At 32.0% G+C, this 60,948-nt stretch overlaps 5 protein-coding genes and 1 pseudogene across 7 annotated transcripts; 5 read left to right on the forward strand and 1 right to left on the reverse strand.

Moving 5' to 3' along the window:
• LOC126672937 (probable RNA-dependent RNA polymerase 1) overlaps positions 1-1,122 on the forward strand; it is a 4,194-nt pseudogene extending 3,072 nt beyond the window's left edge.
• Positions 1,123-8,272: 7,150 nt separating this feature from the next.
• On the forward strand, positions 8,273-12,462 carry LOC126672938 (probable RNA-dependent RNA polymerase 1). The gene is made up of 4 exons (XM_050366885.1): positions 8,273-8,776; positions 9,050-10,857; positions 11,017-11,167; positions 11,686-12,462. The coding sequence occupies exons 1-4, from the start codon at positions 8,273-8,275 to the stop codon at positions 12,460-12,462; spliced, it is 3,240 nt and encodes a 1,079-aa protein (XP_050222842.1).
• A 14,942-nt stretch (positions 12,463-27,404) lies between these two features.
• Positions 27,405-37,896, forward strand: LOC126673846 (protein MICRORCHIDIA 7-like). Its single transcript, XM_050368150.2, has 20 exons — positions 27,405-28,071; positions 29,399-29,473; positions 29,597-29,631; positions 29,717-29,795; positions 29,946-30,038; positions 30,125-30,209; positions 31,206-31,281; positions 32,417-32,545; positions 33,926-34,024; positions 34,129-34,230; positions 34,559-34,717; positions 34,960-35,058; positions 35,739-35,790; positions 35,881-35,992; positions 36,093-36,166; positions 36,286-36,665; positions 36,863-36,930; positions 37,001-37,082; positions 37,246-37,368; positions 37,449-37,896. Exons 1-20 carry the CDS (start codon positions 27,636-27,638, stop codon positions 37,527-37,529), a joined length of 2,439 nt encoding a protein of 812 aa, XP_050224107.1. The 5' UTR covers positions 27,405-27,635; the 3' UTR covers positions 37,530-37,896.
• Positions 37,897-39,862: 1,966 nt separating this feature from the next.
• LOC126674252 (TPD1 protein homolog 1-like) lies at positions 39,863-42,987 on the forward strand. Of its 2 annotated transcripts, XM_050368670.2 has the most exons (4): positions 39,863-40,186; positions 41,062-41,180; positions 41,415-41,516; positions 42,433-42,987. In XM_050368670.2, exons 2-4 carry the CDS (start codon positions 41,081-41,083, stop codon positions 42,771-42,773), a joined length of 543 nt encoding a protein of 180 aa, XP_050224627.1. In that variant the 5' UTR covers positions 39,863-40,186; positions 41,062-41,080; the 3' UTR covers positions 42,774-42,987. The 2 variants fall into 2 exon arrangements, with proteins under 2 accessions (XP_050224627.1, XP_050224626.1); XM_050368669.2 differs by lacking the exon at positions 39,863-40,186 and having other exon boundaries at positions 40,334-41,180.
• A 10,396-nt stretch (positions 42,988-53,383) lies between these two features.
• Positions 53,384-55,781, reverse strand: LOC126675385 (membrane-anchored ubiquitin-fold protein 3). The gene is made up of 4 exons (XM_050370020.2): positions 55,656-55,781; positions 55,288-55,530; positions 54,632-54,802; positions 53,384-53,713 (listed from the first exon to the last, which is right to left on the reverse strand). Exons 2-4 carry the CDS (start codon positions 55,415-55,417, stop codon positions 53,658-53,660), a joined length of 357 nt encoding a protein of 118 aa, XP_050225977.1. The 5' UTR covers positions 55,418-55,530; positions 55,656-55,781; the 3' UTR covers positions 53,384-53,657.
• A 176-nt stretch (positions 55,782-55,957) lies between these two features.
• LOC126674800 (RNA pseudouridine synthase 7) lies at positions 55,958-60,706 on the forward strand. 2 transcript variants are annotated; one of them, XM_050369316.2, is made up of 12 exons: positions 55,960-56,132; positions 56,226-56,269; positions 56,353-56,430; positions 56,513-56,613; positions 56,703-56,790; positions 57,033-57,111; positions 57,294-57,376; positions 57,781-57,846; positions 58,271-58,327; positions 59,178-59,303; positions 59,742-59,971; positions 60,409-60,706. In XM_050369316.2, exons 1-12 carry the CDS (start codon positions 56,024-56,026, stop codon positions 60,509-60,511), a joined length of 1,164 nt encoding a protein of 387 aa, XP_050225273.1. In that variant the 5' UTR covers positions 55,960-56,023; the 3' UTR covers positions 60,512-60,706. The 2 variants fall into 2 exon arrangements, with proteins under 2 accessions (XP_055961187.1, XP_050225273.1); XM_056105212.1 differs by lacking the exon at positions 58,271-58,327 and having other exon boundaries at positions 55,958-56,132.
• The last annotated feature ends 242 nt before the right edge of the window (positions 60,707-60,948 follow it).

Genomic DNA, 60,948 nt, shown 5'->3' on the forward strand with positions numbered 1-60,948 from the left:
AATTTCCCGTTTATTTTTTGACAAAGTTGTAACTGAGAATCATTTGTAGTGGAGGATGACTATTGATCAATCTGCCCCCTCTTTTTTGGGGATTGAGGCTTTGTTGAATAGAGGATACTCTTAGTTTCTAGATGTTCCCCTTGAATTATATATCTATATTTAAAAAGTTTTTTGTTTCATGTTCCTGCTCAATAAATATTTAAGTGAATGAGTTATTTGTATACATTTAATAGCCACCTTAGAACTGGTGCTTATCTTGCATTCGAGTGGTGGAAAAATTATACATGAGATCTTCTTGGCCATTATATTTTCTCTTTTTTGAGAGATTTCATTTTCTTTATGCAGGAGGTTGAGGAGTATTTTGCCAACTACATTATAAATGACAACTTGGGAATCATTGCTAATGCTCACGCTGTAATTGCTGATAGGGAGCCTGGGAAAGCAATGAGTAAGCCGTGTCTAGAACTCGCTAAAAATTTCTCCATTGCAGTGGATTACGCAAAAACTGGAAAAGCAGCTGAAATACCTTCTAATATACGTGTTAAGGAATATCCCGACTTCATGGAAAAGTCCGATAAACCTACCTATGAGTCTAAGAGTGTGATTGGGAAGTTATTCCGCGGAGTGAGAGACGTTGCTCCTCATACGAACCATATCAAGACATTTACCTGGGAAATGGCGAATCAGTGTTATGATTCCGAGATGGAAGTTGATGGCTTTAATGAGTACATAGATGATGCCTTCTGTTACAAAAAGAGTTATGATTACAAGCTCGGAAATCTTATGGACTGTTACGGCATCAAAACCGAAGCAGAAATTATCAGTGGAAACATAATGAAAATGTCGAAAGCTTTCAACAAGAGAAGGGACCCTGATGCTATTGGAATGGCAATTAAATCCTTGCGAAAAGAGGCTAGGTCTCTGTTTAATGAAAAGGGAAGCTTAATTGAGACTGAAGCTTCTGATGTATATGCCAAAGCCTCAGCTTGGTATTATGTTACATATCATCCTAATTACTGGAATCGCTGCAATGAGGGGATGAACCGCGATCATTTTCTTAGTTTTCCGTGGTGTGTTTCTGACAAGCTGGTGCAAATTAAAAGGAACAAAGCAAATAGTTGAAAACGATAGGCTTAGACTATTGTAGTTATTAGTATCTACTCCAATACATGTATAAAAAAACCTTTACTTGCTGTTCTTATTATCAGCATGTGCAGTTTCTGCTGATGAAGGTACAGTACACTAGCCTAACCATTCTGCTTGTTTTTTGGTCTTTGATATATTGTGTGAAACTTGGTTATTAACTTGGAATGAGGAGCACATTGAATGTCATTATTAGTTGATTAGAATACTAATTTGAAGTTTAACTAAATAAAAGTAACGATCTTGTTCTACTTTTATTGCATTATTCAGTAGAGAAGTACTAGAATGAGCATGTGTTGGAGATTCTTGATTTCTTTTTGTTAATTTACTTTGTTGCCCACTTAAGTAGAAGTTTTTACTTAAAAGTCTTTTCTTTTTGGTGAAAATTTCTGATCTTTACTCTGCCCACTTTTAATATGAAGCTATGTAATGCTTCCCAGCTCATGTGACAGTCTTTTTTTTATCAGTTTCTGCTGCATTTCCATTATGGAAATATGCTTAGGTAATGTCCCTGGCCTGAGGATGTAAAAACATATTTTAGTTGCCTGAATTGGAATCCTAGAAATCTGCTTTGAAGGGTATAAATTGCATTTGGCTGCTCAACCTACTAGCATTGTTTCATGTTTTATTCCATTATATTACATCATCTTGTTAAGCTTATTAAGCTGTTTGGATGTTGAGATAGTGTCTTCACAGCTCCCTCTGGTGTTAAGCTGGTGCATCCTCGTACATGGAGCTGAATCAATTCAAAGGGGAAAAATTAAGAATCTTTAACACTTAAGAGATAATAACTTCTAACCATACAAATATTTACATCACACAGCCCCTTCATAAATCCTGATGATAGATCTGACTCTCAATGTGCCTTTTGAAAGAAAAAAACACTGTCAGTGGAGTTACTTTATCTCTTTCTGATTAGATATCTCTATAATCATAATGAAATATATTATGCGAAAAAGCCCAGCATTTAACTTTAAATATGTTTCTACTTATCATGGGAATTGAAAGTCATTTGTTGATTTAGCCTCGTAATTAAGCTTGCAATGCTGCTAAAGGCAGAGTCACATCTTCAGCATTGATATTTATGAACCTCTCTACTGGCCATCAAACATCCATTATTGTAATGCTTTTCCTTAATGGTCTTGAATTGATTGAATCTTTGTTGGTCATTGGGGTCTACCCGACTTGTACTTACGGCTTTCCGATTAATGTTTGAACATAAATTTTTAGTATTAACATTTTTTCGGTATCTCGGGAAATTTCGAATCCTTTTTCAATATATTTCTAAATTTTTTTGTTAATTCGGGTAGTTTCATAATTTTTTATATCTAATTATTTTAATTATTTAATATAAAAATTAAAATAAAATAAAATTTATGAAAAATGAATAAACAGAGCAAATAAAGTTAAAGATTGTTTCTAAAGTAAGATTATCCAATTAATTAACCGGAATATTTTTAAAATATACTTACTATAATTATGGACCAAGAAAAACCCTTAGCCTGACCATTGAATGTTGCTGTAGCTGTAGTGCATCACCACCTCAGGAATCACACAATTTTTATACATTTGTATCTGTGTGAATCAGCAAACTGGTCCATATAATAAAAGGGAGAGTTGGTATTAATTTTGACATGATTTTAATGGGGCAAAAAGTTTTGTATTTTATTGATTTCATTTAATAGTTTTTTTTACTGTGTATTGTTATATTATATAGTCGTTGTTGGAGACAACACAAAATTAAATGATGTGTTTCGTCATCATTTATAATAAAATTCTGCCACCAAGGCTATGATACTTGGAATTTACTCCTGAAATAAAAAATTGATACTTCTTCTATGTTATCAAGGAATTGATGCTCATCTAAGATTTCATGCCCCCATGAACCAATATCACTTTCAGAACCCATCAACCGGTACTTTAAGCTCTCCTAAAATTTGGCTCAGATTAAACTGGTTAATAACCTACCAAAAAATTTAACCAATAAATCTTGTAAGTGCTAGATAAAGAGAATAACAATAGAATGAGAAAAAAAATGACGAAATAGAAGAAGAGAGGCTATAAGAGTACAAACATAAACTTAAAATCATAAACAAACAACCATACCTGTTCTCCCTCAGCTGACATGGTCCATGCCAAAATACTCAATATGTCAGCCAGCAATTTATGCAATCAAAGAAATTCAATTGAATCCGCCATATATTCACAAATGCCTTGGAAGATGGTCGAAGAAATATCAATGGCTTTGGAACTGAAGTCATTGAGCTGGTTGATGTCGTGTTTATGAAGTTGAAGGAGCAGAGCTTTAATTCAGTGGCGGTGACTATACAATTTGTTTCGTAGTTTTTGGCGGTGATCAAAAGAAGGTGATGATGAAGTTGGTTTGGGATAGATAGAAGCTGGGTTAAATAGTTTAAACATGTAACTGTTCTAAGTTTTTAAAGTTGGAAGTTGAAACTCCTCGACATGAAATACTATTTTGACACCCTCATATTTGATATAATTCACACGTTAATTCCTCTTATCTGAAAATAAAATTATATGGCCCCTCAATTTTATTTATGTCAACGATTTAGTCCTTCCATTCATTTTTAGTGTTAGTCAACGAAACTATACGGTCTTCCATTTTTATTTTTCTCAACGATTTAACCCCTCACTTTTATTTTTGTCAAAAATTCCGTCCCTTATATTTAAAAATTAAAATATCCCTAAATCTTTTGCTTCGTTGACTAGCGCCAAAAATGGACGGAGGGACTAAACTGTTGACAGAACCAAAAGTGAGGAGTCTTATCGTTTAACTTTCAAACAAGAGGGGCTAAATTATGAATTATGTCAAACATGAGGGGCCTTAAAATAATTTACTCCTATTTAATTTACAATTGTTTTAGTTTACTTTTTTAAAAAAATTTGCCGGAACCGTTAACTGAACTTTTCAGTTTAAAGTGACTTAGACCGCTAAGATGCAGTTTAGAGCTGGTTCACATTATTCTTAAATCAAACCAGTGGTTATTGAACCGTGGCTGGATCTAATCATGCCTTCCAATTCATGCTATACTAGCATATCAACCACGCGATGCAGCGGAAAATTTTAATATCTATTGTTATTATAATTTAATAATGTTTTTATTGCTAAAATAATTTTTTTTTTTTGTAATTTAGGTTTATTGTTTTAATGGAAATAAACTAATAGACTTTTCAAATTTATTAAGAATGTAATTATTGAAAAAAAAACAAATAACATTTTATAAAATATAATTATATTATTCACCATAATTAATTGTTTTTTTAGAAGATTTTATAGACGCAAAAAACAAAACAAAATATATAATTTAATTATTCAAACAAAAAATTTGGATATTAAAATTGTAATAGATCTCATGGTGCTTAGATAGTAGTAGAATTAAATTCCACTAAAATTTAAAAGTAACTGTAGAAAATAAGAAAATTAGAAAAAAATTCATTCTAAATTTTTATTTTATTTATTATAAAAAGCTATATTTATTAGGATTAGATAAAAAAAAGTAATAGTTAGCCTCAGCAGGATAAAAAAGATAGAAAAGTAAAAGGGATTAAAGGTTTAACTATTACTTTTCCATCTTTTTTGATCATATTAGGCTAAAGATAAGTACAACTAAAATTTTTGCTGTTTTTATTTGCTGGCTTGATGTCGTTCTGTCAATTTATACATTCAATCATGCATTTTGGTCTATCATTTGTGTCGTTTTATCTCTATATCGTTTGACTCTTAGAATTCATGTATAGTATAATTGGCATATTTAATTAATGTTTCAAATAATATATAACATTTACTATAAATAATAACCAATTTAAGAATATTGATATCTATTTAATTTTATAATATTTTAGTTATAGAAATTGAATATAATTTGTAGCTATTTCAATTTTTTTTTTTAAAAAAATTAAACATTAAAAACTGTGATGTTAATACTATATTTTTATTTATTTTTATACTTTTATCTTTAAATAATTTTAAAATATAATCTACAAATTAATTAAATTATATACATGACAATTTGAACTTTATGAATTTTAATAAATGAAATAATATATATCATTAAAACGAATATATAAACTCATTTTTTTATAAAGAGTCAAAAAATAGCTTTTAAGAGAAACAAAAACATTTGTAGGTACTGGAGAAATAAAAAAAAGAACTATTGGAAATAAAAAAAAAATTGTTGAAAATAGAAATAATAGTGTTTTATAAATTTATAAAGCACTGAGAAGTGAAATTCAAACTTTTAAAATTGGTGAGTGGCGAAAATATACAACAATTTTTCTTTACCTCTAATAAAACAGGTGATGTCACCCAAGCTAATAACAGGTGATGTCACCCAAGCTAATAACAGGTGATGTCACTTGCCTTGAGGAATGCAATATTATTGTCTTACTCAAAGATATGATGTCCCAAACAAGAGCTCACACGTTTGCTATAACTTTGATTTGAGCCATAGAAGTCGTGTTGGGCTCAATTTATTGTAAGGTTTTTGCGCTTATCTTTACTTAGGTTACTGTACTCTTTTCTTTTTTTTGATGAATAGGTTACTGTACTTTCAAAACTACTTGTTTATTTAGAACTTGTACTTTTGAAAACAGTTTTATTTAAACTCTGAAAATGCACCATAATTTTTCATTTTTGTTCTTCAAAAAACTGTATTTTAAATTATGAAAACCAAGTAAAGGAAAACAAAAGTCTTAGAAATGAAATAAAAATAATGTAAAGTGCAGGGACCTTAAGGTAAGTTTTGCTTCAACTATCTTTGAGCTTTCTAATATCAAAGCAAAACATAATCCTGTCCATCGTTATCTATTAAAGAGATTAATCGCAAAGTTAAAGGAATTTCCACATGATTGAGATGAAGGATAAATTTGATAATAGATTTTGAAAGATTTTGCAACTCTGCTTTCAAGGAATAGCAACAAAAGATCATTTCAACTCGGTAGCTTAGGCACATAATTTATCACCCGCAATTTATCAATTAAACACCTTCAGTTATCAAATTGCAAGTGTTTGTGTAAAAACTTTCACGATTAACATTTTTAATATTTTGTGCCAAATTTGAAGGGTGAAAGGAATATTTATTTTGCAATATTAATGAGCCACTTTCTAAGCTGACACAAATGTATGCTTTAAGGCTTAAGCCACATTCTATTTTTTCAAAAGTTTCAGGCGTGATTATAATTGAAGAAATTTCTAAAAATAAAAAGAATTTATTTTTCAACTTTTTTTATTAGTAATATTATGAAATTAATATTTTTGGGAGATTAAATGGAAAAAAAATGTCAATACTACAATTTTGTAGCTATAGCTATTGCTCAATTTAATTAAAAAGATAATTATAAGGGAATGGTCTAATATTTTGACAATTCGCTCACATAGTTTAGGAAACGGTCATTTTTAGTTGCGGAATACAACTTTTGATATTCAACAACAATTTATATTGTCCTTTAAAACTGGGAGCAAAAGTGAAATAAGACTGAATTTGTGACTTAGATTAGGCGTTTTGGATAAAAATACTTTCAAAAATAATGTTTTGACAAGTTTTAACCATTCGCCTCTAAATTGTCAATTAATTTTTAATCATCTTAGTATTATTTATATATCCATATGTTTCTGTTTAAAATGAGCCAAACTAACAAATATTTGTCATTTTAATATGAAATTATAAACTTATCTTTAATTGATATTTTATGCCAACTTTACTTAAAATTAAAAAAAAACAAGTAAAACTCATACAAAGGTCTTGTGCTATATTATTTTTGTTGAGTAGGTGTTTCTATTATCTTTTTATTTTTTCAGTCTCTCTATTTATTTAATTTTGAATTTTCAAGTTCTTTTGTGTGATTGAAGGATAAAAAAGTTATAAGTAGAAAGACTGGAACTGGAAAAACAAAAATAAAATATAATATAATATAGGGGCTTGTAGATAGATTTAGCCAAAAAAACAATAACTAATTCAAACATAATGAAGATCCCTCCACCTGAAAAAATAATCTAAAAAGAAATAGAAAAGAATGAAAGAAAGAAAGAAAAGCGTATACTACAATTTTGAACCTTCAAGTAAAAAAAACAACATGCACCAAGCCTGGCATTTCTTCAACTTCTTACTTCATAGACGCTAGAACTCCGAGTGACCTAGTTTTCTTTATTTTCTTCCGTTTCCATCAGTAGAACAGCTGATATTCACTTTTACTGGTACGAATTATCTTTCATGCGATGTTCTTTTTGAATAATCTTTGATTACGGTGGTATCATTTGTACATTGTGTTCAATAATGCTTGATTGTGGTACGAATAATAACGTGCATGCTTGATTACTTATTAGAGTGGTATTATTAATTTGTATAATGTGTTTTTTATTGACTTGATTTGTAAAGTATGTTCTGTTTGGATAAAGTTTCATGTATGATTTGTAAAATGAATGATGTTGGATTAGAGTGCATGATTTATAAAATGTGTGTTTCTTTCCTGTGGTTTGATTTGTAAAGTATGTTCTGTTTGGATGATGCTTATTCCTGTGGTTTGATTTGTAAAGTATGTTCTGTTTATATAATTGTAAAACGAATGATGTTGGATTAGAGTGCATGATTTATAAAATGTGTGTTTCTTGAATAATGCTTGATTCCCGTGCTTTGATTTGTAAAGTAGGTTCTGTTTGGATAATGCTTCATGTATGATTTGTAAAAGGAATGATATTGGATTAGAGTGCATGATTTAAAAAATGTGTGTTTCTTGATTCCCATGCTTTGATTTGTAAAGTAGGTACTGTTTGGATAATGCTTCATGTATGATTTGTAAAAGGAATGATGTTGGATTAGAGTGCATGACTTATAAATTGTGTGTTTCTTGAATAATGCTTGATTCCCATGCTTTAATTTGTAAAGTAGGTTCTGTTTGGATAATGCTTCATGTATGATTTGTAAAAGGAATGATGTTGGATTAGAGTGCATGATTTATAAAATGTGTGTTTCTTGAATAATGCTTGATTACAGTGTGTTCTTATTAAATAATGCTTGAGTATAGTGGTTTGATTAGTAAAATGTGTTATTTTTGAATAAAGCTAACATGTCTAAATGTTTTAACCTCTGTTTCATTTAGGAAGATTAAAATGGACAGGACAGTTCATATGATTGGATTTCCTTCCAATACCACTGCAAAGAATCTGAAGGAATTTCTTGAAAATAAAGTGGGTAAAGACAATGTTTACGCAATCAGGATTAGGGATACGAGAGCTGCGAGTACAACAAAACAGGCTTTTGTTATGTTCTCAAATGCCAAAATTGCTGAACAAACTATTAACATGTCCCGGTTTGGCCTTCGGTATGGCGACTCAAATATGCGTGTTCAACCCGCAAAAAGAGACTTTGTACCAAACTCCACAGCACTGCTTTGTCGCATGGACAATGTAACCCTGCACTTTGGCTGTCAACTTTCAAAAGAAAGGTTCTGTGTTTTGTGGAAGAAAGCAGATGTTGTAATGAAATTTTCATTTGGATTCGGAAAAATGCTTTTTTTTCTGTCTCATGATGAAAGGGATTATAAGCTAGATCTTCCATTTGACAACATTAAGCAGATATATCAGTTTCAATCTGAAAAAGTTCTTCTAATTCAGGTAGCTTTACTCAAAAGTTATTCCTTACGTAAATTCTTTTCTCACCTTTCCTTCTCATTTTCCGGTTATCTTTTGCTGAAATGCAGCTAAACGTTGCTTTAAATGTAGAAAGAAAATGTACATAGCCGGAAAATTAGTCTGGGATTAAGGTAGAGTTTTGGGTTGAATTGATGCGTTTAACAATTTTTTTTTCGTAGTTTTGTCTTTTGCTGCTTGACTAATACACGGTTTTTTTATTCATGTGCATATTGCTAATGTGGTTTCTTTTCACAGTTATATGGAGCACCCAGGATATATGAGAAGGTTGTACAAACAGCCTCTAATGTTTTTGAGAGCCCTTTTTTCAACTATATCATGGATGACTATGATGATCAATGGGTACGAACAACTGATTTTACTCCATTATGCCTTATTGGGCACTCTACAGCATTGTATTTGGAGTTTCCTGCAAGTCTACAACTTCCGAAATTTGAGGAGAACTCGGTTTTGAGTAAAGAAGTTGAAGAAAAGATTGAGTTGGAACATGGTGAAGCTTTTTCCGACAATGAAGATTTGGTTCCTATTGTAACTCCTCCCTCCGGTGAATGTATACCATTTCAGATAGTGTATCAGGTTAATTCGTTAATGCACAATGGGTGCCTGGTAAGAGTAGATGCGAACTTTTTCAAGCATATTAATTCATTTGAACTTAGCTTTGAATTTTTACAGCAGACCTTTGAGAAACTGTTTTACAAGAAAGAGTGTTGCTATAATCCTCTTAGCTGGATTAGTGAGCAGCATTCAAAGTATCAACCTAATAAGGACGCTCAAATGTCACTTCATCTATCTCCAGATACCGGTTTCGTATATGTGCGGAGGATTTATATCAGTCCCTGTAAGGTGTATTTTTGCGGTCCGGAGCTAAATGTGTCAAATCGTGTGCTACGGCATTTTTCAGCAAAAGCTGACCATTTTGTACGCGTATCTTTTGTTGACGAGGAGCTAGATAGGTTGTATTCAACTGTTTTAGCTTCTCGTATTTCGTCTGAGAGAACTGCCATCTACAATAGAATTCTTTCCGTCCTTCGAAACGGAATAAGTATCGGCACTAGCAGATTTGAGTTCCTCGCGTTCTCTTCCAGTCAATTGCGTGAAAGCTCCTGTTGGATGTTTGATTCAAAATATGATGTTAAAGCTGCAGATGTCAGAAAATGGATTGGCAATTTCCAAGGAATACGGAATGTGGCTAAGTATGCCGCGAGATTGGGTCAATCGTTTGGCTCGTCTACTAAAACCCTAAATGTCAGTAGGGCTGAATTGGAAATTATAGCTGATATTGAAGTCGAAACGAGAGGAACCAAATATTTGTTCTCCGACGGAATCGGGAAGATATCAGAATCATTTGCTAAGAGAGTAGCTTTAAAATGTAGCTGCCATGGCACTCCTTCTGCTTTCCAAATTCGTTATGCCGGATACAAGGGCGTAGTGGCACTTGATCCCAAGTCGACAAAAAAATTATCTTTACGGAAGAGTATGTATAAATACGAGTGTGACAATACGGGCTTGGATGTACTTGCATATAGCAAGTATCAGCCTTGCTTTCTCAATCGGCAGTTAATTATACTTTTGTCATGTCTTGGTGTTCCAGATTGTTGTTTTGAGAAAAAGCAAAACCAAGCTATTGAGATGTTAACTGATCCGTTAAGGGTTGAGGAAGCACTGGATATGTTTTCAGGAGACACTGATGTTTTAAAGGATATACTCTCTTGCTACAAGCCTGATGCTGAGCCGTTCCTATGTATGATGCTTCAAGCTTTAGGCGCATCAAAATTGGTCGAATTGCGTACAAAAACTAGAATCTTTCTTCCAATGGGAAGATTGATGATGGGCTGCTTGGATGAGACCAGAACATCGGACTACGGACAAGTATTCGTGCAATACTCCGGTATTAAATCGAATCAGCAACATGTCTGGGTGGGAAAAGTGGTAATTGCTAAAAGTCCATGTTTGCATCCGGGGGATGTTCGCGTTCTAATGGCTGTGAATGTACCGGCTTTGTCACACATGATAGATTGTGTAGTTTTCCCACAGAAGGGAGCCAGGTAAGACTTGCTATTTAACCTCTTTTCATAAGTCGCTTTTGTATAGCTGTTAGGGCTCTTTCCAATTCTATTAATATAAAACTAGTTGATAGTTCTGGCAAAGTATAAATTTGCAAACATGTACTACTACTAACTTCAGTATCTGAACTGCAATCTTAGACCTCATCCCAACGAATGTTCGGGGAGTGATTTGGACGGTGATGTCTATTTTGTCTGCTGGGACCCAGACTTAATTCCATGTATCCAAATTCCACCTATGGACTACACGTCGGAGGCAAGTGTGCAGCTGGAGCACGATGTTACAATTGAGGTATTACATATCTATATTTAATACACTTTAGAAATTCTATATCGTCAACTAAGGTTGCTTGTTAGATTATCTGACACTTCATTCTGTGATCAAATGCATCCTTTCTTCGCAACACTTAAGTAGTAATAAACATAGACTATCGAACTATAGAACTCCCATGTTCCTGCTCTAGAAATTTCCCGTTTATTTTTTGACAAAGTTGTAACTGAGAATCATTTGTAGTGGAGGATGACTATTGATCAATCTGCCCCCTCTTTTTTGGGGATTGAGGCTTTGTTGAATAGAGGATACTCTTAGTTTCTAGATGTTCCCCTTGAATTATATATCTATATTTAAAAAGTTTTTTGTTTCATGTTCCTGCTCAATAAATATTTAAGTGAATGAGTTATTTGTATACATTTAATAGCCACCTTAGAACTGGTGCTTATCTTGCATTCGAGTGGTGGAAAAATTATACATGAGATCTTCTTGGCCATTATATTTTCTCTTTTTTGAGAGATTTCATTTTCTTTATGCAGGAGGTTGAGGAGTATTTTGCCAACTACATTATAAATGACAACTTGGGAATCATTGCTAATGCTCACGCTGTAATTGCTGATAGGGAGCCTGGGAAAGCAATGAGTAAGCCGTGTCTAGAACTCGCTAAAAATTTCTCCATTGCAGTGGATTACGCAAAAACTGGAAAAGCAGCTGAAATACCTTCTAATATACGTGTTAAGGAATATCCCGACTTCATGGAAAAGTCCGATAAACCTACCTATGAGTCTAAGAGTGTGATTGGGAAGTTATTCCGCGGAGTGAGAGACGTTGCTCCTCATACGAACCATATCAAGACATTTACCTGGGAAATGGCGAATCAGTGTTATGATTCTGAGATGGAAGTTGATGGCTTTAATGAGTACATAGATGATGCCTTCTGTTACAAAAAGAGTTATGATTACAAGCTCGGAAATCTTATGGACTGTTACGGCATCAAAACCGAAGCAGAAATTATCAGTGGAAACATAATGAAAATGTCGAAAGCTTTCAACAAGAGAAGGGACCCTGATGCTATTGGAATGGCAATTAAATCCTTGCGAAAAGAGGCTAGGTCTCTGTTTAATGAAAAGGGAAGCTTAATTGAGACTGAAGCTTCTGATGTATATGCCAAAGCCTCAGCTTGGTATTATGTTACATATCATCCTAGTTACTGGAATCGCTGCAATGAGGGGATGAACCGCGATCATTTTCTTAGTTTTCCGTGGTGTGTTTCTGACAAGCTGGTGCAAATTAAAAGGAACAAAGCAAATAGTTGAAAACGATAGGCTTAGACTATTGTAGTTATTAGTATCTACTCCAATACATGTATAAAAAAACCTTTACTTGCTGTTCTTATTATCAGCATGTGCAGTTTCTGCTGATGAAGGTACAGTACACTAGCCTAACCATTCTGCTTGTTTTTTGGTCTTTGATATATTGTGTGAAACTTGGTTATTAACTTGGAATGAGGAGCACATTGAATGTCATTATTAGTTGATTAGAATACTAATTTGAAGTTTAACTAAATAAAAGTAACGATCTTGTTCTACTTTTATTGCATTATTCAGTAGAGAAGTACTAGAATGAGCATGTGTTGGAGATTCTTGATTTCTTTTTGTTAATTTACTTTGTTGCCCACTTAAGTAGAAGTTTTTACTTAAAAGTCTTTTCTTTTTGGTGAAAATTTCTGATCTTTACTCTGCCCACTTTTAATATGAAGCTATGTAATGCTTCCCAGCTCATGTGACAGTCTTTTTTTTATCAGTTTCTGCTGCATTTCCATTATGGAAATATGCTTAGGTAATGTCCCTGGCCTGAGGATGTAAAAACATATTTTAGTTGCCTGAATTGGAATCCTAGAAATCTGCTTTGAAGGGTATAAATTGCATTTGGCTGCTCAACCTACTAGCATTGTTTCATGTTTTATTCCATTATATTACATCATCTTGTTAAGCTTATTAAGCTGTTTGGATGTTGAGATAGTGTCTTCACAGCTCCCTCTGGTGTTAAGCTGGTGTATCCTCGTACATGGAGCTGAATCAATTCAAAGGGGAAAAATTAAGAATCTTTAACACTTAAGAGATAATAACTTCTAACCATACAAATATTTACATCACACAGCCCCTTCATAAATCCTGATGATAGATCTGACTCTCAATGTGCCTTTTGAAAGAAAAAAACACTGTCAGTGGAGTTACTTTATCTCTTTCTGATTAGATATCTCTATAATCATAATGAAATATATTATGCGAAAAAGCCCAACATTTAACTTTAAATATGTTTCTACTTATCATGGGAATTGAAAGTCATTTGTTGATTCACTACTAGAAAACAGCGTTTTAGCGACGGATTTTAGTGACGGATCTAAAATTCGTCGCTATTTCGGTGATTAGCGACGGATTTTGCGACGGATCTAAAATCCGTCGCTAAACACCCAATTAAATTGGCGGGATTGATCCCGCCAACATTAGCGACGGATTTTCCGTCGCTAAAGTTGGCGGGAGTCGTCCCGCCAATTGTTTTGATAAACTTTAGCGACGGATTTTAAAATCCGTCGCTAATTATTGGCGGGAATGCTCCCGCCTTTTATTTTCCACAATTAGCGACAGATTTTAAAATCCGTCGCTAAATTTTATCATTTGGCGACGGAATTTAGTGACGGATGTCAAATCCGTCGCTAATTTGCACTGTCAAAAAAAATTAAAAGGTATTAAATATTATTTAAGGTAGTATTTAATTAAAAATAATTTTAAAATTTTTGAATTAAATTTATATTATTTCAATATAACGTTTTTATTTATAAAATAATAATTAAACCTTATTTATGAAATAATAATTACAGATTATTTATTTATTTAAAGTATTGAAATATTTTAAAAAATTATTAATTATAAAAAAAATTATCTTAGAATGCGGGATTAAATTATGGAAACAAATAATTGTTGTTTTTAGTTACATTTAAGTATAATATACATAAATATATAACATGAATATGAGTTGGTTAAGGTGGAGTTTCGCGCGGGAGAACTACAAGGTTAAAGAGTCTTGAGAGGGAGCAATGGAAGGATGGGTGACCTACTGGGAAGTTAGCGAAAATTGACAGGTGGATGCGGGTGGGTGATTTAACTCGGGTGGGTGAGTGACGGAGGCCGCGGATGAGTGATTAATTAAATAAAAACTTTATTTTACGATTTAATTTTATATTTTTTAAATTTTTTTTAAAATTAGTGACGGATTAAAATCCGTCGCTAAATCCGTCGCTAATTAGTGACGGATTTAAAATTCCGTCGTTAAAACCGAGACCAAAATTCGTCGCAAAATTTTTTTTCCGTCGTTGTCAAACGTTGCGACCAAAAATGTAGCGACGGACTGTTTCCGTCGCAAATCCGTCGCTAAATGTGTTTAGCGACGGATTTTGGTCATTTAGCGACGGAAAAATCCGTCGCTAAATGACTGTTTTCTAGTAGTGATTTAGCCTCGTAATTAAGCTTGCAATGCTGCTAAAGGCAGAGTCACATCTTCAGCATTGATATTTATGAACCTCTCTACTGGCCATCAAACATCAATTATTGTAATGCTTTTCCTTAATGGTCTTGAATTGATTGAATCTTTGTTGGTCATTGGGGTCTACCCGACTTGTACTTACGGCTTTCCGATTAATGTTTGAACATAAATTTTTAGTATTAACATTTTTTCGGTATCTCGGGAAATTTCGAATCCTTTTTCAATATATTTCTAAATTTTTTTGTTAATTCGGGTAGTTTCATAATTTTTTATATCTAATTATTTTAATTATTTAATATAAAAATTAAAATAAAATAAAATTTATGAAAAATGAATAAACAGAGCAAATAAAGTTAAAGATTGTTTCTAAAGTAAGATTATCCAATTAATTAACCGGAATATTTTTAAAATATACTTACTATAATTATGGACCAAGAAAAACCCTTAGCCTGACCATTGAATGTTGCTGTAGCTGTAGTGCATCACCACCTCAGGAATCACACAATTTTTATACATCTGTATCTGTGTGAATCAGCAAACTGCTCCATATAATAAAAGGGAGAGTTGGTATTAATTTTGACATGATTTTAATGGGGCAAAAAGTTTTGTATTTTATTGATTTCATTTAATAGTTTTTTTTACTGTGTACTGTTATATTATATAGTCGTTGTTGGAGACAACACAAAATTAAATGATGTGTTTCGTCATCATTTATAATAAAATTCTGCCACCAAGGCTATGATACTTCGAATTTACTCCTAAAATAAAAAAATTGATACTTCGAGCAATTAGATGTTGCAATTCCTATCGATTTTTAATATTTTATTTCTATGACTAAGTAAATTTTCTTGTAAAAATGTTATTATTACTTTGAAAAACTTTATTGTGTACTAAAAATATTTATCAATCTTATTAATTTATAAATATTCCACATATATATGATTATAATCTGAAGAATTGGGAGTTATTAATATAAATTTTTTTTGATGAATAGTTATAAATATAATTTTAAATCAAATAAATAAATAAAATTAAGTCAAAATAAAGAATTAATATAAATTAAATTAAATTTATGCAAGATGAAATCTAACCTTAATTATATAATATTTCTCATAGCGTTTTTTTTTATGAATTTTTCTCCTAGTGTTTGATAGAAAAGTTTCTATGTATAATCTTTGTTTTATTTAATGCAATTTTACATGTAATTTGAGTTTAATAATCCAATTGAAATCTTTATTCAACTTAAGTTGGATTTTCACTAGTAGCTAGGCTTTTGATTCATCATTTGACAATCTCTTTTGTTTTCAGTTTTCCAAGAGCCAAAACCAAATCCGAAACTGCATGCAATTTGTAGAAAAATATATTATGACTATAATTTTTTTGGTTAATAATCACCCGCAATATTTCATAATTTTTAAACCTTCTATCATCAGACCCTTGAATTAATTTTGGTCCATAATTTTTTTTTATTTTTGATTTCAAATCAACAAACTTCCTTTTGTCCGTTTTTCTCTGACACATTAGAATAAAATGAAATAACATTTAAAAAATACACATTCAACATTATTTGACACATCATCAAAAAATCCAATAAAAAAACTCATAAATACTCAAAATATCCTAAAATCTTAATAACCCTAATAATCCTAAATGTAAATACCCTAAAAATCATATCCTCCACCAACTGCCGCTATCTGGCGTTACCTCCCTTCGCCTGCAGCTGCATCACTCGGCCGATGCATCATCATCTTGTCTTTCCTTTTTCCAACTGGTGTTGATTTAACAACTCCAGCCGCCACTCAGTCGAAGGACGCACGGCGCAACAAGTGAAGGATGGACAATAGGAGATGAAGGATGGAATTCATAATACATTTGTAATCAATTGGTATAAGAATAAGACTTCATGTAACTTATACATCATTCTTGTTTATTTTTTAGATTGGTATGAGATACTAATAACAGAGATAATGTGTCTTATGTCACTTGATAAAAGATATTACATGATTAACAAAATTATGAACTCCCTACAACATGAATTTAATATCATATTAATTTATTTATTCCACATGTTTCATAAGTGGTGGAGTCTATCTTTTGAACGAGGTTGATCTGCAAAACAACATGTTAGAACATTGATCAGACAACCAATTGTCTGATAAGCACTTTGATGCTTGAGTCAGTATTTGCTTTTAAAGTGATTTAAAAAAATCGTAATAATGTTTGTGATACTAGGCACATATTTCATGTTTCTTTTATAGTAGCAGTGGAATACCTAGTATAGTCAGAATAGGGTTAGGATTCCTACATCGTAGTACATTCTTACCTAATTGAATTAGGATTTTCCGGTAGGTCTTCTAGAAGACCTAAATCTTTTAGGTGTTCTAGATCCTTCTAAATTGACATAGAGTTGTGTTTTGATAAGGAGTTCACGTTTGGATAAGATAGATTTTTACCCAACTTATGCTGATTTATCAGAATTAAAGACGTTTTTTTAAGCCCTATGGGATTCGGTCATGGTTGGCTTAGGGGATTCGCTTTGGTAGGCGGAACCCTATCGATTTGGCCATCTGATTCTTTAGTTGATTTCATTCTCCTTGTATGGTTCAGGTATATGGATCTGGTATCGATCCGATATAGGACCGCCGAGTCTGGTTTCCATCAATAAGTGATTGATTTCATCTGAAATGTTAAAAAATCAAAATTCTCGGAATCTGTTTGCTCGCTTAATTGAATACATCTCTTAGTTGTTTATGTAATGACATATTTTTTTATAGATATATAAAATCAAATCTTTGCTTTTTTTCAGTTTTTAATTCAGTTTTTGTTTCAATTCCTTTCTTAACATTTAAGTTCAATTAATTAAAATTGATATTAAAATAAAAATCAGGAAAAAATCAATTAAAAGTCGATCTAGTATAAAAACAAAAAGTTGAGAGATTAAATTAACAAAACACACATAATAAATGGACAATAAATAAAATAATAATTGTTTTAAATTTATAATCGCGAATTAACAACATTTGAAGTCGCGCGTGTCCTATGTTCCGTCTATTTGGAGTCCTTTTAAAGGGATTTTTGGTTGTAGATGACAATAAAATAATAAAAATTAGGTGTTAGGAAAAATAATACTACGTAAATATAAATAAAATAATTTTAATTACATAAAACAGTAAATGAGAATGAATTTGAATTGTAAAATAAACTCGACAGATTTGCCCTTATTGGTTTGTCAATTGCAATTGGTTTCAGGATACATCAAGCTACAACAACACCGTAGTATTATTCGCAATGAACTGTAATTTATGTCATAACTCTATCAAGAAAGAAACTGAATTTTGGAGGAGGAATAACTTAAATTTCTCTCATAGCTTTTTTTTTCATCTCTTGTAGCTTAAAGCATTAGAAACCAAAGATAAATATAATCAAATAAAACAGTGACCCTCTAATTAATTAGAAGACAAAACCGTTACGATTTATTCAACCGTGCCTCTCTAATTAATTAGTAGAAAAAATTATTACATATTAATTAACCGTAACTCCCTCCTTAATTAGGAGACAAACGTTACAAAATTAATTAAACCGTTACGATTTATTCAACCGTACCTCTCTAATTAATTAGTAGAAAAAATTATTACATATTAATTAACCGTAACTCCCTCCTTAATTAGGAGACAAACGTTACAAAATTAATTAATCGTGATTCCTCCTTTATTAGGAGACAAAACCGTTATAAAATTAGTTCAAATTGTTCAAAATTTATTGAACGTTACAAAAATTACATTAATTTTCATTCACTCTTCAAATAATTTTCTAACATTAGGTATGAATAAAATAAATAAAAACTGTAAAATACAAAGAGTTTGGAGATGAGTTTTTGAAAACAAAAATTTAAAATTTGGAGGACAAAGAAGTCTTCTATTACACCTATCTTTGAAATCAAATTGGCTTTTATTAAACCCAAACGTGCAGCATTAGACCATCTCTAAGGGGAGTCATCAAAATGAGAATTGATGACTCCCCATCTCCAAGGGAGTCATCAAAATGCATTTTGGTGACTCCCTCACACTCTGTTTCATAAAAAATGGTGAAGGAATTTTTCTTTCACAATTTCACTTTTTGAATATAATAATGTGGTTAATTTACATTTTGGTACATATGATTTGTTTGTAGTTGTATTTAATTAATTACTTACTTTTTAAATAATTTAACGAGAGAATGATATAAAAATATTACATGAATAATTTTATAAAACAATATCATAAAAATCTTACATGAATAATTTTATGAGACAATTAAAAAAATATTACATAATTAATTTTACGAGACAATAATATAAAAACATTACATATATAATTTTACGATATAATAACCTAAAAACGAAACATACTACGACATTAACGTAATGTTTATTTTAGTTTTTTTATTGTGTTAATTTAAATAAATTAATGTAATGTTCATAATTAAAAAAATTAATAGCAATTTATTTTTTTAAATATAAATAATACTATAATTCAGATGAATATGAACATAAATAAGTTTGTGGGTGTAATTGGTAAAAAGTGTATAAAATGTTAAGAATTAAAAATGATTATTTTATTAAAAAGTAAAAAAGTATGTTTTTTGGTGAAGAATTTGGTGATGACCATTAGAGTAAATTTGGTGAAAATTCACCAAATTGAAAATTGGTGAGGGAAAAATGGTGACTCCCCTTGGAGATGCCCTTATAACATCATAATAAATTATAATTAAGAGAAATTTTTAGGTATACTCAATTAGGGGTGAGCATGGTTCGGTTTAGTTCGGTTTGGTTTAGTAAATTCCAAAACCAAACCATATTTTAAGGGAAAATATAAAAACCAAACCACGCCAAATACTTATATAAAATTTCGGTTCGGTTAACCAAACTTTAACATCGGTTTTGGTTTGGTTTGGTTAATAAAAATTTAGATAAAAATTATATATAATTATACGTAATATTTAAAATTATACGTAATAATTTTTACTTATATGTGTGTATTAGTTTATATGTTTTATTTTCATACATGTATCTATACACACATATTATATTTATATATAAATATTTCAATAAATAAATTTTATATTTATTTGTACATATATAAATATTAATAAAAATAATATTATTATAAACTTCGGTTTTTCGGTCGGTTCGGTTAACCACTAGTTGAAACCAAACCAAAATCAAAAATCATACTTTTTTATAATTTGAAACCAAACCAATCCATTTTAACCGTTTTAACCAAACCAAAATTAATTTCGGGTTGGTTTGGATCGGATTAATGGATTGGTTCGGTTTTTGCTCACCCCTATACTCAATGCACAATGTCATCTATAGACTAAATCTATCACATTACGACATATCATCGAGATAATGGTACTATCGTAATATTATTATTTAAAAGTGTAAAAAAGTGATAACAAAAATTACGATAGTGCCTGATACAGGTCGAGTCACAGAGATCGCCTGTTTGCTCTTCCTGCACAAGTAACAAATATAAGCTCAAAGGACCTCAGGCTTGCTCAGCCTGAAAGCCACTCCGATGCTTAAGTCAGAGAAGGTTTTTTGGTAAGTAAATGAGTGTAAAAGTATTTAAGTCTGATTTGTGCTTACCCTTCTCAGCATTCGGTGGCTTCCTTTTATAATGAGTTTAAGGCGGTTGTTATCTGGTAAATCGTGGGTTTGTCCCACGATTATTGATAATGGTGAAGGCACGTTCCCGATTATCCCGGGTAGTGGGTGTCAGGGAACGGAGTGGATGAGGTCGTCTAGATGGCAGACCTGGATGAGTCCGCCCGAGACAGACATGGGCGATACTCGTACTGTCGCTGGGCGATGGGAGGTTTGGAGACCCGTTGGGCGAGCATAGCATTTGTTAGGCGATGCTTGGAGTTCTGATATTATTAGGGCGGTATCAGTGCCATTATTTTAATGACGTGTTATATTATGATAAGTTAGTTTACGGATGACATCGTTGATAGTTTTTTCGTTTAAAAAAATATATATTTACAGTTTACATCAACAATGCTTAAAATAAATGTCAATATTTTGCCAAATATATATGTGTATTTTTAGACTTCCCATTAACCTTCGAGAAAATTACAGAAATATTACTTATACAGGACTTCTTTACTCAAATAGCCATTCTCGGTTTTTATTACATTTTGTAACCATTTTAATTTTACTCTTTATGACTCACTATTTCAAATTATTACTTTTTCTAGCCAATGTTGTTTAGGTGGACACGTGTTAGGTTAAAAGGATGATTGATTAAATAGGTGTTAATGACATGTTTCTTAAACAGTCAACCTTCTCTTCTTCCCCAACATTAATGGCTTCTTCTCTCAGTTAATTTAAAATTTCTTTTTCGTCCTTTCAATCAAATAGCACAACTCGTTAACTGCTTCTATTTTCTTTGAAAATCTAGTCATAATCTCACTATGTTAACTGTTCTCTCAACCTTTAATTTTTTCTATAAATCACTTCCAATGTATCACTCGTCGTTCCAGTCCTATTGTTAAGAATCAAGCCAACAATATAAAATCAGGATGTGTTTATGTTTTACAAGATGAAGATCAAGAGGATGGGTTTCTTGAAAATGATGATGTCAACAGTTCTCAAACTCGTGATTAATGCGGATTGAATAATTTTATGTATTTATTTGATTTAATTTTTTTTATATAAATTTTGATTTATTATTGATTTGGAAGATAAATTTCATTCTTTCAATTTATTATTTTATTATTTCATTATTTATTTTTTTTCATGTTGAATTGAATAATAATTGATTCACAGTTGATCATTAGTGGGTTTGCTTGGAATTTGTTTCTTATGAGTGAGGTTGAAGATGTATATTCTAAATGTAGAGTAATTGATGATGCATATAAGTTGTGTGATAAAATGCTTAAGAGAGATTTGATTTGTTAGAATACTACTATCTCTAAGTATGCACAAAATGGGTTAACTCAAGTGGCGTTAGAATTTGTTCCTAGAATGTTTGCGGAAGGACCTGTTTAAGTTCAACTGATGATAAATTTAATAAAGGCATTATATAGTTATTTTTCCAGTTTATTATGTATATACATATTGGATATGTCAATGATACATCGTATATACACCACTGATACATTGTAGATAAATTACTGATACATCATATTTTAATTATTTTAACGAAATAAATTTTATAGATACACCATCGATTATAATTTTTGCAATCATATGCTCTTAGTAACAACATATTGTTTGATTTGTCTCTAACTAAAACTTAAGTTGTTTCAGTTTTTATGTACATGTTATTATGTATACATATTAGATACAGAAACGATACACTATACATACAATATTGGTACATCGTTGATACATCATAAATACATCATTTATTATATCTTCTAGAATCAGTCTCGAATTCATAATAATTATCGCCGATGCATTATTTTCTATAAACAAAAGTAATTCAAATATCTCTATTTAAAGAACCCATTACGACGAAACCACATCCTTAACTAATTCAAGTTTCTGGGTTTTTAGAGACCTGAAACAAATTCATCCAATAATAAAAAATTTAGTACAATTGCTTAATTAGTGAAATTGGTTGATTAATGAACCAAATAAAACTATAAGAACTGACTTGAGTTACATTGATACATTAAGGATACATAAAAGATACATAAATGATACATTATAGATAAATTGCTGATACATTATAGATACACAACTGATACATCTTAGATCCATATTTTTATTTTTTGGATTATTTTAACGAAATAAATTTTATAGATACACCATAGATTATAAAATTTAAAATTATATGCTCTTATTAACAACATATTACTTGATCTGCCATAAACTTTTAGCTATCTCTAACAAAAATTTAAGTAGGTTCAGTTTTTAAGTATATGTTATTATGTATATATATTAGATACATCAACGATATATTATATATACAACATTGATACGTCGCTAATACATTATAGATATATCATTTATCATAACTTCTAGACAGTCTACAACTCATTATAATTATTTTCAACGAATAAATTTTGGAGAGACTGATACATTGTAGATACATCGTCGATACATTATTTTTAATGAATAAAAGTAATTCGAATATCCCTATTTAAAGAACTCATTATGACAAAATTACATCCTTAACTAATCCAAGTTTCTGGGTTCTTAAAGACTTGAAACAGATCCATCCAATAATAAAAATTTAGTACAATTGCCTAATTAGTAAAATTGGTTGATTAATTAACCAAATAAAATCATAAAAACTAAAATTGAGTTGCAAATATGTTTTGATACATTAATTATACATAAAGGATACATAAATGATACTTGTTTAAATAATTCTGACACGCTGACACGCGTTGATGCGTGGCTGGCACGCTTTTCTGACACGCGTGTCAGACGCGTTACTGTCACATTGTCACGCGTTTTTACAGCTGTTAACACGTTTTTTTTGACTTTTTTTTCCACTTTAAGTATGACATGTGTCTATTATTTAGTGGTTGGCTAGTAAATGTAAACTTTTAGCTGATTTGGTTATGAATGTAAAGATTTTAGGTTTGGGCTATTTGAGTAATATTTGATCTATTTTGGAATATTTTTGTTTTTTTCTCTTAACCTTCGGCATTCAATAGTGGAATTTAAAAAAAAAATAGATTACTTATATAGAAATATGCTTAGTCCAGCTGTGAAAAAGAAATCATGATTGAATGATAAATTATTTCGGTTAGAAAAATGATAAACATGGTTAATCACTTAACTAGTTAGTTTCTTAAAAATTATTAAAACTATAAAAAATCAAATATTTCGTTTGAATGGATAAGCAGATATCTTTTGAACAGTTCTTGGTCATAATCAAGACCATTAATGTCATGTGAATGATCATTTTATAGTTTAATGTCATCTGAATGATCATTTTATAGTTTAATGAAAGGTTATAAAATGATGAAAGTAATATAACAAAGGTTAATTATATGATCCTTCAAAACATTTAACCTCCTTCTCTCATATTTCTCTCTCTAAGGCCCCCTTTTAAATAATTTCAATTGTGAATTATAATTTATTTATAAATAATTTCTATATGAAAATTATTTAGAAATAAATTATACCATTTGAAATGAAAAAATATAAATTTTAGAATTGAAATAACTTTCATATATTTATATATAGAATGGATACTATAATTTTTATAACTTTATTCCCATATTAACTTTATAAACATTTGATTATAAATACCTTAAGAATAGAAATGATCATTATTTTTTTATAATATAAACATATTAAATACTATATATATATATATATATAATTAATAATAATAAAGTCGCTAATATTATAATTAAGATATATAAAATAATTTTTAATGATTTTTCATAATCAGAAATAAAAATAGATATGAGAAAAAGTGGAGATGATTTTTTAAAAAAAAAGATAAAAAAAAATTAAGAATATAAATAAAAAGTGAAAGAGAATAAAAATAGATATTTTTATAAAATAAGGACAATTTGGTCAAATAGAATTATTTTTTAAAATTTTTGGAATTCATCTGCAAATTCCACCTATTTTAGTTGGATTTACAAATCCTCAAATTATAACTAAACCCAATTACAGAATTTTAATTCCAATAATTGTTTTAATATATTCATTTATTCCAAACACAAAAATTTAAAATTGCAAATGGATTTCACATAATTTTAAGGAATTCATTCATTTCAAAAGGGTCCTAAATCAAAAGCTCTCCGTTCTCTCTAACTCAAACTTTAAACACTTAGTTTACAGGGGGTGGTTTTTTGGGTTTTTAGCCAAAAAACCACTTCCTTTTCCACAGTTTTTCTTTATTTTATGTTATATATAGTATGTTTTTATCTTCAATTATTACTTTATAGATGAATTTTTTTATGTTTTTTGAAGATTCAATTTTGAATGCTTTTCAAAAAAATCTTTCAAGATTTTTTAATTTGCATGTTAAGTATTTATGATCCAAAAAAGGATTTATGAATTTTTTTCGACTTGCATGTTATTATTTAGTTATTTAGATGATGATCCTTGAACCTTAAAATATTGAAGATTTTTTTCAATATTTTATTTTGGTTGTTTATGTTTAATTTTATATTGATTGATGATTTTCTAACTACTATTTGATTCATTGTGAATAACATGCTTAAATAGTTTGAAACTTTAAAAGGTCAAGCGATTTATCGGTATGATCGGATGAGATTCAAGTCAAGAACCCCGTACCAACGGAACTTCGTTCTACGTTGCGCGCCAAGATGGCTTGTTAGCGGAATTTCAGCTTAGTTTTACTAATTTGATTATTATTGATGGAGTCTGCCTTCTGAACCGGTGAATGAGACCTGCAAAATAGGGTAGAAGCTAACCGGACGGTGGTTGTCCGATTTAACTCTTCGATGCTAAAGTCAGTTTAGAGCTTTGAGCAGCATTTTGAGTATATGAATGTAATTGTGTTTCTAGGCATAGCTCATGCTTCTTTTATAGTAGATGAATGAATACCTTGTAGAGTTATAGTACGTAAGTGAATCCTACTTTGTAGGAATTCACCCTGAATTTGGGGTGATCTACCTTATTCAGACATGAGTCCTATTTAGGAACGTCTTCCTAAATAGTCTCGTCTTCTTAAGATAGAGCCTATCTTTCCAAGTTGGAGATTGTGTCCAAATGGGAAGATACTTTGAAATATCATCGTAGATTTGGCGATCTGTCCGAATTCTGAATTAACGCGCTTTGGGCGGATCCTAAGGGATTCAGTCTTCGTCTTATTGAATGACACATCGGCGGATCCTATGGATTCGGCCGTCTTCCTCATATTCGGGTTTTCCATTGGGACAGTGTGATAAGCCAGTTCTCCCCCTCTCGTCCGGTATCACCTGAGAGTGGATTTTCTGTAACTCGGCTCCATTGTAATTAGTGTAGGATTCGGTATCCATCAATTATTTATGGTTTGTATTCTTTATTGTTTCTTATTTTATTAAATTATGTGGAAGACCATATATTTACTAATTGTTATATGACTTTTATATTTATATTTTATTCTTTTTCATTAATGAATTTATCTATGGTTAAAAAAATGATCCTTCAAACTAGACCAAAAAATATATTAAGAAACAACTAAGGATATATATAAGTAAAAAATAATCGAAAATAAGACAACTTTAAGACGTAAATCTCGCCAAAACTTAATATAATAATGAACAAAATTCCGTTGGAGCGAGGTCTCGAACTTTACCACCCATCTAATTTTTACCGACGATCCGCTTGATTCATTGAATCATAACATTCCGAGCATCACCTGCAATATAACCCACAAGTATAGGTATAAAGTATAAACACATCAAAACTTCTTGCATCATAAAAAAATTTGCATACAAAGTTCAAACAAACATCATAGATCTTCAAATGATTAAAAATACCGACATTTAATAAGAAAAACCATCCTTAAAAATTATTCAATCATAAAAAATCCCAAAAGAAGAGTTTATTGAAATAAAAAGGTAAATAAGTAAAGAAATAAAAAAGAAAAAAAGTGGTCCATATTAGTTTATGGTGATATAATTTCGTTTTAATTTCAAATAATGCTGATACAATCGTATTAATAATTATAAAGCACAAGAATAAAATGAGAAAAGAAAGAACATATCTCTCCCTTCTCTTTAAAAAATCACTATTAAAACCTTTGCTTTGAGGAGATGGTTTTCTGGCTAAATATTGAATCGGCTTGAAATCGGTCTCCCAGCGGTTCCGGGTTTGAGTGCTTCCTGGTTGGTTCACGGTTTAACCCGGCCCATGACCACCTCTAGAAATTATCCTCACATTATCCTTTTTTTTACAAAATAATTACAAAAATTTATGAAAATATATTTGTTAGCCAACATTTATCCACCATAAATACATTGTAAATACACCATAAAGTACTCGATATATATAATATTTATACTATAAAAATACCAATAAAAAATTAAAAAAATACCAAAAATGGTATTTTTAAAATTAGAAGGACAATTTAAATAATAAAAATAATATAAAATATAATTATTTATAAAAGTATAGATGCCACTCTAATTATTTTTCAAAAATACTAGAATGTTTTAAAAATGAACAAAAGGTCAACGCGCCCCCTAAACTTGTGTCACAGGATCATCTAACCCAATTTATACTTTTTTGAGCAAATAACTCCGAAACTCTTCATTTTCGGGTCAAGTAACCCCATAATTGTATTTTTAAAACGCGTAAAATACAAATCGAAGGTAAGAGATGCAAAAAAATAATTAGATACTTTCCTAATTGTTGTGATATAATTATCTTAAATCTGTTTTTTAAAATAAAAATATAAATTATTGGGTTATTTGACCCAAAAATGAAGAGTTTTTGGGTTAGTTGCTTAAAAAAATATAAATTGGGTTAGATGAATCCGTGTCACAAGTTCAGTGGGCGCGTTAGACCTTTTGTTCTTTTAAAAATTATCCCAAGATCAATGGGTTAACATTAAATTACCAAACAGCTAATCATCGAACCACTAAGAGAGCCGGGTCATGGGATAATGGGATTGGAGAAAGTGCCAACGTGGTGCCTGGCGGTTCAACTAACGAGCAAATTAGAATTATTTTTGTTCAAATTTAGTTTTAATAAAATTAAATATTTGATAAATTTGGTTTTTAAAATACAAAACAGCCGAAGATAGTTAATAGTTATAGTTGTCACGCAGCCCGAGAGAGAGTTTTTCTGCAATTCGGAGATACAATTTCAATTTCAATTTCAATTTCTTTTCAACTGAATCTCTAATTATAGTCTTCCTTCCACAAGTTGTAGCTTATAACTTACTCTAAATCCTTTCCTTTTTACTACATTTTCTTTTCTTTTTTTACTAAAAAAGGTTTCAAGAAAAAATAATAATATTAAAACATAGAATCCATGGAAGTTCCCGTAAAGCGAGAGTTAGTTGAATATTCAGGTGCGCAAGATGCTAATCATCAAAACGCCAGCGTTTCGGGAGGACCTGCACTGTATATCGAACTTAGTAGCAGCAGTAGTAGTAGCAGTGATAGCAGTAGTGATTCGGATTCTGAAGCGGATGACGGAGTTAGGGTTTCGTCTAACGGCGACGGAGTTCCCAAGAAAAAAAGAAAACTCGACAATTTAGGAGCTGTGTTCCCTGTGGGGTTTCTAGCGCCACTGAATCAGGTTCCTCCGGTTATATCGACGGTACCGCCTCCAGAAACGGCGGTTGTGACGGCTTCGCAGTCGAATGGGAACGGTAATGTGAGTTTGGTTGGGCAAAATTGTAAGCAGTTTTGGAAGGCTGGAGATTATGAAGGTGCTCCGTGCGGTGATTGGGATTCATATACTGGTATTCTTTTTATTTTATTTTTAAACTTTGCATGTTTATGGTATTTAACTTGCTTCCTTTTCTTTAATTGTATATTGTAATTTTATGGTATTTAACCGTAATTAAATGATTTAGAAAGTGTTTGATTATCTTTATTTGGTAGTTAATTAATGGAAGCTTGAAATAGGCAATGCTGCTATTATGCTAATAGCAATTAATTGGAATGCCAAGTAGATTAGGGTTGCATGTGTTTTTACTTTTTATTGCATTTTTTTTATTACGGCATTGGAGCCCAAATTTGTAGGAATGCTCTTCATCTATGCTTAACGAACAATGTTGGTTAGGTTGTGCTTTTGGCTGATTATTGAGTTAAGGTTTTAGCTAAAACTGAAAGCTTATACTTATGTTTCTATGCTTTCGACTCTTTACTGTTCTCAAATTTTATTTTATATATATCTGTAGTTCTAAGTATGGCCGGATTTTACAGTTTCTTATTTTGTTACACTTGTTGTGTAATAATAATGAAGTATTTTCTGCTATTGATGCTTTTTTTCATTATGCGATGAACTTTTCAGTATAAGTAGACAGTAAACTTAAACTTTGTCTAGTTTGATTGCAAATGGTCCTTAGCTAGGTGAATATAAATGCTTATGTTGAACAACAAGTTTAATGGAAATTCCCACACTAGAAAAATATGGCTAGAATGTGGAACATATAAAGTGACAATGACTGACTAACCCATTACGTCAGAATGTTGGGTTTGATTTGGTGTCTACTATGTGGTTGTGGTTCTCATTTTGTTCTCATGAATGTATTCTCCTTGTACATTGCGCTTCTTCTGGTTTAATAAATGGTACCAAAGCCCGGTTTGGCTGGCGGGACAAAGTGACTAGATAGAAAACTCGTGCTGTGGTAAGCAGAGCCATTCTAGATACTCGCAAGTTGGAGTTGTCTTACAAGTTGAGTTGCCCAATGTGGAAGAATTCACACTTGAGGAGGAGATTGTTGAATAACAAGTATGTTGGAAATCACATAATGAAAAAATATGAGTAGAACATGGAACACATAAGTACAAAGGACTGACTAACCTATTATGTTATAGTTTTGGGTTTGATGTGGTATCTAGCCCATGATTGTGGTTCTCATTCTAAGCTCATGAATGTATTCTCTCTGGATATTGCTCCTTCTTGTCTAACGGCTTACAATCCTGTAGTCGCTCAATTTTCGAATGTGTCATGGTTGAATTACTATGGCATTATGACCACTTGTAGCGATAGTTGGCCAATTTTCCCTTGCATTATTCTGACTTGCTACTGCAGTACCTCACATGTTTTCTTGGTATTTGTAGGTCAAATGGATCATGTCAGGGTTCATCCTAAGTTTCTACATTCCAATGCAACCAGTCATAAATGGGCTCTTGGAGGTAAACTTGTTCTGCTCCTTTATAGTTTTTGATTACTAGATAAGATGTTTAAAATTTTTCATAGCTAAGCTTGGATCTCTAGTACTTTGAGCTGAGCTATTATTGTTGCTTTTACTTTTTCAGCATTTGCAGAACTTCTGGACAATGCATTGGATGAGGTATAATTTTCCAAATATTTCATACAAAATGTTTGACAATTTTTTCCCCCTGCTAGGTTTAATTGTATTTCCTTATGAATTTCAGGTTTGCAGCGGAGCAACTTATGCTAATATTGATGTGCTTAAAAACGGGAAAGATGGTAGCCGGATGGTTTTGATTGAAGGTGGTTATAGATTTTTTAACCCTTCTCATTAGTCTTTATTCTTTTTTTTAAAAAAAATTCGTTAAATTTCTTGTATACTTTATGCTAAGATATTATCTGTATGTAGATATTTTTTGTTTCTGGAATTTTATATTTAAAACTTCGATGCAGATAATGGTGGTGGTATGGATCCGGATAAAATGCGACAATGTGTGTCCCTTGGGTACTCTGCAAAAAGCAAAGTGGCTAACACCATCGGGCAGTGTAAGCACTGTTGTTTTGAACAACTTTTATTTTTGATATTTGATCTATTGTGAATATCTTTTAAATTTTGATATGCTCTTACACAGATGGCAATGGATTTAAGACTAGCACCATGAGGATCGGAGCTGATGTTATTGTATTCTCATGCTGTTCTGGGAAAAATGGAAGAAGGTATGCACTATTGGCCTTCTGTTGCTGTTTAAATTTGCATGCATCTGTAGCTCTTTTCTCTATTGGTGGAAAATTTTGCTCATTTTCTTTGATGATTAGAGCAGATAGACTTTTTTTGAAAATATGGCCCAAATCGTGTAAGTACAAGAGAGTAATTCATATAATGGATTAAGACTTAGTTGCTTGGGATTAAGACTTAGTTGCTTGGGATTAAGACTTAGTTAGTTGGTTGAGTTGAATATGAATATATAATGACTGCCTAATAGATTGCCTTGCCCCACAACTAGCCTTTTGATAACCTTGATTTCCTTTGGTGTTTCAGGGGAACGTAGTACTATTGTTGTTTTTTTCTCTGTATAATTTCTTATTTGCTATATATATATATATATATCTATATATATTGAAGAGAAGAGTTTGATTACTAGACTGCCTTTTAGATTGCCATGTTTGTTAATCAACCTTTACATAAGCTGGATTATTTTTTATTCCATTGGAATGTAGTTGCAGTGTCACTACCATTATAATTTAATCGCTTTAGAAAAATCTAGGAGAAGATATTGACTACTATAATCACGCCATTCATCATACTTAACAGTAAAACCTTGATATACATTCCAAACTGTATTGTAATTCACAAGTTCCCTGTGTATCATTCAGCACTTCTCTTTGCTAATTCTCTCTGATGATCTAATGTTTCAACCAAAGTAACGATGTGTGCAGTTATGGGAGAATAATCTATAGGTTTACTATTTGATTCTAATTTGTTAGTTACTGGTAGGTTTGTTTCAAGAAAAATGTTAAAATTCCGAGTCTTTTAATTTTCTCACATTCATTTGTTAATCTAATTATACTATACACAAATTTAATCAGTCTGATTTTTAACATCCTGTTATTATTTGAGTTTTAATGTTTGATTTAAATACAAGTTAAACTAAGCTTGATTTGTGATGTCATTTATCTGTGATGTGGAAAGTAACTAGAATGTTTTACTTGCAGTCCTACTCAGAGCATCGGATTGCTGTCATATACTTTTCTGAGGAGTACGGGAAAAGAAGATATAGTGGTACCCATGGTAATAAACATTATTAACCATAAAAATACCCACTCTTCATGTTTCTCACATTTTCTATGAAAAAATCTTCACTGATAATGACTGCTTTTAAAAACAGCATGGAAAATAATTTAGGGATTATTTGTAACAAATTCCTATTGAGTTTTACATGTGTTCTTTCTTGTAAGTGTTTAATCCTTTGGTAACCAATTTTGTAGTTTGGTCTTCAACATTTGACTTTGAGTGTATAATTTTGATTATTTTACCCATGTTAGTTGTACTGCATTTGGTTAGCTGTCTTATGGTTTTGTAATATATTTTTGGAGACAAGTCTTGCACTTGTGTGTATGTTAGCTGATACAATCCTGTTGGGTGGTTGTATTTTGTCAATTTTGTTAGAACATTATGGAGTCAGAATTTTCTTCCCCCCGGTGTAATTTTTGGTGCCTTTTGGAACTTTGTTAATTGATTTCTCAAATATGCGAGCATCTACTTTTGCTTAGCATCTTGGCACACATTTTTCTCCTACTAATCTGTTTCTGGAGAATAATCCATGTAGCAGTTTTGACTAGAATTTGAGTATGTAAATTTATAAATGCCCTTGGTTTAGAAGTCAAAATAGATTATCAGTTTAATCCCATGGAGCAAGGTAGAGGGATTGCTACTTCACAATAAGTGGACAATGAGAAAGATAAATGAAAATTAGGGTAATTGCTCTATGGAAGTGCATGTTTAATATTAAGTATTTGATAGGGAGAGGTAGAGAAAGATGATGACCAAGTCAGTTGCATTTGCTTGGTAATATTAAGAAGCCTAATGTTGGATATTTACTGTTCTTCCTTTTTTTTTAATCCCCTCGCAAGCAGGCTATAATTATCAGTCTGTCACATATTTTTTCTTCTCCATTTGACCCTTTTGGTGAATGCCTTTTTAACTTCATTTACAAGATGGTCTGTAATTGGTGTTGCTGTTTTATAGTAATAGGTGTTTGAGTTTAGGATGATGCCTTCTTCATTGTCTTATCATGTCTTGACATTTGCAGTTTAAATTACATTTTACATCTAACTTATATTACTATATGCAAACATTGCTGTTAGATTTCTATTGTTCTTATATTTCATGCAATCTTAATTTTATTGTCAATGTTTATGAAAAGCTGGACTTTGAAAGAAAAGGGAGAGAGTGGAACAAAATGGCACGATTCGCCGCTGCTGATTGGAATAGAAATGTAGAAACAATAATTCAGTGGTCACCATTTTCCAGCGAGGCAGACCTCCTTCGTCAGGTATTTTTGCTTCATTCTTGGTGAAAATCAAGGATTACAATATGGAGAATATATGATTAACCTGAAATAAGAGATTCTAAAAGAACTAAGATGCAAACACTTACAACTCAATTCAATGAAGTTTAGCAGCTGTAATCTATGTTGTGTATTGTGTTTTTTTACCATCAAGACATATTGTGCTCAGATACAGTGTCCAGCGTAGGTGGGACACGAGAAATTGAGCAGTGTGCAATTTGTGTTTCTCAAAATTGACAAATTTTCTTCAATATTAATGGCACCTGCATGCATAGTTATTAAAGGCGAAAGGCGACCCGAGGCGACAAGGGTCCAAAAGCCTGAGGCGCAAGGCGTGGGGCGAGGCGAAAGCCTTTTGGAGAAAAGGCGACCAATTAAAAAAAATTAAATTAAAATATACCTCTACTAGTCAACTGATTTATATGATTTTTATTTTCTATTTACTAATTTAATAGTTTAAACTTTATTTTATGAACTTAAATATATTTTTAATTTACACTTAAAAAGCTAAATTAGCCTTTTTTGCTAAAAACAAGAGTCATTTGAAAATTTAACCATTACTGATGTTAAAAAAAACCCATTTATTACAGATTAAAGCCTTTCAATGTATAATATAGGTCATGGGCTGGTTAAGGGAGGCCCAATAAAATATTAGGGGACCTCTATTCTCTTTCCCTAACCTATTCTAATTTTCCAAACCCTAGATACAGTTCATTTTTTTTTTGTCTGGGTTACAGAGGTTTTAATTGTAAAAAAAATAAAAAAAAAATAAAAAAATGCCTGAAGTCACAAAGGCGCGCGCCTCTGGCCTCTCGCCTCCCACCTGAGGCGCCAGAGGCGAGCGCCTTTGTGACATCGCCTGCCTTTGGTCAGTTGAGGCGACTCGGCCATCGCCTGAGTCGCCTCTCGCCTGAGGCGCGCCTGAGGCGCGCCTTTAATAACTATGCCTGCATGGATACATATAAATTTGCTCGAAAAACATGGGCAACTGACTTTTAACTTTTTTCTCATTTATCTCAGATAATTTAGTTCTGTCAGTAAATTATGTACTTGTGCTATGAGTTGTGGATTGAGTTTTAGTGCATTTTTGATTGTTGCTGTGGTGCTGAGGATGTTAAGTTTGGTGTTCAAACATACCTTGTTATGAAGCATAACAATTTACGTACAGATGCATGCTTTTGGTGTGCACAATTTTGGTTGCATGCATGCATTTATGGATTTGTGTTTGTTATTTTCTGATCTGGAGTATATATGGGTTTGCAGATTCTTATTTTAAACATTTAAAATGGGAAAGCTATATGAATCTCAGTTGTATTATCAGTTTTGTTTTTCAATTATCAATCTGAGGTCTTTTCTATTTTGTAGTTTAATTCTATGTCGGATCATGGGACACGGATAATAATATACAATCTTTGGGAGGATGATGAAGGATTGTCGGAGCTTGAGTTTGACACTGATCCTCATGTATGATACACCTACATCCTTATGGTTACAATTTTTGATATGGTTGATTCAAGGTGGCATCATCTTGTTTATGAAGATGATTTTACTTGGTTTATATTTGGCAGGATATCCAACTCAGAGGTGTGAACCGAGATGAGAAGAATATACAGATGGCCGCACAGTTTCCAAACTCTAGACACTTCTTGACCTATAGGCATTCAATGAGGGTACCCACTCTTTTAACATTAATTACTCCCGTCCAAATGAACAAATTGGGACTTTTTGATACATTGTTATCTACCATTTTTAGGACGTTAAAATTTTCAAAGATTGGTGTGTTGACTAATTGAAATAATTTCTTTTTAAGCGGAATTAAAACGTTAACTATATTGAAATTAAATGAGTAGCAATCAAATTCAAATGTCGCTGCTATTTACCTTGAATGTTCAGACTTTAAATTTAGAAGGCTGCTTTTTAGGTACCTTTAATCATTTTAAGCTGGTACTCTTATAGCATGACTTAATGATTATTATACTTTTTTATGTTTATACCCAGAGTTATGCATCCATTCTCTACTTAAGACTTCCTCCTTGCTTTCGAATCATCCTTCGCGGAAAAGATGTCGATCACCATAATATAGTGAATGATATGATGCTGTCTCAGGAGATTACTTATAAGCCACAAAATGCTGATGGAATTGGAAAAGATTTAAATGTAAGTACATTAAATTTTTTGTGGTACATTATAATTTTTGTATTTCTCATATGTGCCTGCTTGGGAATTACCTGCCTACTTTGGGTATATACTGCGCTTGGCCAATGAATGCATGCATTGATTTATTAGACCTTGTCAATGTGGCACACGCACACGTCCACTGGCTAGTGTAATACCTAGTTCAAGTATGTTTTAGTACTCCATCTGCTTATTTAATGTTGACCGGTTGCAATTTCTGACAGTATATGGCAGCTGTTGTGACTATTGGCTTTGTGAAGGATGCAAAACATCATATTGATGTTCAAGGCTTCAATGTTTATCACAAAAATCGACTCATTAAGGTTTGTTTTCGAAACATAGCATGGACGATCAATAGAGGATATTTGAACAAACTTCTGTTCTTTCCAAAGTGAACATTCTCCATTCTTTATGCATATTTTTAAACTTTCAAAGTATCCCCTCCCCTAAATTATCATTGGGTAGTTCAGTTTCTTATCTTATACTCTGTACTTTTGAATGCTGTGCTGTTTGTTGACTTACTTCCAACCCTAGTGGACATGTCAACAACTATGGGTTTGTGTCACCCAGTCTCAGGATTAAACCCCAGTGAATAGGTAGAGTTTATAGGGAATCAGGAAGCGGAGAGCTGAATGCCCAATTCTCTCTATTCATCTTTCTGAATATAAATATTTTTCAACTCCCTATATTATTTTTTCCAATTCTTTATGCAGTTGTCTATCACGTACAACTGTATTAAAATTACTAATCTGTATCTGCCAACAAGCTGGACATTTGTTCATTAAGTGGTTCAAAAATTTCATTTCGCATTGAAAATGCTCTTTAAAGTATGCTTGTATGGGATAGGATTTTCCGATGTAGAACCTTCGTAGAAATGCAACATATATCATTTCTGCATTATCGTTAAACGTGTCGAGTGCTCTTTCATATCTGTTTAGTTGCTCATTACTTCTATCAAACAATTAATTATTATTGTCATAGACTAAGACTGATTTTTTTCCAGCCATTTTGGAGGCTTTGGAATGCTTCTGGAAGTGATGGCCGTGGTGTTATAGGTATTTCTACATGATTGGGTAACATTAGATTCTTAAAATCCATTACTAGTGAACTTCAGTCTGTATGAAGCATTTTGTGTCTGCTTGCAGGTGTCTTAGAAGCTAATTTTGTGGAACCAGCACATGATAAGCAGGGATTCGAGCGTACAACAGTTCTTGCAAGACTTGAGGCTCGCCTTATACAAATGCAAAAGACTTACTGGTTTGTTGTTTATGGTTCAGTATTCTTAGATTTCTATAGTTTCTGTTTGTACTGTTGGCAAGGTTTATCCATATGTATTACTAATGTTATACTTTGTTAGGTCTACTTACTGTCACAAAATTGGGTATGCTCCCCGCCGAAATAAGAAATTGATAGATGAAGATGCAGATGGAGGTACTTTATTGGATCTTTTACTGATTTCATATACCCGCTAGCATATTTATCATCTTTCGATTATGAATTCTTGCTGGTAGTTTGCTAATAATCTTGCACAAAATTGTATTCACTTGTAGATTCCTCTCCTGAAAATTCACAAGTATCTTCTCAACCTAAACGACCCACTTCTTTGAAAGGCAAGGGCTCTTCTTCTTATTCGGATAAATTATCGTCTCATGCTAATGTGAAAGGAGGAAAGGGATCAGGTGCATTCGGAAGAAATGTTGGTTACAAAAATGGACATCTCCCCAGTAAAGGAGGTGACACTGCAAAGACACCAACCAACTCTAGAAAAAAAACACCCCCAGAAGCACCATCACCAACTTCTGTAGAAGATGTTAGTGACGATGATGTGCAAATTTCTATTCCTACTAGACAAGATGGATTGCGAGCGACTAGGTTATCTACATCTTTAGAAGACTCATTTAAGAAAGCAGTCACCAAATCCCAGTCAAAGGTTCATTCTCTTAAATTATAATATTATTTCTGCTTATTGATGCTTTTCTTGTGACTGCTTCAGAACCTCAGCCTTGAGGAGACTGTTTTACAGAGATTGTTGACAAAACAAATTTTGTTGACAAAATTAAAGTGTTGGTGTATGTTTATATAATGGGATATGCTACGTTAAGTAATTTTGTTGTGTTTAATTTGCAGATAGCTGATGATTTTTATCAACACACTATTGTTCAGCTGAAGCAAGAAAATCGTGAACTGAAGGAAAGGTGATTATTTCTCTTTCAAGCTGCAGGATTTAGTATTTAAACTTTCACCGACTCAAGTTTCCTTTTGTAGGTTAGAGAAAAAAGAAGCTGAGCCTCGAGGTGAAATGATGCATGGGTCCGTGTGTGATAAGTGTAAATCACATCAGAGACATGTATGTGATTTCATTAATATTTAATTCTTTTATTGTGCTGAATTTTGGGAAATATGGAATTTAGGAGGTTATTGCATATGCTAATGCATGCCATCTCTAGTGGTATTCGCAATTATTTTTCCATAAATGATAATCTTTATTAAATTATTGTTTTCTCTTGCAGTTAGAGGAGGCTTATCAAAAAATTGAGGAACTGAACAAGGAACAAGAAAGTTTGATTGATATATTCTCAGAGGAGAGGGACAGACGAGACAAGGAAGAAGAGAATTTGAGAAAAAAGTTCAAGGTATTTGTTTCCTCAATCGAAGGGATAAATTTTTCTGTTTACATTAGCAGGGAATCTCATGGGTAAATCTGCTCTTGTAGGATGCTTCTAATACAATTCAACAGCTGCTCGACAAGGTGAGGCTTTTGGAAAAGATGAAATCTACAAATCAAAGAACATAAGCTAAAGAGTACAAGTAATTGACACAACATGTGCTTTATTAGTTATGTACAGCTGCTTCCTTTTTGGTATCATTTTTTCACCATTGTTCGTGGTACCGTGACCGGGCTCTGGCCATCTTGTTTGTTTCTCCCCTGTAAAGTTCGGGCCGAGCCTGGTTGTTGTAGCAAATGTTAATATTTAATTTGGGCGTAATTTTTTTGATTTGAACAGTTAGATGTGTAGATTTGTTCTAGTGGGGGGAGAATGCTGATTTTGACTGGGGACTAGTAGTAAAATCTGGAGATTTACTGTTCTCAATGGTGGTCATACCAGATTATGTAAATCTTGAATAGTAGAGACGATGATAATGCTATCTCTTTTTGGATATGGTGTTTCTTATTTCTAGACTTCTATTAGGATCATAATACTAAAAGCTGATTTTCTGGAGGAATTTCAGAATCTAGGCAAATGTAGGTTATAGTATATATATATTGGTTTGATTGCAATTTCTGATATTGATTTATAGGGGCTAAACTTATTTTTTTTTCCAAGGGCTAAACTTATTTGTCGTTCAAGAAAATTAGAAAATTATAGGAAGAAAATTAGAAAATTAGACTTTGGTCAAGACCAGGGAGTCTGTTGCTACAGTTATACTAGCATAGGCAATGGGGCTTTGGTTGTCACGTTGGTCCTCTAGTTCTTATTTGGGCCTAGCCAGTTTTGTTGGCTTAGAGCGTAATTATGACAAGTTTAAGTTCTTAGGGCATCTCTCGACCCCAAGAGATCTCTTTATCATGGCTTTTCAGCTAAAATAGGGCGATCATATTTTGTTCAAATCGGTCAACAGGCTTACATAAAAACTTTATCCAAATTTTGAGGGGTTTTTTGCCCCACATTTTTAGGTGAAGTGGTTCTTTTGTTAGATTTATAGTATTAACTAATGTTTATAAATAGTTGTAGGGATATTTGTACAATTTTTTAAAAGATTAAAGCAAAACATTGACTGGTTTATTTAAATTGAGAGTACTGTTGAAAGATTTTTGACATAGACTAAAAGAAGGCTTAATGACCAAACAAATTAAAACATTTTGTAAATTCTTTTTTAATTGATTATAATCTATTTTGATTTATTAATTTCAATTGTAGTCAAATTCATTCAAATGTTTCAAATTTATTTTATTTCAATTAGAATTTAAGATTTTGTTAAACGTTTTAATTTATTGCGAACAATTAGTCATCGGTTAAATTTGTATAAATAAGTATCGGTTCATGTATACTTATTTTTATATTTGAGAACTTTTGTTTAGAGTAGAAACAAAACTATCAAAGCAAAAATAATTTGATTAAATAATTTTATAATTGTAGAACATTAGAGGAAATAATACGTGGACATTAGATGTAGGTAAATATGGTATGCAGGACCACTAATAGAACATTACAATAATTTGAGCATCATACATGTTGATAAGCAAATGGTTGACTATGCAATTCAATTTGAATTAACTACTCTTTCATAAGGTCTCGCTCTCCATTGACTAATGTATCGCATTTCATTTCCTCTTTGAGGATGACCAGACCGATACATCAAATATAGGTTAGATTTTGTTGTTTGGTTGGTTGTCCATTACATTCTCAAAACCAAACAAAGAACAAAGAGGATGCTTTTAATTTCAATGATAGAGACTCAATTGTGGGGTTACTACACAAGAATGCCTTGATAATGACTTACCAACGTAGAATAACTTCCCCATGTTGACAACTGGGCACTTCGCAGCAGCGAGCCTTTAAAGAGCTTTTTGTAAATTCTGTATTAATATTAGTACCACCACATTAATTCCACTTTTATGCCCTTTTTCTCCAGCTCATCGCATCTAAAACCTAACACTAGTTTAACTCAATTCCTGATTCAGATATGCTTTTATTTGTAAACAACCAGCCAGCTAAATTTGCATGAGAATGGAGCTTTGGCTAAATTTAAAATAAAAATGAAATGTAATTTTCTAATTTAAATATAAAAAAAAATAAACAGTAAAGATTAAACTTGATCATCATATCAAATGAAATGTATATATTATTATAACTTAATCTTTAAAATTAGTTTTCATATTCCTAAATAAAAAGGAAGTAAATCATTATTTTAGCTAATTTAGCATATAATAATCAAAAAATATGTTGAATATTTATAATTAGCTTTCAAATTTTAAATCAGATTTAGAAATGCACTCGATGATCTTAATCAATTGGGATAGCATATACTATACTATGACTTCCGGATAGAATATTAATCACAAATAAGTCTACCTAGAAACTTATCATAAAAATGATTAAAACTGTTGAATAGGTAGAGAGCGCCAAAACTAGATTGTAGTAACCATAATTACATCTACCCAACATCACAACCACACGTCCCTAATCACCCTCACCATCATATCTGTCAAAATTAAGCCACGTGCACCCTCACCCTAGTCAATTAACAAATCAATTCCTTTCGATTTAAAAAAACAAAAAACAAATCATTCCTTTAATTAATTCCTTTTCAACACTTAAACACACAGCCACGTGCACTCTCTAACCACACTTATTCACATTTTCTTCCACCTTATAAATACTCCTCACACAGCACAGTGCTATCAACCCTCTCTTCAAAACGCACGCGTTTCGGTGTTGATTTACAGAGGTGAATGAAAATATGAACAATCCACTTTAAATTATTTTAATTGTTTTTACATTTTATTAGTATTGAATGTATTCTTGATCGGAGAGGCTTATGTTTTGTCATTTTTAGCTTTTTTTCTCTGTTAGTTTTGTCTCTCTTAAGCTTTCTTTTTTGTGTGTGTCTGTTAGGTGTACAGTACTCTTTTTTGGCTCTGTCTACAGTAGTCTTACACTGTTCCACCGCACTAAATAAATTCCGCTGTTGCTGCATTTTCTGCCTTTAATTTTCCTGTTTTCAAAAATTTTCCGGGAAAATAAAACAGTTTCCATTTCTGTCTAAGCAAACAGACCTCGTCGCTTCGTTTATCGAGTCAAAGTGGTTTAAAATTTTCATAGTCGAGTTAGTATTGAGTTTTGCTTTTGTTGTGTTTGCCTTTTTTATGCTAAACAAGGTGGTGAATAGAGGTACATAATCGCCGTCGTTTTTTGTTCATTTTCGAGCTAAAACTGCAACCTCGTGAGTCCTAATATCACCTTTTTCATAGCTTACACTAAGTCAAATCGCAACCGCTGCTTCTTCTTCATCTGACGGTTGTGTTGTTCTGATGTGATTTGATAATCTCGTTCTTTGATGCACATGTATCAATATCTTCTTCTCTGATAGTAATATATATAGATAGATAGAGAGAGAGAGAGTAATACTCTCCTCGTTTCTTGTTTTTTTAAAAACATGGCGGTTTTTAGAGCTCCGAGTCTGACTCGCTGTTGTTATCACTGAGTTGGCGTTAGGATTTAACAATCTGTTTATTTTGACTTTTTTTTGTTTTTTATTTTTAGATAGAATCGAAAATAGTTCTTTAGCTGACCTTTTTCTACACTTTATATTAAAAAAAGTAGAGTTTCAACGTCGACGAGGATGACGACGATGATCGCCTTTTCAAAGAAAATCAGATTCGGTGTCGTTTCTGTTGTTTCCTTCCTCGCTGTGCTTTCATTCGTGGTTCGTTTCTCAACAGGTAATATATCATACATATATTATTATTATTATTATTCCATCGGATCTAAACATTCCTTCTCGTTAATTTTTAATTGTTTAATATTGTTTTGTTCATTTGTTATACCGGTTTTTTTGTCTCCTTTTAATCAATAATTATTTTTCAACTCTATAAAAACACCTGATAATCATATCATTTGTTTTTATTCAGTTTAAATTAATCTAACTCTTTTGTTTATGATTTTGTTGTTTTCAGGTGTGGCTAATAGTGAAGCTGGATTGAATCGGTTAATCTCCAACGATCAGAACAGTTCGGAATCTTATTATTCTTCTTCAAATCGAAAATTACTTAGCCGCTGTAAGTTAACAAACTACCTCAAATTTCCTCTGATTCATATTTTTTAGGGTTTCATTATTTGAAATGATGATGTGTGATTATTTTTGCTATTAATCTGTGATTTTTGTCGTCGTGTTTATGTGAATGATTCTGTTACAGTCAGTTTTCTTGTTATGATTTTGTTTGCAAATCGAATTGGTTTTTTAGTGTCACTGTAGCAGCAGCAGTGCAGTGTCGTCCATGGCAATTTTCAGATTAAGCGTACGATAGTAGTGTCAGAGGTGCACGTCTGTGTTTTGTTGCGCTTCATTCTAACATGCACCGCTGGGTGTTGTGTTCTGGCCCTTTAGTATCTTTTTGAAGGGATTCTAAAATCCCATCAACTTCATTGAAAAAACTAAAAAGCTTTACTTTAAACCTTGTGACCGGTGCCTCTCTTTTATTAGTATTTCAGTTTAATTAATGTTTTTGGAGTTATTAGTAATTTACTATATTTAAATTAGCTGTAAAATTGATTGAATTTTCATTTTCAAAAGAGTGGGTTGATGTAAAAGATTCAAAAAAAGAAGGCTATATACATGGAAAAAGCAAACTAAAGCTTAAATTGAGTAAATGAACATTAATGGACCCTATCCTTGCTTATAGACTTAATTTTGTCTCTTCCTTTAACCCTATAATTCCTGTGATCCACCTCCAAAAAAGTGTATTTTGTCCCCTGACGCTTCCCCTATTGGTGGGTAATACTCAGATATGGTTCTTATATTTATCACATTATGTTCAATGAACTGCCAAGTAGTGTTTCTTTTACCTTTTTTATCCATCAAAAATAGCATAGCCTTTCACTTTCAGGAATTTATAATTTACATAATTTATTAATCAATAAAGTTCTTTTTTTGTTTGTTGGTTAATTTAATTTGTATCTACATGGTTTACACAGCATTGTCAATGAAGCAACCTAATAGAATATTTGGAGACTCATGTACAAATGCCGATATTGAGATAAACCAAGGACCTACTGCTTCCCTTCCAAACGGCGTACCGTCTTACACTGTTGAGATCTCCAACGTCTGTTTCACCGGCTGTCAAATTTCCGCAATTCACATCAAATGCGGTTGGTTTAGCTCTGCTCGACTCATCAACCCGAAGATCTTCAGGCGTCTTCGGTACAATGATTGCCTCGTTAACGACGGGAAGCCTTTGATTTATGGTGGCACGGTCTCTTTTGAGTATTCCAATACATACTCTTATCCTTTATCTGTGTCTGCAGTAATCTGTTGATACTAAATTTTTTTACTTTACAGGCCATATAATATTAGCAATACATAGTAATATAAGCTGTTTTTGAGTTCATTAGGGGTAGTGAAATAGCTGAAAGCTTTTTGGGTGGCCGTATGTACAAACGTATAGGATGTGGATCGGAGATGCTATAGAAAAATTTTTGGTTTGGTAAAGTGATAAAAAAATATAGGGAAATGATTTAGTTTCTTTTTGATATTGTTTAGTTTCTTTTTTTATAAATAATGAGAATAGTTTAATGATTTCTGCTATTGGTTCTATTTTTTTTCCTCATTTTTGAATAATATAGTCTTAAATATCTTTTTTTGACATTTAGTGGGAAAAAACTTTCATTGAAATGCATTTATAAGTTCAATAAATTTTATTGTAAAGTTATGCATGGATTTTTAAATTTACAAATGCTACTTAAATTATTTAAAATGATATATGAATAAATATCCAAAAATACAAATACTATTTTATGTTTTTAGTTTAAAAATAAAATAGTGTAATAAAATTAATAATAAAAAAATAAAGGGAAATTAAACAAGAAGTTTATTTCAATTCTATTTCTTTGTAATCATATTAGATGGAAAATGTGGCCGGATGAAATGTATACAATCCGGGATAGAAAGGCAACAAAAACTGCTTCATTCCTAATTTTTGTATTGGATTGAACTTTGAAGTAAATAATTGATTTTAATTTTCTGTCAAAACTCAAAAGTGATCACAGAGGAAAAACAAAAAGGTTATATCTCATATGTTCTCTTCTTAAAATTAAGATATACTTAGCGTTAATAATACGCCTGCATATTGTTTATTTAATAAAGTATTATTTTTTGTAGTTTTTACCCTATGCTGTGTAGCCTGTTGATCAGATAAAAGTCTTATGATGTAAATTTTCATATTTATTTGTACATATACTTTTGTTAGTTTAGTTTTATACGCTTTTAAAGGATATAAATAAGATGATAATTGGACTCACCTATCATTTCATTGGCAAAAGATAGAATATAAAATGTTCACAGTAAGAATGTGAATGTACTTGCTTTACAAGAAAAAATGGATATGTACCGATAAAAAAAAAGCATGAATAAACAAAAATTCATTAAATTTGATGACTGGAACATAGAAAATAAACCTATGCTATTTCTTACATACTTGAAACAAAATAATTCATAACAGCTTAAGCTAGATAAATTTGATACATTACAAATTCAAAACCTACAAGTCTGAACTGTTGTGTTGGAAGATGGTAGGCCCTTTAATTAAAACACTCACAAAACACTCATACAATAAAAGAAGAGAAAGCAAATATATTTAACTCTTTGTATTTGTAATTGCTTTTCTTGATTTTGATATCAAAGCTTACATGGTATATATAGTAGTTCTAAAATAGAACGTACATGCAACTTATTAACTTAACATTAATAATCTAATTTAAGAGTTTAATTCATTTAACTCCAAGTAACATCTATCCATTAATTAATAAACTATGTAAACTTAAGCTTATTAATTTTATTTAACTTAACTTAACATTTATTCTTTACGTTTTCCTTTGCATCAATTCAAGTTTAATAACTAACACTCCCCCGTAAACTTGAATTTCTTGTAACTCCGAGCATCATCCTCAGCTTCTGAAAACTGTCGTACTTCAAAGGCTTCGTGAAAATATCAGCAACCTGATCATCGGTTCTCACATACTCCAATTCAATTTCTTTATTTTCAATACACTCACGGATAAAATGATACCTTGTATCGATATGCTTACTTCGGTCATGAAATACTGGATTTCTTGCTAGTGCTTGAGCAGACTTGTTATCTATCATAATCTTGGTTGCTTCTCCTTGCTCTAAGTGAAGTTCTTTCAATAACCTTCGTAACCAAATTGCATGACACGCACATGAAGTAGCTGCAACATACTCAGATTCACATGATGAAAGTGCCACAATTGGTTGCTTCTTCGAACACCACGAAATTACACTATTTCCTATTGAGAACATAAAACCACTAGTGCTTTTTCTATCATCAATATCTCCAGCAAAATCACTATCACAATAACCCAGCAACTTGAAATCATCAGACACTGAATAAAAAATTCCATAATCAAGTGTACCTTTTAAGTATCGTAAAATTCTCTTGGCTGCTTTCATATGAGAAGTTGTGGGTTTCTCCATGAACCGACTGACAAGTCCAACCGCAAACAAGATGTCCGGTCTCGTGCAAGTTAAGTATCTCAAACTTCCAACGAGACTTTTGAACAAAGTTGAATCTATTCTCCCAGCATCTACTTCCACTTTTGAAAGTTTTACTCCAATCTCCATAGGGGTGCTGACAGGCTTGCAGTTTGTCATATTGAACTTCTTGAGTATATCTTTTGCATAGCGCTCCTGTGATATGAAAATACCATCTTCCATTTGCTTCACTTCGATTCCCAAATAATAGGACATGAGTCCCATATCACTCATCTCAAATTCGCGTTCCATCGCCTTCTTAAAATCATTGAACATATTGGGATTAGTACCTGTAAAAATGAGATCATCTACATAGATACAGACAAACAACAAATCTCCATCTTGCTCTTTCACATAAAGAGCATACTCATGCATGCATCTGCGGAAGCCATTCTCTTGAAAATACTTATCAATTCGACTATTCCACGCTCTCGGTGCTTGTTTGAGCCCATACAGAGCCTTGTTAAGTTTTAGCACTTTGTCTTCATAGCCTTCAACAACATACCCCTCGGGTTGTTCAATATAAACTTCCTCTTCAAGAAATCCATTTAGAAATGCTGACTTGACATCCAACTGGTGAATCTGCCAATGATTTTGTGCTGCAAGTGAAATCAATAGTCTGATAGTCTCCATGCGAGCAACAGGAGCAAAAACCTCTTCATAGTCCATGCCCTGTCTCTGCTTGTACCCTTTTGCCACAAGTCTAGCCTTGTACCTCTCTACTTTACCCTTAGCATTCTTCTTGACTTTGTACACCCATTTGACTCCAATTGGTTGATGAGTACTTGGATTAGAAACAAGTTTCCAAGTATCATTCTTTTGGATGGACTGGATCTCTTCATTCATGGCTTGAATCCACCTCTCATCTTTGCTAGCTTCTTCAAAACTTAAAGGTTCAACATCAGCAAGAAAACATAATAAGTTCATGTCATCTAACCTTTCAGTTTCATTATAAATGTCTTCAAGATTTCGATATCTCCTTGGCCTGTCACTTGAACTTGATGAAGGTGATGTTGATGTTGATGTCTGGGATGAAGGAGCTGGTGAAGTTGGTGGTGTGACTTCAGCTTCATGAACTATTGGTTCTTCATCTTCAAAGTGAGGTAGGAAATCATATGATCCTTCCTTTTGTGAACTCCAGTCCCACGATTGTTTTTCATTAAACTCGACATCTCTGCTAGTCACTATCATTCCATTGTCAGGATTGAACAATCTATAACCTTTTGAGTTCTCATCATAACCGATGAAAACAAACTTCTCACTTCTATCATCCAGCTTGGTCCTGTGTTGCTTTGGAACATGTACATAAGCAACAGATCCAAAAACTCGCAAATGGGACACACTAGGCTTCTGTTTACTCCAGGCTTCTTGAGGGATCACATCTTTCAAACTCTTAGTTGGACACCGATTTGAAAGATACACAGCACATGCAACTGCTTCAGCCCAAAACTCCTCTGGCATATTTTTACTCTTCAGCATTGATCTCGCCATATTCAGAATCGTTCTATTCTTCCTCTCTGCAACTCCATTTTGTTGGGGGTGATCCTGGAACAGTCAAGAACCTCCGAATTCCATGCAACTCACAGAAACTTGCAAATTCATTAGAAGTAAACTCTCCTCCTCTATCAGTTCTCAAAGATTTTATCTCATAACCACTCTCTTTCTCAACAAGAGCTTTGAATTTCTTAAAAGAATCAAAAGCATCAGATTTATTCTTTAAGAAATAAATCCAAGTCTTTCGAGTGTAATCATCAATGAATAACACAAAATAAGAACTTTTACCAAGCGATTGAGGATTAATTGGACCACAAACATCTGAATGAATAAGCTGGAGTGGCTTGGTAGCTCTGGAGACAGATTGCTTTGGAAAGCTCTTTCTTGAATGCTTTCCAAGTAAACATGCTTCACATAACTGTCCCGGATGATCAATAACCGGAATATCCTTCACCAATTTCTTTCTTCCTAAATCTTTCAGATTTTCAAAATTCAAATGCCCGAATCGCATATGCCAAATCCATGATGTATCTTCCACACAAGCTTTCAAACACATAGCTTCACCTGCTTTCATATCTAGAATGAACATTCTATTCTTTGTCATCGCCACTTTGGCAATAAGATTACCATCACGATCTTTAAGCCATAGAGTACGCCCTTCCATATTAATTTTACAACCATTCTCCAAAAGCTGACCAATACTCAAAATATTGCTTTTCAATTTTGGAATATAATAAACATCTTGGAGAAGTTTATGACTGCCATGTTTTGTCTCAAATAAAACTGTACCTTTGCCATGAATTTCCACCCTTGTGTCATCGCCAAATCGCACATTGCCACTAACTTTAGTATTGAGTTCCACGAATTTGCTTTTATCTCCAGTCATATGATTACTGGCACCATTATCAAGATACCAAGCACTCTTGTGAGTTATGGTTTCTTCCTTATTAGAAAAGAATAAAGCTTGATCTGCTTCATTATCTTGGCGTTCTACAAGCTTTGTCTCCTCTTCTACTGCTTCATTTTGGCATTCCCATGAATAATGGCCATACTTGCTACAAGAGTAACACTGCACTCTAGTTTTATCATTTTTCCTTTCGTATACCCCATAATTGCTTCTTCCGCTTCCTCTGCCACGACCTCTATGAAAATTTTGATTTCTATTTTCATTGAAAGAGTTTTGTTCGCCTCTTCCTTGATCACGTCCATATCCACGACCACGGCCTCTTCCACGGAGTTGTCCACGACCACCTCTAGTAGAAGAATCACCTCTTGATTTGCTAAAGGATTTTGTTAGCAAGGCCTGATCAACATGTTCTTGTTTTCCACGATTCATTCTTTCTTCATGCGCACACAAAGATCCACATAATTGATCAATTGTCATGGTCTCAGTGTCTTTTGACTCTTCAATGGCAACCACAACATGATTAAATTTCATATTGAGAGATCGCAAAATCTTCTCAACTACACGAACATCTTCTATTCTTTCTCCAAGTCTCTTCATTTGATTAATTACCACCAACACTCTTGTGGTATAATCTGATATGGTTTCACTCTCCTTCATAAAGAGTGATTCAAACTCAGCCCTTAGAGTTTGAAGCCGAACTTTCTTTACTTTCTCAACTCCCATGACAGAGTTTTGAAGAGTCTCCCAAGCCTGCTTCGAGGTAGTATTAATAGCCACCTTTTCGAACATATCGTCATCCAAACCCTGGTGAATGATTGTGAGAGCACTTTGATCTTTCTTTCTCTCTTTTTCCAAAGCATCTCTTTGGACTTGATTTAATGCCGCCTCATCTTCGACCGGCTCAAAACCATTTTCAACTATATCCCACACACCTTGTGAACCAAGGATAATTTTCATTCTATTTGACCAATTCTCATAATTGGTTTTAGTGAGTTGTGGGTATTGAAAAGAAAAAGAATTCCCTCTCGATGACATTTCGCTATTATGGCTCCGATACCACTTTGTTGGAAGATGGTAGGCCCTTTAATTAAAACACTCACAAAACACTCATACAATAAAAGAAGAGAAAGCAAATATATTTAACTCTTTGTATTTGTAATTGCTTTTCTTGATTTTGATATCAAAGCTTACATGGTATATATAGTAGTTCTAAAATAGAACGTACATGCAACTTATTAACTTAACATTAATAATCTAATTTAAGAGTTTAATTCATTTAACTCCAAGTAACATCTATCCATTAATTAATAAACTATGTAAACTTAAGCTTATTAATTTTATTTAACTTAACTTAATATTTATTCTTTACGTTTTCCTTTGCATCAATTCAAGTTTAATAACTAACATGTTGCACAACAATATTAAATTAAAAAACTTGAATTATATTGATGAGTTTTGTGATTATAAAAACTAAACTTACAAACTACAAATTTAAAGCTATTTATATACTAATATTATGAGCGGAAAATGAGATGTAATCTAGCTATAATATAACTGTGATATAATTATAATCTAGCTGGCAAAAGCAATCAACATAGCCATGAGGAGTTTCGAACATCACAGTTTGAAGGAGTATTCTGTGTTATTCCGCAAAGTGTAAGTTTGAACTATCACAAAAAACATTTGAACTAACTAATAGCGTAACAAAACATATTATCGCTCAACAAGCCTGATGAAGTCAATGAAATCAAGGATCAACATCGACAATTACAAAATTACCACATTAAACACGTCAAAATCACACAAAAATCCATTAAAAAAAGAGGCATGAACTGTCAAAGTGAAAATGTTCTTCGGCTTTTGAGAGAGATCATCTTTCCCTCTAACCCTCAAAATCCAACAATTTAACCTTTTTATTTCTAAAATTATGTCAACGTGTGTTGATTTAGAAGACCATTCAAGAGGGGTGAATTAAACAAATAAAAAATAAAGAATATTAAACTTTCTATGTCAGAAAACTTACCTATTATTATAAAAAGGATACTATTTTTTACTTTATTACAAAAAAGGTCACTGAGATATACCTTTTATTACAAATGGGTTCACCCATGTAAAACCGTTTTTGCTGACGTGACAAGTCAAAATTACAAAAAGGTGCATAATTTAGTGATCTTTTTGTAATAAAAGATATAACTCGGTGATCTTTTTGTAGTTCACGAGAAGTTCAGTGTCCTTTTTGTAACAACATAAACATCTTTTATAATAAAAAGTATAATTTGATGACATTTTTATAGCAAAATAAAATTTAGTATCCCTTTTAAAATAATAGGTAAGTTCAGTGGCACCAAAAGTCTAATATCCCAAAAATGAATGTTATTACACGTTTTACGATTCAACAGATTTCATAATATTCACATATTCACGAGTGAAAATGAAATTAAGAAATAAATTGCAAAATTTCCTGATGCTCAAGCTCAAATTTTACCTCCTCTTCTTTATCAATGTTAAAAAAATGGATTTTTTAAAAACATTTTGATCAATTTACTCTTCTTATATAACAGTCTATATAATTTCTGCGACTTTGATGAGCAAAATAAAAACCTCTTTTTGTGTAGATGATTTTTTAAATGATGACAAATTTATTTTCATTATTTTTAAATATATTTTTTGCTTGAAAAAACTACCTGATATAGTTATACTCGCATGTTTTTCTTCCTTTTGTTGTTATATTAATTTTTAAATTACCATATGTTTTCTGGTTTGATGACCTTATGTGATATTTTTACAAGGATCGTATGATTACATTATTAAATAATACCCTTCTAATGATTAAGAGAGAAACAATGGACCGAAAATATCCCTACTTTTGCCTTGTTGATACTTTTGCTCCGTTCAAATAAAAGAAAGGTTTTTGTGACTTGCATGTGACTGCTAACTTAGCTAAGTTGTAGTAGCTTAAAAGAAAATTTAGTCTAAGGTAGAAATGAAAATGAAAATAGAAACGAGAATCAAAAAAATATAAATAAAAGTAAATTCATTTCATATATGGTTTAGTTATTAATAAATTAGTGCAAAATTGAAAACAAGTAGGGTCGTAGGATAGCATAGAAATCAAATTTAATTCAATTTGGTTTAATATTATAATAATTTAGATTTTCAATTCGATTTGGTTTTGGACAATTTTTTTTAAGTTGAGTTTTAATATAAATCGAATTGAAATAAAAGAACTAAAAACCCGACCGAATTGCTAGGTCTAGGGATGACAATGGGGAGGGGATTCCCCGATCCCCATGGGGACCCGCCCCTAATGGGGCGGAGAATCCCCACCAATTGTCCCCATGGGTACGGGGATGGGTGAAGATTATTCCCCATCCACGAGGATGGGCATAGGGACCCGATTTAGTTTTATATAATTTATTACACTTTTTAATATATTAGGCATAATTTTTAATAATTTTATTTAATTATCAGAATATTAAGTAATGATTTTTAACAATTTTTTATTTTATTTTAATTATATTATTTTTATATTTAAAATTGCTGAATATTTTAGACGATTAATTAATTTTTGGATAATTTAATTTATAATTTAATTTATTAATATTGAACAGCTCATATTTTTTTCTTAAATGTTTCATGAAAATAATAAAAATATTTAAATATTTATATTAGAATTAGACGGGGATGTGGGGATCTCCATGGGGATGGAGAATCCACGAGTATGGGGATGGGGATGAATTAAACCCCATCAAATAAATGGCGACGGGGATGGGAATTCCCCATAGAAGTGGGGACGGGGATGGGGATAGCTTCCCCACCCCCACCCCGCCCCATTGCCATCCCTAGCTAGGTCCAGTTCATTTTGGACAAATTTTGATTCGGTTTTGGTGTGACAATAAAAAATTTAGCTTGATTTTAAAAAATATACAAAAATAAAAATCGGTTTTCGATTCAATTTGGTTTTAGACATGGATTTTTGTAGTTAAATTATAATGTAAATCAAATTGAAATAACTGAACATATTCAAAAAATTGACCGAAAATAACATTTCACTTCGATGTGATTTTTTTTAAGATCTTAGTTGGGTGTTAACAAATACAGTTCGATTTAAACTGAATTTGCACTGTTTAAGAAATTAAAATATACTCCCTCTCATTCCATTTTAGAAGTTCCATTTACTTTTACACAAAGAATAAAAAATATTCATTATCTTTGTTTTTTTTATTTTTTTTTTATATTTGTCCCTATTAGTAATAGTGGAATTTCCCACAAAGTTTCTTTAAAATGATTAAATGAAAGGTAAAAAAAATTCAATATAAAAATATTCTAAAAATAATAGAACTTTTAAATTAGGACATCGCAAAATGACAAATGAGACTTTTAAAACGGAACAGATGGAGTACAAGAAATGAAAAAAATACAATATTTATTATTTTTTATTAATTTTAATATTTTAGAACATATATTTTTTAAATATAGATGAAATTATCTTTTTAAAGTACTTTTATTAACTTATTTACTAAATTTTATTTAATTTTATATTTATCTCGTTAAAAGTATTAAAAAAAGAAAATTTAATCTATGTAATAGTGCTACTTATTTTTAATAGGTCACTAAAATGGAAGTTTTTGATTAAACATCCACAAGTTACTGGTAATAGTACGTTTATAATTTATAGAGTTAATTCCTAAAAAAATCACGAACTTTACACGGAATTTCATTTTAATCATGACTTTTAAAAGTTGTCATTTAAAGGCACGAACTTTCATTTTATTTCAAATCTATCACCAAAGTAAAATTCGGTATATTTTACCTGACTAAAAATTTCTAATCCTAGATACTCTAACAAAAAGATAATAAGATTTGATGTTGATTAATAACTTGGATCTTTTATTAATGGTTTAGTGAAGAATTTAGTTAATAAAAATACACTCAAATGATGAATTTGAAACAATATGAAAGTTCATGCCTTTAAATGGCAACTTTTAAAGGTCATGATTAAAATGAAACTTCGTGTAAAGTTCGTGATTTTTTTAGTAATTAGCCCTAATTTATATGATTAGTATTTATAATATTATTAATATGTATTACTTGCATATCAATTTTTTTGTACCAATAAAAATAATATTTTTCTCGAAACAATGCGGGAATTCTGTACTAGTACTATAATAGAGTTGGAAATAGAGTACTATTTGAAAGAATTTTAACACTAAAATGATAAAATGAGGAACTGTTGGGAATGGTCTAAGTAAGTTTTAATATATCAAATACAAACACCGACATCCATTATTATTCTCTTATTTTTTTTAAGACTTAATGCTTTAAAAATATAAACTTTTAATTTTGAGATAAATTCTAACAAAAAGTTCCAAAATTATTTCAGTTAGCCTGTTTTGAGAGTTTGTGCGTCAACTATTGCGAATTTCAAAAATAATCAATTTTTTTATTAAACTGAGGTCTCTTAATCGGTAGCCACATCGATAAAAATTCAGATTATTTTAAAATTGGCTACAGTTTTATTTTATATTTTTCACTTTTAATCATATCCCAAATCACTAAATTGACATGTTCTTTACTTGAAAAAAATTCAATTAAATCATTCATGTTTAATATATTTTCAATGACATTTAATGTTATAAATAGAAAAAAAAACCTTCTTCCTCCAAATTTAAACAATATTACTAAATAATAATAATTTTTTTATTTAATAAAAAGTAATGATATAAAAATTAATGATATTTTTTTTTCTATGTTCAACTCGACATTTGAGTGCCTCTGGCTCTGCCGCCGCCCTCCGGCCCATTGTTCGTCTTCCTCAAGACGACCTCGACGTTTATCTTGAAGAAGAGGAATCAGATCTTGTGTCCCTTAACAGCATGTATTTTCACTCCCGGTTCTTCACTTCTAAGGAAAACAGCTGCTTAACACAGTTTATCACAATCTTATATCTAGATACAGAACATTATAAATCTTGCCCATAACATCAACATTCAACGTATTTCTATTTCAAATTTGATTTGTGGTGGATCTTGTCCTTACAATTTACATGTTTCTATTACTGTTACAGAGTTTCCAGGTCTAAAAAAAACAAAAAAAATCACAAGATACAGAGGTTTCAGGAAATATAATCACAAAACTATAGTTTGAGTCACGGCACTGGTGCACATGAATACTCCAACATCCGGCATAGGTGTTCAAAGAAAACAATTACTGTACCTAGCGCATTTCAGCCAAATATCTACACCTTAACCCTCATAAAATGGAGCACGAGCACACAATTTTCCTCGGAGAATCATCGATCTTCTTTTCTGTTAAGAATATAGAATTTTGCATAGGATGCGTCTATGAGATTTTTAAGCAATAAGTTCAAAGGTAATGAATTGATGAATATAAGAACTCCATCAATCACCAAAAGATATATTCCAAGACATTTTAAAATAAACTAATAAAAAGACAGCAAGATTGTAAGAAGTAAAGAATTATACCCAGCTTATAGTAACCAATATTGCTTAACAGAGAACTTTTATACACAAATGGAGTTGCACAATATATGAGAAGTTACTAGCAGATATCCCAGGGGATAAATATTTAAACAACTTAAGAAAGTGATGCTCATCTTGCTAGACAAGCAGATGAGCCCATAACCAAATAGTTTTGCGAATTTCCTTAGAACCTACAGAGTGTCAAGTACGCTCAGTTTATTCATAAAGTTCAAATAATTGTAAGAATTAAATTCTAATCAGTCAATTCTCATGCTTGGAAACCTCATAGTTGCTTAATTTTATTACTATCAACTCAGAAAAAGGAACAAGAAAGCAAGGTATCCTGGAAGAAATGCAGTCATGGACTCATGTCAAATGACATGATTTTGCAGGAACTCAGTTTAGCTGAACCATTGCGTAGGATTTGTTCAAAAGAAGGCCGTAAATTATGAGAAGCATTAGGTGACAAGGGCATCTTCAAGACTTCATCATTGATACAAAATCAAAAAAGGTGTTCCACAGATTTCAAAGTCAGGAGTACCTACTAAACCTAAAACTGCAGATCATAAACAATGATGTATAACAAAATCCAGCTGGATAACTTTCAAGCTCATGATCAAAGCGAGAAACAATTAACTCACTAAGTCTATAAAATGAGCTGTTAGATCGTCTCATACTGTCATTAACATAAACACAAGAGGACAAAAAGAATATAAGAGGTAAGATAATTAAGTCATTAACTACCTGTTTTTGTTTTTGTTAGAGATGGCTGTACAACAACGTGCATTATGATGATCCCCCCAGCAACTTCGCCAAAAGGATTTCTACATTGACCAACAGTTTTGTTGTTATCCAAAATTTTGCCAGAACTTATCAATTTCACTTCCGTGACCGCCTTTGGAGTAATTGTTTTACCTAAGCAAGAATGTCACCAATAAGACATCAAAATCACATACAACCAGAGAACCATACGAAAAAAAAAAGAAAAAAAAATATATAAAAAAACATTCCAATGCTTAAAGCCAGTAACTTTTATCCAAATCAGAAGTTACCCATTGTCTCTTTTTTCTAGCAATCCATATCGAACACTTGATCATGGTTGCCTAAAAGCAATTTTTAGTTTGCACATGGTTGGTTTAGCTTGATCATAACATATAAGAAATGCCTAAAAATGTAATTCTTGATAAAATTTGTACTGTTATTTTTTATTTTTAAATTAGGAAAAAACTCCAAACAAACAAGAATTTAGATAAAATTAATAAAGAAAGAGATCAAATAAAACAAAAATTCAGTTCAATCAAGAACATAAAAGCAAATAAACAGCTTTAAAACACTATATTTTGAAATTAAAACACAGAACAGAACTGGAATGTAAATAACAATAAAAACAAAATATAAACCTTTAGGCCAATCCGATACAATCCTCTGCTTGAGCATATCAACTGTTGATGCCGATGAGTATCCGAACGGCCCGATATCCGACCCATCGTATAATCTAAACTTTATATCAATTAGGTCCTCGTCCGGCATTTGACCTTTCTCTATCTATATAACTGTCTAATTATCAATCAATCGGATTCTTCCACGTAAATTCCAGCTCTAATTTTATGGAATCGATTATAAGCTCATTAAAATTTTGAAACCTGATGGATCATACAAATTAAAAGATCCTAATTAAGCAGAAATTTAACAATTAATCAATTAATTCTAAGCACTAATAATTAATCATAAAAACAAATGAAAAAATGAAATTAAAATTGATCGTCACCTTTGATTAAGAATTGAATTTCTGGTAGGCAGCTCCACCGAGACCCAGCGTCTTTTACCGACTTTTTTTTCTTCTCTGACTGGTTTTTGAAAAGATAGGTGTGCCTTTTGTTGGTGAACTGAAGAAGACAAACCGACAAAAAACGATGCCGTTTCTTTTTCTTTATATGTACATTGCCCATACTGAAAGAAAAAGAATATTGCCAAAAAAAAAAGAAAAAGAATAAAAATCAAACGATGTCGTTTATGTAGCAAATTTTTAAACTCTACGACTTGCCGTTCTTTGCAGGATTCTCCACCTCTCAATTACTACACTGTGACAGTGACAGAGGCAGGGTCTGACCGTATTATGCAGCACAACGGAAAAAAATGAAGAGGAAGAGAGGAGGCGGAGAAGATAACAAAAACGACACGATGGAGATAGTGTGGCAAACGCCGGCGAATCCTCCGCTAAAAGACGATTACATTTTTCGCGACGGTAACGGTGAATTGTTTCGTTTTAATTATTTCCGGTGAAAACTGTAGCAACTTGAATAAACAAACTCTACAATTTTGGCGGGAGTTTTTGCAGGGAGGCGCCACGTCAGACCTTACTACTTCGAGTTCGTCTCTCATGTCAGTCGTTTCTCCATTTTTAGACTAAGCTGTCACTCGTATTCTCTTACTAAACCTAATTTTTTGTTATTATTTCTGCACAGGTTAAGAATCGTTGGGCGGGAAAAACAATTGTTGATTTATTCACGGAAGAATTTAAAGGCAGAGATTATGATTACTATGTTAGTTCTAATACAATTACCAATTTTGTGTTACTGATTTGTAATTAGAATTTTTTTAATTTGAAATAATTGTTATCTATAGGTTAGTGCTGTTAAATGTGGACGGATACAAGTTGATGGAGAAATGGTGCCGGTTTCCCACGTAGTAAAATCGTCGCAAAAAATAAGCCATTTCGTGCACAGGTTAATGAACCTAGTCTTTTATATGATGAGAGTTGTGTTTTATTTATTTCAAGTTAGCAAACATTTAATTGATGTTTTAAAGGTTGTAGGCATGAACCACCGGCAATGGCTTGGGACGTTCCTATATTGTATAAAGATTCTGATGTTGTTACTGTTTGTAAGCCGGCTGGTGTTCCTGTAAGTCTTTTATAGCTTACGTGGTTGGTTTATGGTATTGCTATCTCTGTGTGCTTTTCTAAATTATTGAACTCTTAGGTTTCTTTTTGTTCACATTTTAGCATTTATTTAATGGAATTGTTTCGCATAAGTTTAATTAGATGGTCAGAAATGTTACCTTTAGAGAAATTTGAAATTCTTTCACTCACAAATTTATGTATTAGGTTTAGCATTGCTGTTTACTTGCTGTATTTTTTTTGTAGGTGCATCCCTGTGGTCAATACCGTAAGAACACTGTTGTTGGCATTCTGCAGGCTGAAAATGATATAGCACCTCTATTTCGTATCCAAACATGATAATTTTGAGAGATTGTACATGATAATATGGAACTCTCAAATTTACGCAATGAGTTTTTTTTTTTTTGATTTGATTTTCTTTTGTAATTTTTTCGACATTTCTAGAGGAGTATTTTTCTTGCAATTTTGCTATTTTCAATTTTCTTTCTCTTAACATGATCATGCCAGCGGTACATCGACTGGATCGGCTTGTTTCTGGGCTCCTTATCTTGGCTAGAAATGCTTCAAAGGCTGACCTTTTCAGGCAAGAGGTAAAGCTTTTAATGATTACACTTGTTGTATTTAGGTAACATTTGAATGTGAATCTGAATGCATTGCATAGCATAAAGTTATGTACTTAAAGATTTTTCTTCCCCCCTCCTTTCTTCTCTGTGTTTGCCTACTTGCAGAAACTATCTAGCGAATTCAGATATCATTCTTCAATATCATAGTAAAAGAATGAAGCTATTTTGTAGGTGTTTTTCTGACTTACCCAGCCATGGGTTGCTGAGATTGATAGATTTGTTTAAACCCTGGAAACAACTAGTTTAGAGTATTGGTGAACTCGATATCTTGCTTGGCAGTTTCATCTCCTTACAGATTATGGGTTATACAATTCTGTTTAGGTAGCAGAGTCGAAGACTCAAAGGTCATAATTTAATTGTGGTTGCTGCAGATTGAAGCTGGTGTGATTCAGAAGCAATATGTTGCAAGGGTCATTGGGGTATTTCCAGAGGATGAGGTATACTTTTTTTTGCAATGCCAGTGATGTGCACTTCATATCCAAATCAGATGATTGTATTGTGGTATTCCATTCACTGTAATTTAAAGAATCCTCAATTGCCACAATTAACAAAAGGTATTTACAGGTGTAGTAATTATTTGTCAACGAGTGGATGGAGATGGATAATTTCGTGATCCTTTTTGCAAAATAGGATTTGACTTGATAAACTAAAAAGCAAAACTCAGCATAGATGATTCAAATATTTAAAATGGCTAGTTAAAATTACAGCGTCCGAGTAGAACTGATTTGCATGTAAAGTGACTATTAACTGCTAGTACAATTTCTAGGTTGTGCATTAGCTAAGTTCATGTTCTTTTGCAAAAGTTACTGTATTTTTGCTGAAACTTCCCTGTTTGACATTTACTATTCATTCGCATTTCAGCAAGTTGTTGATGTTAACCTTAATCATAATGCTCGAGAAGGAAAAAGCTCAGCAGAGGTGAGGCGTTCTATTCCTTTCTTATATGAATCTGAAATTGTATTGCTTTTACATCAGATCATATGCTTCAATTTTCAACCGTGTCAGTTTTAGGTATAAGTTCAGGGACCAAAAAAAGCAATGCTTCCCTGCAAGTTTAGGAAGTATTGCATTTAAAACGTTATGAGGCATTGAGGTCAATACAATGTCAGTGGTCTAACATATATTGTGAACCATGCTTTTTAAAACCTTTGTACTGTCTGAGGTGGTCAATACCATGGAGATGACATTCCATCCACGCATCCATCGTCTGTTAAGTTAACAACCCATTTGAAAAGATATTGCCTTGGTGCTATAGAGCACAGGCACTCAGTAAATGTCCTTTCTGATTGTTTCATTTCCAGGTTAGGTAAAGATGGCTCTATTAGTATTCTTCTGCTATCGAGTCTTATTTGTTCTTTTGTTAATCATTTGTATAGCTGTATGGTGTTGTCTATGCTGCTTTAGCTGTGCATGTGCATGATTTGTATCCGGGGTATGCTTTATTGCTCATGTTTTGTTTAGTTTGATTCAATTAACATTACGAATGGAAATAGGAATCTTTGATAACCCTTACGGGACTATTATGATAGCATCTGGTCTCAATTAGCGAGATTATAGTGCTGGCAAGTGATAAGTGATGGAGTCTAAGAATTAAATTATTGTACTATTTGTCTATTCCTCTTGTGCATGATGCTCAAAGGTCATATTTTTCATCCAAGTATTACATATTTTATAGCTCTATATGTTAATAACACCCTTAATCTTTTTTTGTCCTCAGAAAGTATGAAATAATATTGAACTGACAAGTCCTTGTTTCTTAATTATGCAGATTAGCAACTCTGGTGGTGATTCTCCTGCTAAGGGGAAGGCTGCATGTACCAAGTTCACCAGAATTAGTACTAATGGAACTCATAGCATTGTTTTATGTAAACCAATCACTGGCCGAACTCATCAAGTAAGAGAATGCACAGCCATTGATGCTGTAGTTGATAGTTGAACGGAGTCGCAACTTAGTAAAGCCTGAAATAATAGAATTGCATTTCTGGTAAAAGAATGAATGTTTTCATTACAATGTCTTTATCTCATCTCCTAGCCTCAATGCAATGGAATTCAAATATGATCTTTCCGTTTAACCTCTAAAAAATGTCTGCTTTTCATTTTCAAGAATTGCAGAATTTCCAATTCTGAATTTATGTTATGACTTATGTTAGTCCAAAGTTCATCGGGTATCTGGCAACACTTAGAATAATCATCAAATCGATCTGTCTCATCCATTTGTGTAGATAAAATGGTGCTGGCCTTTTTAGGATTCCTGCAGATTTCATTTAGTTTTCATTTGCGGCTAAGGTACTGTATGAACACTGATAATTATTCCTACTTTTCTCTTGTATAGATACGTGTGCATTTAAAGTATACAGGCCATCCCATAGCAAATGACTTCCTTTACCTCTCTGAAAACGCTTCCCGTCATTCAGTTGAAGGAATGAGTGCTGATAGAGCTGCTCGTAGTTCTTATACTTTACCATCCCAACATTTTAGTCCTGATGAACATAAAGAGAACTCGGCAGAAGATTTCAGCATTGATCCTATGTGTACCAACTGTCCAAATTTGGTACCGAAAGGGTAAGAGGCTTTGTGTCATGATAATGCTTTCCGTATATTCATTTGTGCTCTCTCTGATGCAGACAGTTATTGCTCAAATCTTTAGAAATGTTAGTTGTGGTACTATAGACTTCTTATATGGCTGTTAAATATATATAGTGTAACATTTTAATTCGTTTGCAGTCCTGTTTTTATGCTAACTGAAATCTAATTTAGGGACTTGAAAGCAAGTAAAGTCATGGCTGAATCTTATGGATTCCTTGTGCTAACTTACTAGAGGAAACCTGGAACAGGGAACACGGTTTACTTATCCAAGTTCGATAGTTTTTATTGAATATGAGCTACTGTTTCTTTCTTTGGTCGTTTCATTCGTTATAGCTAAGATTGCTTACGAAGTTTAAATTCTATTGCTTATGCTTGACAAGATCACCTTGTTCATTCGATTCTTGTACTTGCAGATATGACGTTCATGAAGAGGGTCTATGGCTACATTGTGTGCGATATTCTGCACCTGGATGGGTTTATGAATGCCCATCTCCTGACTGGGTACATCTTCCTTAGCTAATAGTTTTTTTTCCCTAATAATTCTTTTCATTTGATGGTCATTACTGAATGCATATTTGGCTATTGCCTACAAGTTTTGCCAAATTGTACAATTATGCCATTGATTTTTTATGTTTCTCAGTGGAAAATGTTACGATTGCCATAATGATTTTGTGACAGTAGTTCATAATGACATTCGATTGTTTATGTGCATTTACATTTCCTTTTTTAATAGTTTTATCATCAATTTAAAGCAAGTTATTATGGTATTCCTTGTAAGGCAACCAACATTTGTTAAAAAAAAGTAGTGGATCAAGCTCCTAATTCTGGAATTTCTTCTTGAGATCTTATAGGTTATAATTGTTGGTTGGGCTTAAACATTGGTTATCTCATTTAAAAAGAACAAAATTGTTCTATTTTGTTTTTTGTATTTCATTTCATAAGAATATACGTAT

The sequence above is a fragment of the Mercurialis annua genome, linkage group LG3 (assembly GCF_937616625.2).
Source record: "Mercurialis annua linkage group LG3, ddMerAnnu1.2, whole genome shotgun sequence".
Lineage (NCBI taxonomy): Eukaryota > Viridiplantae > Streptophyta > Magnoliopsida > Malpighiales > Euphorbiaceae > Mercurialis > Mercurialis annua.

Coding starts and splice junctions, on each gene's coding strand:
- LOC126672938 (XM_050366885.1), top strand. CDS start 8,273: ATGGACAGGACAGTTCATATGATTGGATTTCCTTCCAATACCACTGCA. Junction 8,777..9,049: donor AAAAAGTTCTTCTAATTCAG/GTAGCTTTACTC, acceptor TTCTTTTCACAG/TTATATGGAGCACCCAGGAT. Junction 10,858..11,016: donor TTCCCACAGAAGGGAGCCAG/GTAAGACTTGCT, acceptor CTGCAATCTTAG/ACCTCATCCCAACGAATGTT.
- LOC126673846 (XM_050368150.2), top strand. CDS start 27,636: ATGGAAGTTCCCGTAAAGCGAGAGTTAGTTGAATATTCAGGTGCGCAA. Junction 30,039..30,124: donor GGCTAACACCATCGGGCAGT/GTAAGCACTGTT, acceptor GCTCTTACACAG/ATGGCAATGGATTTAAGACT. Junction 34,718..34,959: donor GAATTGGAAAAGATTTAAAT/GTAAGTACATTA, acceptor AATTTCTGACAG/TATATGGCAGCTGTTGTGAC.
- LOC126674252 (XM_050368670.2), top strand. CDS start 41,081: ATGACGACGATGATCGCCTTTTCAAAGAAAATCAGATTCGGTGTCGTT. Junction 41,181..41,414: donor CGTGGTTCGTTTCTCAACAG/GTAATATATCAT, acceptor TGTTGTTTTCAG/GTGTGGCTAATAGTGAAGCT. Junction 41,517..42,432: donor TCGAAAATTACTTAGCCGCT/GTAAGTTAACAA, acceptor TGGTTTACACAG/CATTGTCAATGAAGCAACCT.
- LOC126675385 (XM_050370020.2), bottom strand. CDS start 55,417: ATGCCGGACGAGGACCTAATTGATATAAAGTTTAGATTATACGATGGG. Junction 54,803..55,287: donor TGTATCGGATTGGCCTAAAG/GTTTATATTTTG, acceptor ATTCTTGCTTAG/GTAAAACAATTACTCCAAAG. Junction 53,714..54,631: donor TCTAACAAAAACAAAAACAG/GTAGTTAATGAC, acceptor TATTCTTAACAG/AAAAGAAGATCGATGATTCT.
- LOC126674800 (XM_050369316.2), top strand. CDS start 56,024: ATGAAGAGGAAGAGAGGAGGCGGAGAAGATAACAAAAACGACACGATG. Junction 57,847..58,270: donor GGGTATTTCCAGAGGATGAG/GTATACTTTTTT, acceptor TTCGCATTTCAG/CAAGTTGTTGATGTTAACCT. Junction 59,304..59,741: donor TCACTGGCCGAACTCATCAA/GTAAGAGAATGC, acceptor TCTCTTGTATAG/ATACGTGTGCATTTAAAGTA.